At 43.3% G+C, this 72,089-nt stretch overlaps 1 protein-coding gene across 1 annotated transcript; it reads right to left on the bottom strand.

Moving 5' to 3' along the window:
* Window positions 1-38,901: 38,901 nt before the first annotated feature.
* Window positions 38,902-42,690, bottom strand: ADCYAP1 (adenylate cyclase activating polypeptide 1). Its single transcript, XM_068397003.1, has 4 exons — window positions 42,590-42,690; window positions 40,523-40,657; window positions 39,900-39,995; window positions 38,902-39,088 (listed from the first exon to the last, which is right to left on the bottom strand). The coding sequence occupies exons 1-4, from the start codon at window positions 42,688-42,690 to the stop codon at window positions 38,902-38,904; spliced, it is 519 nt and encodes a 172-aa protein (XP_068253104.1).
* Window positions 42,691-72,089: the final 29,399 nt, after the last annotated feature.

A 72,089-nucleotide genomic window follows, 5' to 3' on the forward strand; every position in this document is an offset into this window, starting at 1 on the left:
TGTGACAGACGCCCAGCACAGCAGGCTGAAGAGAAGCATCTGAGTCCTGCAAACTCTCCTTGCTGATAGATTTACTGATGAATGACCAAGCTCCATGGTGCTGACAAAGATGCTGCTGACCTTACTTCCAAACATCCTAGACAGTTTGCAGTTTACAGCAGCACGTCCAGGACATGAGATACAAAAAAGAAGCACGTTTTTAGGGGGGCAAGCATTGATTTTTAAATACGGAAAAAGGTTCAGAAGCAGTGCAATCTCTAAAAGAGAAACATTGTTTTGGAAATGTTTCTGTGATCTACAGGAAGAGCAGACCTCTTTTTAAAAAGTTGATCCATGGAATAGTAGATAATCCGCATCTTTTTCTCCACGTACCACTTGCCCTCTACTAGAAACTTAATTATTAACCTGTGACAATACTTAAACTGGTCAGATCACATTAAATATTTGGAAAGAGGATGCTTTTATAAAGGGAACCTTGCCAGTGCAACAAAGCACTTCTTATAACATTTCTTGCTAACTTCTGTTTGGCTGTTAAACATTTTTTTGTTTTCCTCCACACAGAACAAGCACTCAACTATTTTCAGGCTTTAAAAGGGAACAAAAATTAAGATAGCATGTGCTTTCCTTTTCAGCCCACATTGTCTCTGAGAAGCAAATAAACACAGCCTTCTTGCCTGTGAGGATGAGTATCAGAAAAGCAAAAGTAGGACACACAAAATAAAAACATCACTGAGTCATAGCTACATACACAGCAAAAACAAAAGCTCATTACAACAACTCAGAGGCATTGTTCATGTACAGCCTATGCTGCATTTGCATCAGTGTTTTAGTTCAAGCCAGGAATTCCTCAAAGATCACTACTTTCCACGCAGTGACACAGCAGCAGAGCACACGAACTAGGTTCCTTTGAGGTGAGGTACCCCCAGAGATGCCCTCCAGGAGGACATCTAATGTACCCCAGCCACAAACAGGCATTCAAGCCACAGGACCAGGCTGGAGCCAGCCAAAAGGAAAATCCTTGAAAAGCACATCATGTGGACACGTGGTCCTCGGCACCATTTCTCACCACAAATCCACTTCCATTGTTCCTTGCTGAATTCAACACAACTAATAAGTGTTGAGGAGGTCAGGAAAAAGCTTTGGGGTGTGTGAAGCTGTGGTCAGGTCAGGCACAACTTGCCCCCATTCTGTGCATCGGTAGGGTGCAATGATGGCCCATCATGATTTATGGTTGTTGCAGCCAAGGAACTAAAGTAACGTCAGATCCCAAATCTCAAGATTGAGGGGCAGAGTTTGGAAACAGAGTAAATAAGTCATGGTCTTAATATTAGCTTGTACAACCATAATGTCTAAGGGGAGTCAAGGAGACTCCAAAAGCTATATGGACAAATTGTGTGTTTTTGTAGTAGGAAGGATCCTGTGTGAGTATTGCAACTGGCTCTCTGACTTGAAAAGCAGACAGAGAGAGGAGCTCTTGAGTTTGGGAAGATGCCATGAGCTGCAGGAGAGAGATCTGTAAAATACTCTTCAAGAAACTGAGAGGACAGAAATATGGACTTACTGACTCATGCAGGTAGTGATGTAATACTAAGGAAAGGATGACTTTCTGTTCCCACAAACATGAGCTGTAGTAAAGGATAGTGTCTCACCTCTGCTCAAGTCCAGGGAAGACAAATTCTCACGGATGTGTCGGGTGCCCCATAGCACTCACGTGGTGAGCATCCAGGCAGGGACTGACTGCAAATGTTCACCAACCAGCAACACCAACCAACTCCTCCACTGGGGAGCTGGTGCAGGGTCCTTACGGAGCCAAGTGCTGGGGAAAGCAGACTTCCCTCATTAAAACTCACATACCTCGGAGATGCATTTGACCTATCTGTCATTAATGACTGCCTTTACAGCTACATCATTATTGCAGTAAATAATGGGTGGATTTCTGTCCCACATAGGAGAGCTTTGATCCTAGACAAGCTTGGAAATATGCCTCTCCCAATCTGGAGACAAGATTTTTCTTTTTTAGTGTTCCTTCTGTTTTCTATTCCTGCATGTATTTAAATGGTAGGTACTTCTCAGAATCATAGCTAGACACAGAGAAGAGGGAACATCCGTAGATTCAGCTTTGCCAGAAAATAATGATTCAAGCTTTACAATGAAAGGGAGGGAGCTAAAATAAATAAAGGCCAGTTCAAATAAATTCTGGATCATACATGTTCAGATGTGGTGGGTTAGGCTGACTGGCAGCTAAATGCCCACCCAGCTGCTTGCTAAATCTCCCTCCTCAACAGGACAGCCAGAAAAAATGAGATTAAAAAGCTCATGGGTCAAGATAAAGATAGGGAGATCATTTGCCTATTACCGTCATGGGCAAAACAGACTCACCGTGGGAAGAATTAATTTAATTTACTGCCAATTAAGACAGATTTCGGTAATGAAAAATGGCAACAAAAAATGGCCCTGAGGTGCCACCATTTTGGCTGAGGGGCTCAGCTGTGCCATGCGGTGGGCTGGTTGGAGCCAGCTGGAACTGGCTGTGTCTGGTATGGGGCAGCCCTGGCCTCTCCTCCCAGAGGTCAACCTGCAGCCCCCCACTGCCAGCACCTACACCCCACACACCATGTAAAACATTGTAGAGCTTGAAGACCTCCTTCCAACTGGCTGTAAACAGCATAGAGATAATCAGGCAGCAGTTACAAAAAGAAAAAAATGTTAGTGCCACGGCTTTCATTCCAGAATATGCAATTGCATATATCATTTCTTAATAACTGGGAAATCAATACGAATTATCATACACATCTCTTTTATCCATATTCAAGACTAGATGCTTTGAATGTGATGTTTCCAGATAAAGCTCTGTTTTCTGCAAGGATGTAGTGTTGGCTTTGCAGATTTCATTCTTGCATATTAAATCTAAGTATCTTTATATTTTCCACCTGGACACCAGAGCATTTCCATATTTCATAACATAAGATTTAGAAGTTTTGTCAAAGCAAATGCACCTGCTTGGTGGTTGTGAGACTTTTGTTGTACATAAAGTGTTAGGATTAAAATACTTCTGAAAAAGTCAGGAGAATCCACAAGATATTTTCATCCAGTCCAGGCAGGAAAGAACCTACTTTATGAATAAATATCCTTCAAATAACTCACTCACAGCAGGAGAAGCAAATCTAGGAATAAAATAAAGGAAATCAGCAACTTAAAAAGAAACTTATTAGCATGCCTCAGAGAAAGAAAAGACCAGTGAGGTCTGACTCAAGTGAAATCAAACTTCACATTAAACAAATTGCACCATTGATTTAGCCCAAAGTCTTGACTTTTCCTGGTAAAAGAACATGACAATAAACTGATCTTGTACATCTGTTAGATAGAGCCTTTCACGTAATGCATCAGAAGGTGTTTTTCAGCACATCCCGTTCTGACAACATTAATCAGCACAGCCCCTATCAAGCCAGAAAATTCATAGAGTAGAATTGCAAGATCATTATTAAACCGGAGGCCCTGACACAGCAAGAGTCTACCTACGGGGACTAAGTACATGACAAGCTATGTAAGGTGTTTTTCTGGGAGACTGTGATTTTTTTCAGTACAAATGAAACAAAGAAAAGATCTCTGGAGCCATGGAGGACTGAACCTCAGCTAGAATTAGAGGACTTCAAGCCAGAACCGGAGGCCCTCAAAATACTATTTCACTAACATGGATTGTCAAGAAATTGCTCTGTCGGTTTAAGATATATTTACTATATTAAAATCCAATACCATTACAAACTATGTGCCAAGTAGAAACAAAGAAACACAGGCAGAGAAATTATAGAAACTTTGACATGGGCTGAGTATATACCTCTTCACAGCTACTGGCATTTTCAATGCTAAGCCTCTTCTCCATCTTGCAAATGTGACTTGATGAACCCCAACCAATGGATAAACTCAAACCAGTGTGAGACATCCATGGGGAGCCAGTCTTCATTTCTGAAGGGCTGCGGAGGTGCAAGGGCAGTGTCATTCAGGCCAACCGTTGAGCAACAGGTCCACCATGTGCTTTGGGCTGCCTCGTGCTGCCTGCTCCTGGGTGCAGCTGGAGGGCTGGACAAGCCAAGGGACAATTATTTATTTTGGTCAACAAAAAAAATCTTTGGGAGTGCAAGAAGTTCTGTTCAAAACCTTGAAACTATTTGAGTACAAACTCTGTGTTCAAGTATGTTCAGAGGATTTCCAAGTTCTCATGAAACGCCTCCTTGTAATATTCCCAGTGAGGATTACTATGACATATATGTTGGGAGAGAGACAGAAATAACCAAATTTGAAAGCTTACTTTTATGTTCCCAACCTTTTCTAATGAGTGGGAACAACCGATATTTTCAAATCTACTATCCCTTGAATTTTCCTTAAACATTCGGTCAGAGATAGATATCCAGCATAAAAATATGAAATGGGAAAAGTTATAAGTGATTTGACCCCAGAGGCTTTTCAGTGAAGGTTTTCAATTTGTCAGAGCTCTGATCACCTGGTGTTTATGTGATGCAAGACACCCAAAAGACTGTTATATTGGGTGGCACAATATCTGTAGCATACAAATATTACACATGTAAGTTGTTCAGGCAGGTCATTTATAAATAGGTAGGAAAAAAAGTAAAGTTTTCCCAGTGAACTGACATGTCCCTATACTTACTACTTTTAGGTAAATTAATGCAATAATTTAGACTACCCCTTCTACCATAAGAAATTCTAGTCTAGTTTAGAGCAAGGCATCAGTCCTTGTCAGGTCAAAGATTTCAATTTACCCAAAATGAAGCCAGTTCCTGCATATTGATTGCTCTCCCTAGCTGTAAATTATCACTGATTACTTTGAGAGCAGAAGTGTTGATAGTTTCCTGCCATTACTGACCTAACTGAAATTAAGTCTGTGGTATAATTTCGTATTTATAGCAACTAAAATCTGGCTGGAGTACCTTACTGTTTCAGAGTTGTTGATTTCTTTTGCTTTAAAGAAAACCCTACAAAATAAAAAATACCAATGTCAAATTCTTTTTGGGTCAACTGTAAGTTCTGGAGGACTGGTAATCCCTTAAAATATGTATATAGAATTCATGTCAATGATCTTAATTCACAATGCTTAAGAATTCAGTGTTCCTCCATATGTGAGGCTTAAGCACCTTCATATGGCATGGTATGGTGAGAGGGAGGAGGAGGAGGATTTTTGAAAGATTCAATGCTGGTAGCTTGGGATCCATACTGAAGTACAAGTCCCCAGCCCCTGCTTGTCCAGAGAAGTTCGGGACATGCAGTAACACCAAATCCATGATCTGCCTCATCAAACTCCCTCAGATTATTTCCTTCCAGGCAGATTTCCATATCCTCTCAACCACAAGATACCGGTCTTCTGTTGGGCTGCTCCTCAGAGAAGCCAAGCACCTACCCGGCACAAATCCTAACCTGTAGGGATTTCTCTAATAAAGAACTGGCCCATCTTAATGGGGTAAAAAGAGGGGGGACTGCACAGTTTTAGCTCATGTTCAGTTGACTGAATGAGTACAAGCCTTCAGTTCCCAGAGCTGTCAATCTAATCTTTTTCACAGATCACTTTTTTCTATCTTAAGAATACACATGTCCATGCTAGACCAAACTGTAGTGTCTTTTCTCAAGTAAAATGGGATCAAATGCATCAGTATAGTCAAACAGAAATAGACTTTGTTACCCTTTTCTTTTGCTTTCAAATTATATATGGGAAAAAGAATGTGACCAGAAAAACAGAAGTAGAGGCAGGAACAAATAACTGAAAACTCAAAGTCCTGCTTTTGGGATCTCCTGTCAACAACACCAATGTTCCTAAAGTAGCTCTCATAATCTGACTTCTGAAAAGTAGAGTGCAAACAGCACAGCCAAAGTAAGTATTTTACTAAAGGATCTTTTGCATGGCTGGTGATACTAAGTAATTAAACACATAAAGTATTAATATATATTTTCACAATTCTTTCTCCATTCTAAAGGAAGAACTAATACTATGTGCAGACAGAACCAATCATCATAGGGAGAATTAGATCTCTACTTACGAATTAATAACCATTGCTGTCACATATTGAAAAATGAACCAACATCTCAGAAGGGGACCTTTGCAGCACAATCACATAGAGAAGTCTATGCATAACAGAGGATGATACAAAAAACACTTCATTATCACTTCAGGGAAAATAATTTTTAAAATCTTAAAATCTGCTTTCTTAATCCTATAAACTAATAAGTGTTGCAAACATGCAAATCTGCAGTGTATCATCTGCTGTTCGCTTTCTTGAAACAGATGATTATGCCATCCTGCTGAGATGTAGTGAATAATGAAGTTGCGTAGTGTTGCTTTATATTGTTTGTGAGGTCACATCTGAGGCCCACTTTTCTATGTAAGAAGCAAAACTGTAGTCACAGCAGCAAATTCCCAGACAAGGTTCAGATTCAACAATACTAACTAATTTGGAGCTCACTGTATCCATTTGCTTCTTTTCCGTTCTGCTGGTTGTAAAAAAGAGCAAAAGTGAGGTGAGGAAAATTCACTTGTACCCTTTGAAATAAATTGAAGAAAGAGGTTTTTTTTCATTTGACTGCTTATTTACAGTGCGATTTTTTTAAAGAGCTTAACTTTATAGAAATCCGGGTCTCACATATCCTGAAGAAGGGAGATGCTGAGGGGAACGTGAGAAGGGGGAGCTCCACCATGAGTACCAGAGAGCTCAATTTCAGAGCTGTGACCATAAAGAAAGTCCTTCTGTGGCCTCCTGTGAGCCTGAGGTCAGGAGCTGACAGTAGAGTAACAAGAAGGGGAAAGGAAGTTTTGACAGACAGCTTAAATACTCTTGGATTTTTTGCCATCAAAAGCTTGATCCTGCAAATGAATGTGCAGTGTTGAGAACCACAGAGTAAAGTGAATGGTGAAAATAGGAATGTGGGGTTTTTTCCTCCAGTAAAGGAGAAGTATTAGTAGTTTGGTGGCTTTTGTCATATCACATCTGTAGACTTTTGGAGTGTGCTGAGCTCAAGCTGTAATCATAAGCGGGATCAGCTGAGTTAGATTAGTAGTGCTCCATACAGTCAATACAGCTGTGTTGGCTTATACCTCCTGGAGGTCTGGACCATTACCTGTCTGCCATTGAAAGAGGTTTGGGTTAGCAGATAGCAACTGCTGACTAGAAAATGGTTGTTGATAATAACTACTCAGAGAAACGTTCATGGCCTAAAGCAGGAAAAACGGCAAGCTGCAGCAGAAAACGTTCATCTGACCAGAATAAGCATTCAGCAAGACACTCTACCATCCATATACATTTATTCTTAATACTGTCTTAAACTAAAATAACTCTTCAAAGTATAAAGACTGGAAATACACAGTAGAAATTTCTTTACTAGGGAAGCATTTTTTCCTCTGTTAGGTTACCTTCACGTAAATTAATAACTTGTGCCTGCACCTATGCCAGCCCTTAAAGGTCTAGCTAACACTTTTTTTTTCCCCAGGAAAAAAAAGCATTCTAATGCAGCACTTGCTTCTTAGACATGAGCAATTCAGCCTAAAACTGTAGAAATATTAATCATAAGACACTACCAAGGAAGAGTAACTAAAAATGTCCAATCTTGCCATCAAATTTGGAGTCAAAATCATTGTGCTCCCTCCTGAAGCTCCCGCCTCTAATGAGACAGTTAGGAAAAAACAACATGCAGGGAAAATGCTTTTATCAGTGCAGAATTAATTTTAATTAATGGAAAGATATTTTTTTCTCCAGACTGCCTTACTAGTCAAAATACACATATAAAATAGCACCATCAGCAATTTTCATTTATGCTCTTACTGTGGCTGAGTTTGAGTATTTTTACCTTCTCCCTCAAGTGAGAATTATAGCTATTTTACCCAAGACATTTAAAGGAATTAAGCTCTGCATTCCTCTTAGACAGCAGCAGGATGTGAATGTCTACGTTCTCCAGGTAACTCTAAAAGTCCCATCAGTTGCTGTTGACGGTACCATCATACTGCTGGAGCCTAAGAAGGGGGCATCTCTTGATGGTCACCCATTATTTAGCACAAAGGTTGAATACTCAGATATGACTCTGTGTCTGGGCTTGTCCCAATTGCTTTTATGATATTCTTTTATAGGGCTGATTTTCTGCAGCAAAGGGGAAAAATGCCTGTAATGAGACAAAACTTTGTGAAGATGGGTAGCATCTACATCACCCAGACAGGAGCTTCCCTTGGAGACCTTCATGTGAATTCTTATCACAGACAAGACAGGAAACTTGTCACTTGCTCCAGGACTGTTTCTCTGTGCACCTGGCATTTCAAAACAAGTTCAATATTCAGGTTCAGCAGACAGGAACCCACACACCATTTCTTTGGTTTAGTCATTTCATTTTCTTCCTATTTTGGGCAGTGTTGCAGAGAACCCTCTTTGGGGAGAAACTCTCCTAAGTTAGGCATGATTTCAGTCATGGGACCCCCTGGGCTTGATGAAATAAAACAAACAGATGTTTCACGTTTTAGAAGGAACATAAGAGTGGAAATAGAGAGTGATAACGCTGACAAGATCCAGCTTAATCTAAAAATTACTAGTGAACTTTTTCTGCTACACAGTACCAGATTCATTTTTCTCAAAGTTTAGTGGCAAAATTTAATTCTCAAAGTTATCTGGTTTATTTCTTAGATCCCAAAGTGATGCAGGTGAGGAAGGGGAAACCATTATCTTTAGAGCATGTCTTTATCCTTTTGCTCAAAATTGACACTTTGTCTAGCACAGTGTACATTCCAGTTTACATCACAAGGTTTAGGGGTAAAAGATCCTTCTTTTTGCTTTTGCTCTGTTCAAGGCCCAACAAAATTAAGTCAATTATTTTTAGGTGTTTCCTAAGTGCAAGTAATTAGGTAATGAAAACATGGAGATTGAAGATACCAGCTAACCCAAACTTCATTTTGGCATTCACTTCGGTTATATTGTTGACTTTGGAGACCATACATTTTGGTGTTTAAACATGTCTAACATAGGTACACCTCCAAGGAAGCTTCTGTGAAGGAAGCCTTTGGAGCATACCAGCAGCTAGTGGCAGTGCTGGCAGAGCCCAAGGGCTCTATTCTTGTCAGTCCAACGAGGTACAAGACATAATGCTAGTGAAAATAATTTGGCACAGGTTTATTATTACAAAAAGACCATCAAAGTTGGAAAAGAAAATATTATGTACTTGGGAAACCCACTCATTTGCATATATAATCAAATGTTTGGTGAGGCTTGCAAAAGTCTCTATTTTGAATGATGGACCCTTGATATAGGACTAATGAAAACACTTCTGTTCTATATTTCCTGTGTGTACTTTAATTTCATTTATGAAAATGAAGGCTTGATCGTGTGTTTTCTTCTGCCATTTGGTAGCCTGCCATCAAAACTCTAAGTGACATGACACACAATAGATTTATGCACCATGAAGCAGGCACAGTAGGGGTTTGGGGTATTTGTGTTTTATTTCCAGTCAAACAATACACAGGGGGCTGTCACGCTAACAAGGTATATAATGATTGACTTGCTCAGCCACTCTGAGCCCTTTACTCTGATACAACTGAAATCTCAACAAAGAGGAAATTTATATTTGAACAGCTGCTTGTTTTGAAATGCTGTGCTTTATCTGCTTCTTTTTCTGAACAGTACATATGGTTCATTCCTATTTAATTGAAAAAAATATTGCATTTATTCAAGTTGAGCCATACTTGCACATATTAAAGCACTTAAAGTGAGGTTTGGCTTTGTTATTTTCACACTTATCTTTGTTTAACATGTCATTTGGTCATTTGATACACACAGTTTGCAGACTATCCTTAGCTCTGTAACTCTGAAATCTCTGATGCTGCAACTCGCTTCTATTGGAGGCATCATAATAAAAAAACCTCAATATGGCCATCCTGTTGTGTGAAATCCATAGAATAATTTAACCATCATGTTACTTATGGGCTCATTAAATATCAGACTCACACCCTTGTAATGGTGTCTATGGTCCTTTATCTCATACGGCAATCATAAGAAGATAAAGTCTCTGGAAAGCAATGTCATCCCTGAAGCTCAGTTATGTGGGTTTCAGGTGCAGAGATGCTGCCTGGAGCCCTCTCCAAACCACTCTAGAACAGATTCAGGGACATGTGAGCTAGGGGTCTCCCACTCTTAACTTGCTGAATAAACAATCATCAGTAAAAATTAACATTAAGAAATTATACACCTAAAGTAAGGCAACAATTTCATCTTTTAGCTGTGAGGAGGGTTTGATCCAGCTAATTCATTTTTATCCTCAAATTCTGAGGCATAAAGTCCTGCTTTGTAAGTATTACGTTTTGCACAACACTATTTTAATTCCTTAGGCAGTAGGGACAAGCTTCTTGCTACAGGATCACACAACAGTTCAGCTGAGTTTGGAAGGTACCAAAGGTGCCATTTGTTCTTTATGGAGTGCTTCAATCCATCTTAAAGCTGATCTCCTGGTCTAGAAATTATGAGCAACATCAGCCGTGACAGTTACCATAATCTTTGCAACAAGCAGGTTATGCAACTTCAGCACACAGAGCAGGAGATAGTGCCTTCACAATGAAAGATTTAACTCAGTCTATATGCATACTCTTTGTGATTTCATTAAATATACAGAGCGAGTTTTAAAACTTGAAAGTTCTCCTGTCGTTTTTCTGTGCCCACACATTTGAGGCAAACAATGGGGCTCCGTGAAAAATGATCACTCAACTACTGAGCATTTGGCAAGTGAGGAGGCACAGGGCAAAATTCTTAGCCGTGGTAGATCAATACTCCCTGATTTATATTAGCTGAAGTTCTGGCAGTGCAAGTCTCTGAGTAAAGTAGCCACGCTAACGAAGTGGAGGCGTGTGTCACTCTTTCGCCATAAAATGAGGCCCAACAATCAGGTTCTCTTCTCCTAAAATCCTTTTATATGAATCAAAACAGGCTGCTGCACAGAGAGTTCAGGTTAGTTTGTCCCTGAGCAGTGATCTGTATCTCTTGTATCTTTTAATTTACATAACAATACGCGGGTAATAAATCATTTCTGTCATGTGAAATGTGCAACACCACATTGAAATTCACTGGCAGCAACTGAAGAAAACATACCTGCAACAGGCAACTAGGCTAAGCCTTGTGGGTTAGCTCTTCTGGATGTAGATGTATAGATCTGGATCACCCAACATTCAGCTAAAAAAGATTGGCCACTGACTGGTTTTATACCAACAAAGACTGGAGAGACGGACACATAGAAAAAATTGAAAAAAGTAGAACTGAGCACACAACATTTCCCCTTTTGAAACTGTGGAGCTTCAACCCATTGATCTTTTTCCTAGCACTGGACGTTTCTCTTAAAGGAGGAACTCGGCGCAGGTAAAATCCCACTAACAGCAGGAACTTTTTGCACTGGACATCACTGATCATGCCTGTGGATTGTTTTTAACTTGCTTAACTATTTATCTTACTACAATGTTGCTTATATTTCACTTTGATAACAATATATAAGTGGGTAGTTTAAAGGCAGGGTTTAATATCTCATTGTCTGAGTTAGCCAGATGACACATCCTGTGCTGCTTCAGACAGGCTGCAGGTAAACAAAGTGCTTCTCCTTAAATACGGTTTACCTCACATGAGCAATCTACAAGCAACTTACAACTGTTACCAAACTAGCAGGAGAAGTCCTCTCACGTTTTGCCAGGAGGACAACCTTCTCATCTTCTCTATTTTGCAGTTGTTCTGTTTTAATGTTTCCTTGTCTCTCAAGGTGGCCCATGGAGGGAGTTGGCAGCACATTCCCCCTTTCCTTGCTCAAGCTGCCCTTTCGATGCTCCCAGCCCGTAACAGAGGTTGTAATATTCAGCGATGTTCTGCACGGGCAGCTTTGCTGCCTGAGGCACAAAATTAGCTTTGTTTTGCCTTGCAGTGGAGCATATATTTGTAATCCACAATTCACCTCAAAGGCCATAGCCAAACTAGCAACACCAGATTTAGGAGCTGCTGTGATTAAATCAGCTGCAAAGACAAAAGAAACGAGAAATGAGCTTGTTGCTTGCCAAAGGAGCAATAAGAAATAATTAGCAGTAGATTGGGATGTCCCCAGGTCTCTGCATCTACATCAATACTGGTAAATAAAACTGTGACCAAGTGCTTGCTCCTTTTGCCTACACTTATTTTCCCTCAAACAAGGCAGCCTCATACAGGTGCATCCCCCCACCTGTGCTCCTGCCCATCCCTCCCTCAGCACCTGCTACTGCCCTGCTCCCATCTCCTCCTGGTACGTGCAGACTAGCTCCTACGCGGCCGGGAGGTGGTGAGCCCTGCCCTGGGGGGAGAGCTGTGAGACGGCTGAGCACATGCTCCATGTGCCTCTGGGGCTGCTGTGAGGGGAACAGCTTGCTAAGCCAGAGCCTGCAGGGATGGCCAGGGTACGGAGTGATGCTACTCGGCGTTCTCAGGCTCCGCATCCATCTTCAAAGGGAACAGCTGTGCTGCGTTTTACAGGTACGCTGAAAGCTTTAGCCCACTAAGAGAGGCCCTTTAGGCTTCTGCATTGCTTTTCCTGTTATGCGCACAAAAAGCCAAACCAGAGCTATTTTCTTTTGCTATAGCATGGATAGTAGAGGATGAAAAATAGCCTGGAAACCTGTACTAAGCTTTGTCAGCTGAATGAAGTATTCGCTTTCATCAAAACTCAGAAATACTCAGATTCAGCTTTGGATCCTCACCTTCCCCAACACACAAATGTGTTGATGTGAGCCCCTGGGTTAAAACTAGGGAAAAACCCTTGCAGAATTCTTCCCAGAGATTTGGGGAAGGATGGGTCTTTTCTTCTTTTTCTGAACTTGCTTTGCCAAAGCTAACATCAAGGAAAAAGATTTTGTGTGATCACAGTTTCTTTGGACAGATATATGAAGTCTCACTTGCCTTTCAGTTCTGAAAAAATTGTTCCCTATGTCACTTTCCAGCATGAATATCTGGCGCTGTTTGTTTGTTTTCTCCCTGGCATGTAAATTAAAAAAATAATATAAAAGGAAAAGTATGTATACTTGTTTAATCCATGTTTTAATCAACACCACACAAAAATTGCTTCCCTAGATAATTTAAATAGCAGCACTGTAATTCTTGTGTACCTTTAGATACTGAATTTAATCAAATGAAATCTAGTTAATGTAGAAAAATACTCCCAAAATAGGCTTTAATGTCTGAAGACTTACCAGAGAGTCTTTGGAAATGCACAAATGCAACGAGGCACATTAGATTTCAAGAAACATAGTCTTAGGAGACCCACCCAAACTCAGGGCTTGTTCATGCACCAATGAATGCTACATAATCTTGTCATCTTGGGGGAAAATCAGCCTTCAGGTCCTACTCTGAGTAACATCCCTGTTTAAGAAGGGTGCAGTCGCAAATACTCAGATCCCACTGAAGTCAACAGCACTTAAATGATACTGGCCTGTGGGTATGTGACTCAGTGCTTTCCTGAACAGGTGTGGGTTTCATCTGAGCTTAAAAGCATTGCCCCACGGAGGGTTTAAATGAACACTGTCAGCTCATTCTGCAGCCACTCTTAACCAAACTGAAACATCAGTTTTTAAGAAGAATTCCCTATTCCTCTGTATTCCTCATAAAGGCTAAAGCAATAAAGAAGTGGTGCTTTACTCTTGCTGATATAAAGCCTTTGCCTTTATGTTGTATGCTGGGAAAGCTTAAAACATACCTTTCATCCAAGGCCTCCATCGATTCACCTTCAAAAATTCTTAGTTCCATAATTATTAATTTTCCTTGTTACTTTAGTATTTGTGTCCTGGTGAACTCCAAATGTCTAAATCAATACATTTTTATTTTTTAAGCAGCTGACAGAACAGGCATGTATTGGAGCAAAGGTCACGCCACTAAAACTTGTCTCTGCATGCCAAGGTAACTGCTGGACTTTTACATTACTGGTACAGTGGCTAAAACATTTCTAGCCATCAAACTGACTCAGACATCTTTGAACTGTCCCTATTCAGTAATTAAGTATTATTATTCTACATTACAAATGGGAAGTGAAGGCCAAGGGTCCCATCCAACGAGGTTTGAGCCTGGATGTCTTAGTGATTTATTCCAGCCTCCACAGAAAATCAGTGCAGAGCAGGGACTTAAGCTCATATTTCTGGCAGAATTCTAACCCCTTCACCTCAACTGCTCAGGGAAGTGAGCACTATATTTATATTTAGTCCACGCTAATCTAAATTGACCTCACAGCTTCCTAACACTGTGAACCTACATATAGTATAAGAGTCTGTCACAAAGGTTATCTGAAACCTCATTCACTTTTTTATAGATAAAGCTCTCCTAGCAGATGCTGCTTTTACATAAAGCAGGCAAGAATTTCAGATATGGTTTACTGAGTGTTAGTAAAAGAGGCTTGAAGTTTTGCTACCAGGAGAAAGGAGGGCTTTCAATTGCTTCGGAGCTGCAAATCAGGAGCAATCTCATCACCACTGGTGACATTGGTCTCATTGGTATCGGTGGGATGGCAAAGGTACAAAACCAAGGTGAGTCTGGACACAGACCCATCCCTTTCACTAGTATCCCTCAGAAACGGATTGCAATGAGGTTGCAGCTGAGCTCCTTTACGATGCTGTACGTACAAAAGTATAAAGCCAACAAGATTTATAGGCTGGAAAAATTACAAGAAGACTCAGGTTCTCAAAAGAATTTGCGTCTTTTAATGTTTTGTCCAGACTGAGGCGTCTCCAGAGGTCAAGAGCTCCAAAGAATGATGAGCTCCTGTCTTATGAACAAAAATGTTTATTTTGAATTTCACAGATGGAAGCTCCCAAAATCAAAGTCATTTTCAAATGTCTCCATCACAACATAACTTCTTGCTCTGTTCTTTTGTTGAGCCTGAGAACTATATCTATTTTTGTGTGTGCGCATGTACAGGTTTGTGTTCAGATATAATACTCAATACTGTACACTCTAGTCAAAATATAACAAGTAATAATTACATCGGAACTGTTAGAACAACCTGACCTTTCGTATTTTAGAAATATTTTTTTTTCCCTGTGTATGGACAGATGGCCACTTTGCTTCAGGTCATTCCTTGAAGGTCTTTTTTTGTACCAGGAGGCTATCCATCAATATGCAGTTATGGTATTGACCATGCTAAAGCACTTAGCAAGGAGGATCATGTAAAAATTACTTTCTTACAACCTATTCAGACAGAATAAAAATTAAATATAAACTGAATTTTTCAAGGCTCCATTAAAGGTTTGTCCAAGTTTGAGGAGAAAATTCAGGTCAATTCACCTATCCCTCAAGCACTCCTTAGAGTTCATTAAAATAAAATTTAAAAAAAAAGGCAGTGCAAACTTCTAACGGTTATAACCATCGCTTAGAAAGGGTGAAAGTGTCCTTATAAACTACTAAGTCTGCAAACTATCACACAGGGAATTACAGACCCTCTGCTTCTTTTAGCTTGTTTCCTAGAGATGGCTAGCAAAATAGAAAAATGGCATTAATCTGTTGTTAGATTTTACCCACAAGCCTATTTACTTAATATTTTCTTACTGCAGGAGCTGTAAAATGAAGAAGTTTATGGCTTGTATGAAGCTCAATAAGGATGATGATTCATCTCTAGAACAAATGTTTGGACATAAAAAAAGGAAGATTCAAGAAATTATGTCTGCCCTAATATAGATCTCTTTGTGAAGAGTACTGTCCCTACCTCCACCACTGACTGACTCAGCTCACCTTTTCACTGGTGAGCAACAAATAGACCACTTACTCCGCTTCTAGATGTTCCTGACACATGTAATGTATAGCGCTGTAAGGCTTTTTCACATTAGTTAATTAAATTTGCCTCAGTCTGCACTCTGTCACTGAGATCTACAGGCACTGACTAGCCCTGTCCATGCCATTAAACTCTCCTAAACCCCAGGAGGCCAAATTGACTTTTGGGAATGTCTAGCTCCTGAATCACTCTTTGAGTTGACTGTGAGCTGTTATTTTCTGTGGGTCACAAGTGTGCTGTTCATGGGCTGTTGCAGCAATAACAACACAATCAGGTGCTTGTGCCCTGGAGCCTTCCCTGGCACCACTTAATTTCCTTGAATAGATGTAACCATTTGCTCAGCCCAGCTTTGCCCAAGTTCATCAACTTTTATTTTTGTGCACCTCTCAAAAGCAAAGAAGGTTTCCAACAGCTTCCCAACTCTGATCATCTTCATAACAGTAAGAGCAAATCCCTCCTACGTGGTAAATAAGGGCTCTATATTTAGACATGAGCAACAAGATGACTGGTTTGGGGCCTGGGATCATCACTTATTTGATCTTTTAACAACTGCAAGACACAATGAGGGACTGTCAAAAGAAACAGTGTCTGATATTTGTGAGCATGGTCCCAACATGTCTCCACCACTGGATAAGAACTAAAGCTGGGAGAAGAGAGACCCAGCAGCATGTATATGCTACAGCTATGGTGTTACACACGACTAGAGAAGACCAGTTTGCCACCAGTTAATGGCTAGTCCTTGTCAGATGACCTGCAAAAACTGGCTCTGGGATTCGCCCTAGCCTGTGTCAAGCACAAGACCAAATACAACAGTTGAATACAGGCAGAAGTTAATGCCTTCTAATTCAGTGGTGGGGAGGACTAACTGCTTTCATGAGGTGTGCAAATGCAACTCAGCTGACAAGTGTTAACTCTCTAATCTACAGTAATTCCATCTCTTTGTGTTTCTGCTGACATTCCCTGACATGAAAAGATATTAAGCATCTTTTGAGTAAGAACAACATTGAAAAGCAGAAAAAGAGACATCACAGCTCACAGAGCTGACCCTGTGCTTTGAATTCTCATCTATAATCAAGCCAGTTTACAGTTTTCTGCCCACGAAGAAAGGGCTAGAAGTACTATACATGAAATTTATTTCTCAGTTGCAGTGATATAACATTATCAAATAATCCCTCTGTAAATAAGGATCACATCCACAAGAAGTCTTAACAACTGCCTGTGAGAAATCTAGAGAAGTAGACATCAAAGTAAGGCACTTTAATTAAACCTCTAATATACCTGAAAGCCAGTTTTGGAAAGAAAGGCTAGATTACGAGAACACATTAGATGACTAAGGGAATCCATTCTATTGGAAGTGAAATCTTGTGCTTTTAATGGAGAAAAAAAAACCTCCTAATTGGAAAATGACAGTGACACTTCTCATACATAAAGTGTCTGACTTAGTAAGTAATTTCTTGATCTCAGCTACACCATCAGATCAGTAAAGATTCAGAACAACAATGTGCTTCAGAGTTTTCCAGGATTGCAGCAAAAATTCCTAACCTGCTGAGAAGCCATGTAGCTCCTACTTCTAGCTAAGTATATTTGCTATGTTTCATATATATATATGCCTGAGGTGCTACACATTTGTTCTTATTTATCTTCTACATGCAGCTCTACAAATAAAAATAAGAGAAAATAAGAGAGATACCTATTTCAGTGTTGATCTTCATCATCATTACTCTGGCATTCATAAGAATTCTATTCATAGTTTCCTTCAGTGCATATTTTCCTATTAATTCACAGTACCAATTGATCTAGGAAGCACTCCATGATTTGTTAGCCATTGACTAATGATTTAAGTTAGTACATTGTTCAGTAATCTTAATATTTTTAAGTTCTAAGGAGCTTGTAGATGTAAATGAGTATATCACAGGCTCTGCACTAAGGCAATGGCATTCTGGAGAGAATGTTAATGGGACTCCACAGAAAATCACTTTGAAATGTATTGTGTATGGACAATTTGAATTTTGGAAGGAAACGTATAAAACTAATGAGTAACATTCAACCTAACATTAAAAAACAAGCTATTGTTATCAACCATTATAAAGGCAACAGCATTATCAGAAGTATCAGAGGTTACAACTTAATTGTGAAAAAACGCTATCCCAATTACAAGTGTTACAACTTACAAGCTTTTTCACTGTTTCTAATAATTTTAGACTCCTGTCTCTCTCTTCCTCTCTTCCCAGCTTTCCTCACCTATGCTCTATATCTTCAAGTACCGTGTTCATAGCACACTAATTCCTTTTGCCATAGATCAGCTTTGCTTTTCCATTTGACTTGCGGGTCTGGTTTGAAAATTCCTCTCCTTGTCTTGACAAATGAGCATCAATCATCTGTCTCCTCAGTTTACCTGGTTCCCATGCCTAGATCACAGGCACAGATAACCCTCCTTCTGCTCTTCACTGTCTCCTGCTCCCCCCTTTCTCTTTCTTCTCTTATCACATGCTCATGAAGTTGTCCAGACCTTGCCTCTCCCCACTCACGCTTCTTTTTTCCCACTTTCCCATTGCAAGGTCTGTCCCCTGACCCACAGCACACCCCCACCTCCTGTTCCCTCTGTTCTGGCTCTCCCCAGCCTGGGGTACACCTCCACTCTGAATTCATTCCCTTGTCCTCCCTTTCTCCTTCAGTTCTGCTAAATCCCTAGCTGAAAAACTCTATACTTCTATACTTTAACTGAATCCCACATTTCCAGAGCTGACAGCTTTTCACCACCTTTGATTCACTTCTTCAGCCGTCTTTTCCTTTTCCTCCTCCGTTTCACCCTTCCCAATCATACACTTCTCCTGCTACTCAGAATTTCACCAACATATTTTGAATGAAAATTGTCAGTTTTTTCAAAACTCCTTCCTTTCCAAGACTTTTCATCTCCTTCTGCAGGACATGCAGGATTTATAATCTGCAATATTCATTCCAAGCAGACAAGCATCTCATTAGTTTCTTCCAAGCTTGTCTTTTAATCCAGCTGGCACTCTTTCACTCCCTCTTTATTATTCCTGTTTCTCAATTTCCTCTGGATTCTCCACCTCAAAATATAAACATCTTTTTAAAAATAAACCATCTTTGACTCCACTCTCCTCTCTACCAGCCATCCCATCCACCTTTTTGTCTGCAAGTATATTCTGGAGCTCTTCCAATCAAGTTCAGTCTTAAGCTCTCTTTTTTTCTAACAAACAACTTCTTTCCTTTGCCCTCCAGGAACGAAGCCACATTTTCGCCAAAAAGTCCCTCATGAATCATTCCTCTTAAAAGCCAGAACTAACACTCTTTGTCACCCTTTCCAACCTGCCTGCAAGATTCGTCCTCTTGGAAAGCTGCTCTCCATGGACTTTCTTTGACTAATCTGTGTCTTCATTCTCCTCTTTTCCCTCTAACCGCACTTTCAGCATACCTTTCAAAGGATTTTCCTCATTCTTCCCTCCAGTTTTCTACAGAAGCCTTCTACACCTGGGCTTTGTCTCTGTTTCTTTTCATGTTGTCTCCAGATAATTCATTTACATATAATTATACAGATAATCAAATTCCAGATAATTTCATCTGCAAAATAAATAAATAAAGTACCTACTTCATGTTTCAGCCATCTGCTTAAGAGTGGCATGGTCAGAGTAGGGCTCTTCATCTTTCCCTCTGACTTTTTCCCTTTTCTCTGTCACTATGGAAATACCACTGTCCTTCCTTTTCTCTAGTTCCTCAGGTCCATAGCCTTGACACAGCCTTTAGCTTAATCTCCATTTGATTCTTACTCCCTCTTTTTACATTACAGTTATAAGTTACATGCTTTTATTCTCATTCATAACCTAAAACACTCCCCCAGACTCTCACCATCTCCCGTCTTGACTAACATCATCTTCTACAAATTTGTCAAATGTAACATTGCTACCTATTTCCATTCATAACATTACAGCGAAGAAAACTTTCCTAGCCTTTTGCTCTGAGCATGTGATTTCACTTTTCACAGCCTTCCCCCTCTTCATTCACACCAAACATCAGCTTCTTGTCTTCATTCTTCACAGCTTGTCTCCACAGTATTTATCATCTTTCCTATACTATAAGTGACAGTAACATTTAACACCCGTTCCCACAGCACACTTGGCAGGAACAAGCATTCAGGGCCAAAAACAGAAGAGAGGTGAATTAACATCCCTTGCATGAAGCCAATGGGGTGTACCCAAGCACTGACAGAGCCACTTATCCTGTATTTGCTGGTAAGGAAGGGAATTTACTCATCTGTAGTCTGGGGAGCAAAAGAAAGCTTAATTAATGCAATATAAAGTAGGAAGAGGCATCCCTTCTGAATCAGCCCCTCGGAAGGTGGTAGTGTACAGTGAAGACAGAGTCTAGGAGCCAGAGGCAAAGAGCCACTGGGCTGACGTTGGCATCATTGGTCTATGTCCGGTTATAAAATATCTGTCGGCCATCAGAAGTATCCCTAAAAAACTAAAGATGGAAATGACTGAAACTCAAAGATGTGTCGGTAACAGAGAGCTCAGGTACAGGACACTATAACAAAGTATGCCAAACAATCTCCAAATACTCAAACGTAACAGCTCAGTACAGCTATCAGGCAAATTTTTTCCAGAGTCAGAGCTGAGTCAATGCCTGCAACCAAGAGGGTCTTACAAAAATATTCTCCAAAGCCATTAGTATGTCAGCCTCCTAGTCTTTCTTTGGAACTGTCCTCCTAAAAATATCTACAAAAGGCAGTCATAAGGCACGGATACGTAAGGTAGATGAAATAAAAGAGACTCTGTTCATCCCACCCTGTTCAAGCTGAACTGCGCAGCTCAGGCAGCCTGTCCACTCATTCATCCCTCCTTACTCAGGTCAGTGCTATTCACCTGCCGGGAATTCAATCTCTGCTGCATATTTGGGGAGACTTTAGGGTCCAGTTTTGAAAGCACCTTCTCCTCACCCTCTAGGCTGAATGTGCTGCTTTTATAGCGATAAATGACAGCATTTGAGACTTCAGCTACCCAATCTGTAGATGCATGCAGATACAAAATTATGAGAGCTAAATACCATCATTTGTCCTTGAAAATATTCTAGCATCAAATCTGAATTAGTTTCCCATTGGTTTGGCCATTAATAGCAAACTGGACAGTCGGCTCACACAGAAACAGATATTTTGTCCAAATAGAGACTGAACAAAACCCAAAGGTTTACTCTCCTTCAGTTGTGATGGTAATGTTTTTCATTAACTTTCTTTCCCTCCAGTATGTATATTTTTACTATTTAAGAGAATGGACAAAAACTAGGATTGTGCTTATGGTATGCAAAGGGCCATAAGGCCTCAGGCAGAGGAGGCCAATCTGTTTCTGTAAGCCCTGTATCCAATCAGAAAGTCAATTCAAGTCACTTATAAATCCACACTTGTCAAAAAAAAAAGAAAATAAGCAAATTTATTAATAATCCCTGACTACACCTTCACAGAAAGCTTAGGCCTCTCTCCAGCTTAAAATGGTGCTTTTACCAGGCTTGTACCCTGTAGAGACAGCTCCTAGGAACTTGGGTGCAGCCTGCAGCTCTGGCCAGCCATGCCCGTGAACAAAGCCAGGCTCCAGGCACTGCAGCTCACGTGGGATCGATGAGACAAGCCCCTGCCTTCCCTTTTCTCCCGGGTGATAAGTGAAACTGCTTGCAAACAGCAGGACTTCACGCCAGCTGAATCCCCCTTCTGCAGCAATATTGCAGACACTCCTGTTTTCTAAGGTCTTGCTGGTTTGAAACACAATGTTTTTAGTCCTGTCTTCTACTTTACAGGGTGATCAGGAAGATTTATCAGCAATTTAGTGTGGATAGAAAAGGGACAGGGGCAGTGGACTGTTGATGTTAGACTATTAAACAAGAACACATCCCCCGTGAGCATAGTGACTTCAGGAAAAAAAATGGAGGGCCTCCCTGCAAAGATCCTTGCAGCAATTGAGTCTGAAGAAATATGCCTCCCTCAGGACTCTTTTTACAGCTGCCAGAGTTATGGGGGCCACACGCTGCCACATTATTAATATGGCGTGTTTAATTAGCACGTACATGTTGTGTTGTGTTTGTTTTGAAATCATACAAAACTACATGTATCGTGCAAACTCCCTGCATTAAAATGTCAAAAAAAATTGTGTCTTCATTCGGCAGTAAGTTGTGCCGGTAACAGCAGAAAAAAATGTTGAAAACAAGAGAGAGAAGGAAAAAAAAGGGGGGGGGAACTAAAACAGAGAGATAGGGAAGGAAGGGAAGGAGTTAATCAGCTTCCTCTTAAGACACTAAAATTTGAAGTATGATTTCAAGGCATTAAAAGAGCTAGCACTTCTGGAATGTAAAATAGTATTCGTATTACACAGCTCAATACCATGGTAGGAATCGATATTCTCTGAAATGCAGGAGAATTTAAGAAGGTCGTTGCTTTGTGTAATCATGGTCGTTTCGGTAGTGCCTCCCCATGGGATTCACAGGCTGATAGTTTCTTATGGAGCGTTGACAACTTTTCTTCTTAACAAATATGAAGCTTCTCTCAGGTCAATGGTAAGATAATGGGGAAAGGAATATTTCCAGATCTCAGGTTCATTAAAGACTGAAATCTGTACTGAAAAGTGTTGTATAGCTTTCCTCACGTGAGGAGGTCGTGCTCAGCCAGATCAGCAGAGATGTTCCTCCTAACCATCCAGCCCGTAAATGTAGAGGTGCTGCGGCGTGAGGTCCTTGGCTGGCCCTTCCTTCTTGGCTTGATAGAGCCTGAATTTATTTCCTTGAGGGCATGGTTCAAGGTCTGCTGGTAATGCCAGCATTTCTCCAAGGAGTTTCAGCGGACAGCCAAGTTATCACTGAGGGCCTGATCATGGTTTTATTTATCTGTTTATATTGGAACTTGCTTCACATTTGTTGTCTGCAGTTGCATACGTGACCTCAGAGACCTTTTAAAATTAAGAACATTTTATGAGCTCCCCTTCTGTTTTTCTTGTTTGTGCAGTTCCTAGCAGAGTGGGGGTTTTGTCTGTGACTGAGCTCCTAGTTGCTATGGCAATGCGAGTAATAAATAAATAGTAAAAATAACACATTAGAATAAAATATTCTCATTTTGTAAGCATGTTCTCTAGAATAGTAATAATAGCACTTCCTACAGTTTAGTGTTTCTGAGCAATATTTCCATACTGGGGTGCCCCAAAATGCTTGTTAATGATGTCATGCGTTATACACGCTATAAAATGGTAATGTGGCTCTACCATGTATTGCTCCAGCTTTTTTGGCAGTGCTGGTCATGGCTTCGATTCTCTGTCATCAGAGGTGTGCCTAGGAGAGGATACACATGTGTCTGTGTGTGTGTGGGCATGTGCATGCACGTCCTGGAACCAGGCATGTCCAAGCTGATGAGTTTGCACATATGAAGGACAAGCTGTAGCTTCATGGGCTTCTCTCTCCCAACAATACCATAACGTGCCTGCTCTCATTCAGATGAAAACCCTTTTACACTTCTACAGCTGTGCAAGAAGGCCACAAAATAGCTCTAATTTGCATTTTATACTCATTTTAAAGAGTATTTTTATTTATCGTATCAAGAAGAATTAAGCTCATCCAGCCAAGATATGATTTTGCAACATAAAGCTGTAGATCAAGAGCCATATTTGAAAGTACTGCAGAACTGATGTTTCCTGAACAACCTCAAAATTACAAGATTTTTCTCTGTCTTTTTTATGGATGTGTCCTAATATGCATTACCACTGTAGTTGGACATAAGCATTTAGAAATTGAAATCATGCAGAAAAAATGCTGGTTTTTCTTCCTGTTTTGCAGGGAAAATAATAAATATTGGTGAAATCTGAAGTGTTTGCAGATTTGTTTCTTTATTGAAACAAAATTATATTCACACCTCTAAGAATGATACATGAGTATGTACATAGATAAATAGATATGTGCACATGCGTGTGCATTTACCACATAGAAACTGCTGCTAGGCATGTTTATGAAATAAGGAAGCATTAACCTTCATTCTTGAACAGTGACAGATATACCTGATAATATCCAGCAACTGTGCTGGTCATTGAAATGCTTAAGTATATTTTTGCCTGTTGACACATTTCTAAAATAGGTGAAAAATTAAGTGTTAAAAATAGAAAGTATAAACATTGTTGGCTTGCAAACAAAAAGGAAGATTAAATCCACAGGGCTCAGAGATAGTGCAAAGACCTGATGATACTGTGCAGATATAAAAGCAGCTCATCTTTCTGAAGACAAACCTTGAAAAATGAAGTCGATAACTCTATGCATCTTCATTGCAATATATTTAACTACATAGGACCAAGGTCCAGCAGTAACACAGCCAATAGCATATGGGAATTGCAATTTCTTACTACTGCAGGTTTTAAATTAAAGTGACTTCTTCTGAAACAGTTATTAATTACAGAAAGCATTTCTGAAGAATTAAAGTACAGCAGTAACAATATCATAATAAACAGGGTTTTTTCAGCTTTCTCACAAATTTCTTCTGTTTCTCGTAGCAGGCCTCAGTAGGGAAAAATGGGAAATTTAAAAAAAAAAAAAAGAAAAACACCACAAATATTTTTCCTGCCTTTTTCCAAATCCTCTGGTTACAGAAGACTCTTTCCTCCAGCTCACTTCTTCAGACAAGTGGAGTGTAATATGACTTTACAACCTAGAAAACATCCTTTGAAAAAAGACATCACATGAGGGAGAAGTTAACTTGCAGTTCAACCACAGCCAAAGCAAGCTTCTGCTCTTCTGCTCCTTTGGGGACAGGAGATTATTAAAGATTGCTCTGACTTTCTCATGGGAAAGCAAGTGGCCAAACATGCAACAGGGGGAAGCAGTAGGATGTGACCCCCATTTCCCCAGCTCACAGCTTAATCACTGGCTTTTGCCTGATGCTGTGTCCAGCAGGGGTGACATCCCTCCTAAGCATGCCTGGCAGATGACACCTTAAACAGTAAGTAGGTGGGGTAACATCTGCTTTGTGGATCCCGCCAAATAGCCAAACATTTGGTTATGTCACAACTTTAGGCAGTCAAGTGGATGCCTGCCCGCAGAAAATTGGTGTATGTTACTAGGACAAAGAGAGACACCAGTGAACTTCAAACATCTGTACCGCTGGGTGGGAGGTACATGAACACAGTGCTGTCTCAGGCACCAAGCCATCTCTTCGTCCTGGTGGCTCCAGCCCTCAATGTCAAACCCTAGGATACACCTACCACCAACCCACAAAGCAAATTTATCATGCCAAGCACAGTGATCAGGAGCAATAGCTGCCCAGCAACTTGTCCCTGCTTTCACTCAGATCAAAGAGACAAGCTGCTTCTTAACAGCAGTAAACTGATGCACACTTTTAATGCCAACTTTTACCCAAAACTGAGAGTCTTCTAGTGTATTCCAAATCTAAAATCCAGGGAGAGAAAAAAAGGAATAGGGCCTGGTAAAAGAGAAGCCTAATACTTATTCTCCATATCTTTGTCCTCCAAAGGTGGAAAGACATTCAGTGTTGTTAGTTAGGGAGCCAAATTTTGAAATGGTAAGTAGTGGCAAGCTTAATGTACAACAGCAAACCTGCATCATTTATACTTATTAAGCCTAAAAATCAAGATCTAAAATAGGATCGGCGCAGTCTGTACAGAGTTAGAATAATCGATACAAGTGGGTTCAGCATTAGCTTTATGTAGAGCATAACCTGAACTGTAAGGCTAAGTTTAGTTACTCTTTTTCTTTCCTGTTGAGCAGAGCGTAGCTTACCAAAGGGCTACTCAACCTCTCTCTGCACCTTTGGCAAAGGTATCAGGCCACCCCTGCAGCACTGATCCACCAAGAATGTTTTCAGATTTTCTTGTTGAGACTTCAATAAACAGAATAACATTAGCACTTGACATCATTCTACATCAATGTCCACGTTAAAGCACTGCCTGCAAGTGCTCATCTGCTGCATTTGCACATGGCTTCCAGCCCCCCAAGGCAGCAGCACGACAAGGAAGCTCCAGTGATCTCTCCCCTCTCTTCCACTGACCATGAAGGCGGAGCTGTGTAAAACTGAGGGTTTGGCAAAAGGTTTGTTGAAAAGGTTTACTGCAGCTGGAAGGAGAGGTTTCTTTCACAGACTGTTCCATATGCAGACTGGAAGAGAGGAGAGGAGAGGAGAGGAGAGGAGAGGAGAGGAGAGGAGAGGAGAGGAGAGGAGAGGAGAGGAGAGGAGAGGAGAGGAGAGGAGAGGAGAGGAGAGGAGAGGAGAGGAGAGGAGAGGGCTTGGTCGCTCAGAGGCTGGTGGGGGAGTGCAAGTAACTGTGGGGGCTGGGGAAAAGCACCTGGTTTGGAGCTCACATCATTGCTACAATTATTCCCAGCAGAACTAGAACTCATAATTCCCCCTTTTCTCTGCTAAAACTCTTGAGAAAATGCTCCCCAGCTCCTTAAAAAAACAATCTGCTAGCTTTCTGCTAGCTTGGAAACATAACAAAAACCCAGCACCCGATCTAACCTCGATGTATATGTCACTTTTGGTTTGTCTGATATGAATTCAACCTTCTTTTCCACCCAGGATTCTACACTCATTACGGAAGGAAGTCCACTCTGTGGCCAGCTTGGCTTTTCCCATGATGGTTGGTATAAGGAACTCAACAAAGTGATGGATCCTTAGCGCAAGACAACTTGATTTGTGTGCTTCCATATCAGCATGGACCTCAGTGCTGAAGCATGGCTCCTTGCCAGTCCAAACCATTACCTGAAGTTTTCCCTGACCATGCTGCCTGTGGTACCAACGGACTTTGCTGGTTGGCTCGAGTCCTCTTTCCTGGAGGTACTCTCTTTTTCTGCAACACTATTTCCCTCTTTTAAGCCACAGCACAGAGCTCCTGCTGAATTCTTGGTGTCCCGCTTGCCTTTGCTCGTGATCATTAGAGACTCTGCTGTGGACCGTGCCCTGGTGGCAGTGCAGGTGGTATGTTGTGGAAGCATTGCTGAAGTGGAATTATTTCTCATCACAGGGGGAAGGACATAGCCTGTTATTTTTATCTTTATAAACCCATCTGGACATCTTCAGCTCACCAGATTTTTTTTCTGATTAAGGCAGCCAGACTCTAACAAACTCCTGCTGGCTTATGTCTTTCACTACGATGCACAGCATCTTCATTCCAAATGGTCAGAGTAAGGCAGCAGCATTTCCCTGCCCCTTTCACATTGCTACAGCAATGAGCCTTGGCTGGTTGCTCTGCATGCAGAAAGTCAGTGAAAGCCAGAGGGAATTCTATACTTGAAACTGTTTCAGTCACGAAATGCAGCAAGAACCAGCAGCATCTCTCAGTGAGCTTTGAAGGAATAATGGGTGCATAGCATATCTGATGGACAAATTATATAGTACATATGACATTCTTTGGGTATTCTGAATCTTGGCAGGTATTTTAGCAGTATCTCTTTTTGCCTAGGTGGTAATGCTATAGTTTTTGTACAAATGGGTGGGTATACATACGAAAAAGGTATGCTGAAAACAAAAACAATTCAAGTTTTTGACCAATCTGGTGAAAGTCCTACACTGGGTGAAAAAATATGTGATTTCTTTAATGTTTCAGTGTAATCACTACAAGTTCCTAGGCAAGTTGCTGAACCAGATAAAGATGGTATTCAAATATACGACTTTGATTACAAAAATATACTGAAACACTGCTTGATTTACTTGTGGTTCAGTTGCAAAAAAATCAGTCCTAAATTTCAAACTCAGGCATTGGAGCAGTATGGAAAGCATAACCAAGTTATCATACAATGCTTTCTCATGGTGTTTGTTCCAGAGGCATTGTTACAGAAACAGACGTCAGAATGCTCCTGATACATAAACAGCAGCTGCACCAGGTATGAACACAAAGTGAAATAACTTTTAAGTCAAAACAAGAAATTTTAAAAAGCTCTATATTGTAAAGAAAACTGGAAGAATGGACAGGAAAGAATAGCTGAATTAAGATGTGGGGTTTTTAATGAGCTGTGACTTTTGCATATCCTCCAACTGCCAGCCTGTATCCTGCCTGGGAATATACAAGAAATGATACTCAGAGTCTTCACAGGCAGCTATGCATATAACAATGTCATTTATCAACTAGCAAGATCATATAGTGCATTATTAAAATGGGAAATTCATTGCTAAAATAAAAGTTAAAAGAAAAAGTAGATGTAAAAAGGGAGCCACAAAATCGATGGAGGTCCACCTGGTCTGTTAAACAGTCATTTAAAGGCAGCTTACAGCACAGCAAGTCCTTAATTGACTGATGGCCAGATGCTCGTTTTGGCAAAGATGGTCCCTCTGCATGCCCTAATTTGTAGACTTTTCTTAAACTGTTTGTCAGCGCCAGAAACAGGTTGCTGGGCTAGCCTTTGGCCTGGTCCATAAGGGGTCTCTTAAGTTGTTGCCAGTAGAGCTGAGCAGGAAAGTAGTCAGACCCTATGTACAGTCCCTCTGTACTCAGCACTGGTGAGGCCGCACCTTGAATACTGTGTCCAGTTCTGGGCCCTGCACTTCAAGAAAGCACTTCAAGAAAGATGTTGAGGTGTTGGAGCGAGTCCAGAGGAGGGCAACCAAGCTGGTGAAGGGTCTGGAGGGTATGACCTACGAGGAATGGCTGAGGGAGCTGGGGTTGTTTAGCCTGGAGAAGAGGAGGCTCCGAGGTGACCTTATTGCAGTCTACAACTGCCTGAAGGGAGGTTGTAGTGGAGTGGGAGTCGGCCTCTTCTCCCAGGCAACTAGCGATAGGACAAGAGGACATAGCCTCAAGCTTTGCCAGGGGAGGTTCAGGTTGGACATTAGGAAGAATTTCTTCTCAGAAAGGGTCATTAGACGTTGGAAGGGGCTGCCCAGGGAGGTGGTGGAGTCACCATCTCTGGATGTGTTTAAGAAAAGACTGGACATGGCACTTAGTGCCATGGTCTAGTTGACATGGTGGTGTCAGGGCAATGGTTGGACTCGATGATCTCAGAGGTCTCTTCCAACCTGATTGAATCTGTGATTCTGTGATTCTATTCCTCACAGTGCGAATGTGGAGAAACCAAGTTCTTCCCCTTTGGTACCTTCTCAAAGTCTCTGCATGGTGGGTACAGCATAGACTTCGGACACACGCTGCTCCTGCCTTGTACTCCCAGGTTATGCCCACCCGGTGCCCATGCAGGTGCATGGGCAAGGTGTTCATTGCCATTTAAAGGCTATTTTTCCACCTGGCACCTACCTATAGCAAGTGCATCTAACAAACTCTTGCTAGTTTGTGTCTTCACTGTGATATCAAACATTCTAATTCCAGGCAGAAGCATTTCGCTGCAGAGTCAGAGGACACATTATACCCCTTTTATCAGTACACAACCCCAGTCATATGTATGCCCGCAGGAAGAAATATTTCCCATGCAGAGAATGACTCAGACTAGGTCAAAGCAGAGATATAAGGAGAGTGGAGAAAAGTGAACAGTAACTGCAGTTTATAAAAGGTGGCATTTATCTTACCAGAGTGACAGCAGCTCATTGTGAAGTTACAAGGAAGTATTGTGATTTTTCTGACTCTGAAGCCCACCATTTAGGAACCACTGATGTGGAATATGGAAAGACTGCACATGCTGAAAAAGTCATCTTTAATAAGACAGGGTCAGATTGTGATGAAGCTCACTCACATTCGGTGGCATTTTCCTTCTGCTTGTAGCCCCATTGACATTAACAACATCATTATTGGTAAAACAAGTCTGAGTAAAGTGCAAATGCAGTTTCACTCCTGTTGGGTGCTGATAATTGATAATTAATAGATTTCAATAGATTTAATAGATTTCAATATTTTTATTTCCTCTGAGTGCCCAGCTCTACTGGGCAGTAACAACAGTATGGGGTTCCCCTGGTAGGACTCTTATACTGACCAGGTTGTCTATCTAATTGATTTTACATCCCCATCCCATGGTACCTTCCGCTGCGTTAGGGCTCAGGAGCATGAGCTGCAACAACTATCAGGCATGAATCTGACTCTCTGTTCATAAGATTAGACAATGACTAAGCTTAGCAAAAAGCATAAACAGTGGTGTAATAAGGCTGTCACTGCAGTATAACCAGAATGAAATGAAACTGTTATAAAGCATAACTGCATTTTATTATAGCAAAGTCAAACGCAATCAGAAAACTGCTTCCTTTCAGTGTAAATGTTCCACCTGTCTGCATACAGCGTGCTACACAAAGTCACCAGTTTAATCACCTCTTAGCTGTGTCATGACTCTTTCCTGATGCAAAACACAGCAATGCACCCAACCAGCTGAGGAAAACAGAAATCATTAAACAACCGTAGTCTGAATGAGTCTGGCCAGTCTTCCTTAGTTTTGTGTATTTATTGGCCCAGGGGAAAAATAGACATGATCTATAGAAGCTGTACAAAAGCAGATTAACCATTCAATTTGTATCAGAGATGGGTTGTGCCTTGTAATACCTATGTGTCAGACTGTGCTGGGGACAGATACCACAAGAGTGGAGAGGAATACGCAAGGCTCTAACCCATGTTGTCCAAGAAGATCATCTCGGGCCCGGTGCCAACAAGGTGGGCTCGTAACTTGGCCGCAGCCTGCTTACAGAGAAAGTGCCCTGGTCTTCCCTCTTTCTAGCCATGAGTTTGTTTTCAGCGGCACCTCTCAGAGGAGGAATGAGCCGGATTTTACACAGGCTATGGTGCCCCATAACCTGCGTGATTCCCTTGGTCTGGCAGGAAAGTCACCAACACACAGAAAGTCTCGGGAGGAAAGAGAGATGAAGAGAATGACTATGTGCAGTTTTATAGCAGGTAGGTAGCATCAGAGGTTGGGCTGGGTGGGCTGGATTCGGCTGGCCTCACCTGGTTTTGCTTGGTTTGTTTCCTTGCAACTGGGGAGCAACTCTTTGCTCAGATATCACGTTTTTCTTTTATGCTTTTTAATCTTAGCTGTCCTGAAACAGAGAGATCACAAGGTAATGTTCGCAAGGTCATGAGGCAACCTGATTTTAAAAACTCAGATCAGCTCATTAAATTAAACTCACTGATTTACCATACAAGACCAGAGAATCAAAGATACATAAAAAATCAAGAAAGAAAAAAAAGAAAAGAAAAAAAAGAAAAAAAAGAAAAAAAAGAAAAAAAAGAAAAAAAAGAAAAAAAAGAAAAAAAAGAAAAAAAATAAAAAAAAAAGAAAAAAAAGAAAAAAAAGAAAAGAAAAGAAAAGAAAAGAAAAGAAAAGAAAAGAAAAGAAAAGAAAAGAAAAGAAAAGAAAAGAAAAGAAAAGAAAAGAAAAGAAAAGAAAAGAAAAGAAAAGAAAAGAAAAGAAAAGAAAAGAAAAGAAAAGAAAAGAAAAGAAAAGAAAAGAAAAGAAAAGAAAAGGAAAGAAAGAAACGAAACTGTGAAGAAAGTTACTTTTTTTTTGAAGCACTGAGAATGTTTGAGAAAAGCAGAGATGTAAAGGGAAAAACTTGGAGCCAGAAGATCCAAACTTCCCCTTGATTCTAAACTTAGCTCAGCCACTGGCCCACCGTGCAGATGACTCACTGCACTTCCTTGAACTTAAATCATTCCTCTTACAAAACTTGTTAAAGAAAGACGTCAGTGTAAATTAGATGTTGTGTCTAAGTTTAGCTGTGGCCAATACATAAATATTGGAACTTTAATGTGTTATCATTTTTGTCTGATTTAGAAATATGTATATATACATACACATATGCATATATATACACATAGCAAGGGAGAGAAAGACTTCTTTGTGCTATTTTTACAATTTAATTTACATATATTGTTATTTTGCTGGTGACACAAGAGCTCACAACTGATCAGAAGTTTAACCATTTTCAGAGCAGCCTGATTCCCACACTGCCCAAGCACTCTTCATCCTCTCAAACTGTCAAGGAAGTTTCAATCCCATCCAAGCAGTCGGAGCTGAGAGGGTACACGTTTATCATATAACATACATGACGGCTGATTTCTTGTGACACTAATCTTCAATCCTGAGGGAAAGGCATTCATTTATTCATTACTCTACCACTCAAAAGTAACCATCCTTCTCACCATGGAGACAAATGTCAAAACAGAGATCAGCCATAGGCCGAGTCTAATCTAATCTGTCCAAAATGAATATATATTTAGATCTGTTGTCAAATCTTGAATGGCAAACCCTTTAGCCTGGGCAACTATTCCCTTAGTCTTCCCTCTCCACCTATAAATATGCATACCACGTTGGATACACACTATCAGAGGACCATATTAACCCTACAAAAATGGGCAGGATATGAGGCTGCCCAACAATTCTGTTATGAGCAAACAGTCACTGGAAAAAGCCCAAGACTTTCAGAAATGTGTAACAGAGAGGAAAAAATACATATTTTTTGTTAAAATGTCTTTACCCTTTAACACCCGTCGGAAATCTGTGGGCCCTTCACTCCCAAGTGGCTGACCCAGCAAATGAGAAAAACAGGCTCCATCCTGGATGCCTGTTTTGAGGGATCTGTGGAAGAAGGCGATGGAAAATCCCTTTCTTGTAAAATTCTTAATTCTCATCACCCCTCTCCTTTCTCCATTTCCATGTCAGGGATGTCAACTGGGAGGCATTTGTTCATGCTAGAACCTTTCCCATCCAATTATACCTATGCAGCTCCTCATATCCTGATATTGAGATGCTGGAGGACACCACAGAAGAACCAGAAGTGACTGCCATTTTTCTGTCCAACTTCTCTACCTCATACTGCCATAAATCTCCAAGAGGTTCTTTTTGAAGTGGCGTATCTGAAACTCCTCTCAGAACCTGAAGACAAAGAGGTCTTCTATCTGTGATCCACATAAAGAAATTATACTGTTTGAGAGATCAAGACATCTATCTGTCTTAGATATTTCATTAATGAAGTTTTAAAACAAACACTCTTGTATAAATGGCAAACATAGGCTGCTTGTCTCTACTGCTTGTAAATTGGCATATTTCTGGTTCTTAAATATCCTTGTTCAAAACTAAATCCCAATTTGAGACTTGGAGAAACCCTGTCAACAGGCAGTTAACTAATTATTGCAAAAGATGCATTAGGTTTTACACTTATTCTGCCTTAGCAGTTCAACCACATTAACTCTAACATATCATGTACTACTTCTCTTCTCTGTGGATTCCATATAAGTAACTGAGCCATGGTCAGTTTTAGCAAAAAGCACTTCCAGACGTCCCATGCAGGTTTAGAGTGAATGGGCCCTCAGCTATATCAGGATGGGATTGCTTCTAGGAACCCAAATGCAAAAGAAGAACATTTGGCCAGCAGCCTGCTGTGAGTCACTCTGACTTGCTCTGTCCCAGGATTTGCACTTCGACTGAGCCAAATCCTTCTCTGGCACAATGACACAGATCTGCACCAGAGCTGGGTTGGGCCCACGTATCACAATGTACAAATACACAAATTACATTGCTGGAATGGGTCTACTCTTTCTAAAGGTGACAGGAATGGGTGCCAGGTGACAGCTGAGATGACAAAACATGGTAGTTGTGCAGTAAAAAAATTAATGCGTCCCAGAGAGAGCTCAGTAAGGTAAACTCTCTTGAAAAAGTGCTTCAACACAACTCAAAGTAGTACAAAATAGGAACCAAGAATGCTGGTGTCACTTCCAGGCCAAGGCTTCTGTGCATGTGAAGTAATCATCCAGAAAAGAAGGTAGGTGTGGGAAAGGATTATGAACAGATCATGATCTCCCAGAGATGAAATGGCCAAGAGAGCAAATGTGACCCTTGTTAGCAATGAGCAGCACCCGAGGAAGAAGAGGAAAGTTACTGCTTTTTGCCACATCCTCAAGGTGGTCATTGCTGGGTACTGTAACCATTTCTAGTCTCAACACTTTAGCAAGGATGTTAATAAATACAAATGGTTCAGAAATAATGCCATCTGTGGAAAACCTCCCTCATGGTGAGCGCTTAAAGATCAACCTTGCTACCTCAAAGACAGGGCATAGAGGAGAGTAAATCTCTGCCTAAGAGTACCTACGTGGAGAGGAAAATCTACAGGCACTACAGATTCTTCAGCAGGCTACAAATTCTTGGACTCAAAAATGAGACAAACTGAAACAAGGAACAGTGTGTTAAACTGCCACATTTGGAACAACTTATCCAGCAAGTTTACCATTCCTGCAAGTCTTGCAATCAATACTGCTGTCATACAGAATAGCTCGCTCAGAAATTAAATGCTAAGTGAAGGACTCCATGAAATCCTATGCCCTGTATTATCTAAGATAGAGTGGATGATCATAAGAGTCCCCTCTGGTCTTAAAAAACTATGAGTGTAGTTAAGAGGACATGTACTTCTAGAGGCTAAGCATGAGGTCCTTAAAATTTTCAGGGGTGTGCTTTGCCTGAAGGTATTTCCTGAAGAAAGGCTAAATGTTTTAGCCTGGAACTGGAAATTAAGCTGCAAAAGTATCAAGTAACAAGTCCCCAAAAGATCAAACTTCCTCCTGTTTTTCTATTTTCCTTAACTTTAGGTGAAAACGTATACAGCCAATAGATGAACTTTGTTTTTTGAAGAAGGCTGAAAGGCTCCAGAGGCACATGGAGAGGAGGTCAGCACCCTCACAAGCAAATCTTGTGAAAGGTAGATGCTGGCCATAGACGGGTTTACACCAGGGCTCTACAGAAATTAGTCTTCTCTGGTTTTGATGACCAATGTAGCTCTGTGACAGATGTGGTGTTCTACCACATTTCTGAGGGCTGGAATCTGAAGCAGTCTGTCCTGCTCTCTTCAGTCTCCTTCACTAACTAACCGGAGTTTGTCGGTTTGACTGAATGTCAGGAGGTTTTTACAATGCAAGGCTCCAAAATCATGTCTTGTCTAGTCATTCTTGTTTCCTCAGTCGGCTTTCTCCCTTTCTGCTGCTAGTTGTATAGCAGCATACAGAACACCATCAATCCCCACAAAACTCACGCTTTAAGACTCAGTATTGCACATTTTCCAAGTATATCATTTCAGAGGGCAGTTTAAATCACTGGGAACAGAGCTGAGCTTCTTCATGAAATCATATTGGATTTGTTAAATAGGAATTTCAGTAGAGTGAGGCTAGGACCATCTCTGTGTCCTTTACGGCAGAATTTCCCTCTTTTGCACACCTTCAACAAGTGCCAGGACTTGATGAAGAAGAACTTATTTTTCAGGTGGACCAATCCTGAGTTTCATCCTGTAGCTACCAATACCAAGAGGGTCTTCAGCTTGGATCTCTTAAGCACATTTTCAGTTTAGATGGGCAGGAAATGTAGTGTGATTATATGTATGAGCACGGTGTAATTACTGAAGAAACCTAACAGCAGTTTTTTGCTGTATGCTGCCTTTGGGAAACAGTGACTTGATTTTCTTACACTATCAGACTGAGAAATCATTGTCCTCCCCTCCTCCCCCCAATAGGTATTTTTTTGCATTCTTCTCTGACCCAGTCTGCATTTAACCAGAACTTTTATCTCGCCTTGCACTAATTCCTAACACATACCACTGAGACCACCAGCTTTCTAAGTTCTCTCAGTGTTTTCCAGTTAGTCAGCAAAATGCTGTTGTCGAAACTAGCCTGGAAGGTGAATTTGTGGCAGGGAGGATATGACCAGTCTGTTTCAAATTCTGGACTTACAGTTTTGAAAAAGGAATTGCTAGGAAATTGTCGTTTAATTCCTGTGCTTTGTTTTTTAATTGTATGATCTTAGAAGGAAATAGAGTTTAGTTTAAACTAAATTGCTGTTACTTTCCAACATACTTGAGTAAAGTCCCTGAGCTACAATAAAAATAATAAACATAAGCAGCTATCGCTAAAGTGAAGATTAAAGGTCGGATATCCTGACCTCCGCTTTGTGCTGACAAACTCCTCTCCCTGTGCTTTTTCATTGTAGCCACCTATATTACCCTGTAAAACCTAAGTAACTCTTTGTTGTGTTGCAGTATCATTTTTTAGGACAGCCCAACACATTTTTAATCCAAAGAAAGATGCTGCCATTACCCAAGCCTGGTGATGCTGGGAAGCACATCATCACATACAGAATGTTCATTAAAAGCGGATTAGGTGAAGATCTCATCAAACATCCTGATTCCACTTAAAATAAACGGCTTCTAAGCACAGGAATTGTTAGAGGAATGGACGATAGGCACCGACTGGTGCCTATTTTACATATTTGCATATTTTAGAGAGTATTATCGTGCTGGTGTGTGTGGAACTAGGCTCTTTACTTCAGCGGTTCTGCTTAGTTTACTCGAAAAGAGGAGTAACCATCGGTAAAAATGTTAGAGGTTATTTGATGATAAAATGTGGAGACTTAATAAAAAGATATCCCAGGCATGAAAAGTTAGAACAACGCTGCTTAAAAATGAACTAATAAAAAAAAAAAAAAACTTAAATGAAATGCAGCTTTCACTGTTAGGTTCTAGATTTCTCTCCCCCAAACATTAGACGAAATTGCATTGTTTACAAAAATTTATTAATACAAACTTTACACACTTTATATAACAGTTATCAAACTCCTAGTTGTGGATATCATGTGTGTAATAATACTTTAAGTTCTTTTTATATTCATTAGCACACAAAATAAGTTCTCCAATACTAACATCTACCTAAACTATGACTGTATCTCAAATCTGCTCAAATTTTGGTAAGGCTGTTGGCGTTTCTAAAAAAAAAAAAATCATACAAAGGATAATAACCTAGGTGATCACTTCATAATGCTTGCGACTAGCCACTTAACTCTAACGGATAAGGTCATAAATAAAACGTCAAGAGAGCCCTATGTCATTATACCACAGCCGACACAAACACAGCAAACTCTGCCCATTGCCAAAGAACAGAAGTACGACTAAAACGCAAGCCGATGTGTTGCAGCATCGTAGGGCCACTAAATAGCCATCCGTGAACTCGTGGCGATTTACAAGGTGAAGAGAAGGCACGAAAGCTGCAAACTGAGCCCCGCGTCCCTCCGCCCCAGGAGCCCGCACCGCCGGCGGGCGGGCAGCGCCGGGAGGGCGGCCGGGGCTGCCGGGGCAGCGCGGGCAGGCGCTGCCCACAACGCGGGCGGCCCGGGCAGGCGGTGCCGGCAGTGCGGGCGGCCCGGGCAGCCCGGACAAGCAGTGCTGGCAGCGCCTGCCCGCCCCGCCGGGCTCTGCCCGCTCCTCTCCGCTCCTCCCCGGCGGCCGGCGGCTCTGCCCGGCCGGGGAAGGGAAGGATTTTACCCGCGACCTTTTTTTGAGGAGGGAGGAGCGGGGTTGCTTTCCGACGTCTTGAATGCGGGGCTCGTTTTGTGTCTTTGGAAAGACTCCTCTAAGGTTTGTGTGGTGAGCTGGAAGGAAGCAGGTACCTACGTGTCCTCCTTCGCCACCTGCCCGGGCGGAGGGACGGGGCCAGCCCCCGGCCGGGTTCGCTGCTGCTTTACTGTCCCCCGGGCGGAAGGTAAGATAGGAGTCCGTACATAGAGAGATGAGGTGAAAATGGTTTATCTCGTTAGAAACCGGACCACAGGTGAACACTACACATTCTTTTATGACAAAAGTTTGTTTTATGAAATAAATTTTACTAAGCAATAAGCCAGAATGTAGAAAAATACATTTTACCTCCAAACTCAATAAACAAGGAACAAAAACTTTCGTAGTAGTGCATAATTCTTTAGTGGTAGCTACAACAGGGGTTCCTAAACTTGTACAATAAGAGCTTGCATAAAACAGAACAAAGGAGTGAGAGAGCGTTCACAATCTTTTTTTTTTTTTTTCCCCAAAAGAACATAACCCAAAAAGGTGAGTCAGGTGGGTTAAACAGAACTCGGAAAAGTGCGAAGAGACGATGACAAGCGGGAGGGTCTACAAGAAAAAAAAAACAATCAAAGAAAAGAGCAACTCCGACCAAAAAATGCAAAGGCGAGAACCCTGCTCATTACACATGATGAGAAGCATGGACAGCACTGGAGAGTAACACACTGTACTTTGCATCCAGGTCCAGTACCGAGCTGCCCGGGGCAGTTGAGTAGCGGATCGGAGGTGGGATCGCCTCGTCTTCCCTCGACCCTGCGGCACCGGCTCCGGCAAGCGGCTCTGGCCCCGGGGCGCCCCGGGGGCCACCCCCGCTCACCTCCCCTCTCTTTCCTAACGGGTCCTGTCTCCGCTTTCGCTTTGTTCTGCAACTCTGCCCAGCCAGCCAGAAGACCAGTGCACGGGGCTTAGTACTTACTATCCTTGCTGCTGGTTTGGCATTTAGGGGCTGGGGTTTGGGATTTGGCTTTTTGTTTTGTTTTGATTTTGTTGTTGATGTTTTGGGTTGGTATTGTGGGGTTTTTTTAACTATTTCTCACTCCAATAGGCAACAGAGATGCGCAATTTGGATCGAGCTGTTGTTTTCACATGAGAATTATCCTCTAAACTCATTGTTTGAGGAGACACTAATACAACTGGAATCAAAGAAAGCAGGAGGAAAAAAAAAATCGAAATCTAGAGGAAAGGGGACGCTGCCCCTTCAGAGAGGCTAGTGGCAAAGGAGCCTGCCTTGAGACTCACCAGGGGAAGAATCTGCTTCACCAATTCTCCCAAATCATTTTCCTCATAATCCCCTGGGAGCAGGGCATCCTTCTCTATGTACAGTAGCAAATGGTGAAAATTAATGTCTTCGACCCTGTCGTGGATAAAAATACTATCCTTTTAATTTCCATTACAAAAATAGGAGTAATATTCAAAACAATGATTGTCTTTTTTTTCTATTTATTTTATATAAAAACTTAAACAGCTCAGGCGAATTCTTGTTCTTGTGCAGGCTTTATATGAAGAATTGTTCTTTAGTATTCGTAGTAGTATTATATATATATTTATATATTATATATAACTTAATGATTGGTCCACAAAGTAGATCTGTGCGTTTCTCTAGTGCTTTTGTACAAAAGAAAAACAATATTATTATCAAAATATTCATTTAATGGCTTTACTTCATACATAAATACATGTTTAGATAACACAGGAGCGGTGATTGTTCAGTCAGTTTGGAAATGACTTTTGTTTTTGTTTAGATTCTTTTTTGTTGTTGTTGGGTATCTCTCTCTCTCTCTCTCTCTCTCCCTCTCTCTCAGGACTTTGTATACACAGGAGTGGCTGGTTACTCATCGCTACAAATACGCTACTCGGCGTCCTTTGTTTTTAACTCTTTGTTTATACCTTTTCCCCAGGACGGCTGCTAAGTATTTCTTGACAGCCATTTGTTTCCGGTAGCGGCTGTAGCTGTCCGTGAAGATGCCGTCTATGTGCCGCTTGGTCAGCGGTTCCGCCTCGTCCCCCGGGCCGCCGCCGGCACCGCTGCAAGCACCGAGAAGCACAGCTGCATCAGGCGGCACCGCTCCACACCCTTCCCTCCTCCGCGCCCCTCCGCGCCTCTCCGCGCCCCGCCACCCCTGGCCCTGCGCTGCCCCCGGCGCAACACGTTGCGCGGAAGATGCGCGGGGAGACAAAGGCCGCGCCGAAACCCTCTCCCGACGCGGTGCGCGCAAGTGGCGGCAGCGACAATATCTCCCCGCCATGAATTATTCATTGCGGCAGGGAAAGCTGCTCTCCCCGGGGCGTTATTAATGCGTTACCTTCTGCCCAAGGGCGGCGTGTGGCACCGGGCTCGCCCTTGCCCCGCCTGCGGCGGGGAACCCCGGGGAGCCCCGCTCGGCGCCTGGGAGTGCGCAAGGCTGCAGCCGAGTCCCCCCGCTTCAGCTGAGCCCTCGGTCATCGCTTCTGACAGGCTGCTCCCCCCGCCCCGCCCAGCAGACCGGGGAGGCTGCCCAACTTCTTAATTTTAAATCAGCCGGTTGCAAAAAATTATAGAGGCATATATATAAATATAAATATATACATATATGCCCGAGCGTATTAAACGAGACAAACCTCCGCGAACGCCTGCGCTGACAGCCGGGCTGGCGCTGCGCCGGGAGCGAGGAGGGAGCCGCGGCAGGGGGCCCCTGAGGTTTGGGGAGCCGGACTCCCCCAGCCCCACCGCCGGCGCAACAAATGCCCAGCCCCGGCCGGGGCAGCTTTGTTCCCTCCAGCCGCGGCCTTTTAAGCGCGCCTGCTCCAGCAGCACCAACGCCCACCGCGGAAAAACAGAAGGAGCAGAAACCCTTACCCGACCCGCTTGGCCATCAAGGAGTGCAGATATTTCCTGGCGGATAACTGCCCCAGGAGTTTCCTGTAGGCTTTGTTGAAGATCCCATCGGCGTGCCTGGGCGGAGGGAAGAGCCCGCGGATGAGCGGCGAGGACCGGGAGCCGGCTGCGGCGGGGTGAGGGAGCCCGGGCGGTGGCGGTGACCGTCCCTCCCCGCCGGCGAGCGGAGGGCGGCATCTCCCCGCGTCCCCTGGGACCACTCTTCCCCACCCAGACCCCTCCCCGCGGCACTTGCTCGGCTCCGCGCTGCCTGGGCATTTCCGCTCCGTTTGCGGGAGCATCGCCAGCCCTCCCCGGCGCGGGCGGCTCCCCCGCTCCCTCCCCCGCGCTGCTGGAGGTAAGGCGGCTTTTCCGTTCTAGGCTTTACACTGGACACCAGGACCCGGGTAGCGTGGTCGTTTGTTTGGGTTCGGGATTTATATATATATATATATATATATATAAAATATATATATATATATATTTGATTGGTGTTGACTCGTTGGGTATTACTCGTTGGGTATTTTTTGCCCCAAGCGACTCGGCCAGACCCCTTTTGCTCCCGGCTCAAAATTCACGCCTGACAACCCGCGAGTTGCAGTCACCTCTTTTCCGGTGGGTAGTACAAGGTGTACATCTCGCCTATCATGGAGGACGGATTCGCTATACCGAGGGGCTCGTGGTCATAGGCGAAGTCCTGCAGGGTGTTCCCGTCCTCGTCGTAGACTTCATCCTCCAGCCTGGCAACGAGAGCAGCAAGAGGAAGGAGTCAGCCGGGCTCAGCGGGGCGCCCCGCTCCGCTCCCCGCCGTCGGCTCCCGCCTGCCTTGGTGGCCACCCCCCGGCAGAGCCGACCCGGGCGCCCCGGGAGCCCCGTCCGTCTGCCCCCATCCCCTCTGTGCGTCCGCCCGCTCCCATCCCCTCCCTGCGTCCGCCCGCTCCCCATCCCCGCCCTCCGCCTCCTCTGCGGGGCAGGACCACGGGGGACGGAACACACCCGCCGTCAGACGTGCCCCGAGAAAAGCCCCAAACATCCCCCACGCCCGGCCCCCTCGTCCCACCGTCCCCCGCCCTGGCCCGAGAAAAAGCTCCTCTCTGCCACAGCCACGGCTGATGCTTCCCCAGCGGAGCGCACGCACGCACAGTCGTGCAGGCTGCTGCACACACGCACACACACGCGTGTGTGTGCCAGGGGCTGGGCGGGAGCCAAGCAGCCTCCCCGGCGGAGACGGGGCGGTGAGCGGCAGCCCCCGGGGCCGGGGGCCGCGCCCGCTCCTCCCCGCAGCGCTCGCCGGGACGAGGAGGGGGGCGCTTCACCCGTTGTTGTTTTTCGTTGCATGGTGCCTCTGCCCTTTGAGATCTCGCCAATTTTGTGTCACACCGCACACCCCCACACCCCCCCCCCCCCCCCCCGATCTCTGCCTCCCTCTCTGCAGTACGATGTAGGTCATTGTACGTTACAGGCAGCTATTTTTGACCGAGCTTTAGCGGAGGTATTAATAATAGATGCCGCTAAAGTGTTTCACTCCTGCTAATTCAGGCGCTTGAATGAAGAGAGCCGGGTTGCTGCCGGCTTAATGGCCCCGCGGGCCACCGAGCCCGCTGCTCTGCAGCCCCTCTGCCCGGGGAGGGGGCTGCTCTCGGCCAGCCCCGACGGGCTCCCGGTTCGTTCAAGGACACCTCGGAGCCCCAAACAGGACACCCTCCTCGGACAGCCTTGTGCGCCCAGCATCGCCCCCCGCTCACAGCTGAGCCGCACGGCGGCGTCCCCCGTAGGGCACCCCGGAATAGCGCCAAGGGTCGATGGGGCAGGACAACAGCACAGAACTCAAAACTCCCCTGCCCTGCGCCCCCAGCCACGGCCCCGCCTGGGAAACTCGCTTGTGCCGACGCCTCTGGGGGTCCCCCCACTCTTGCCCCAAACACAGCGGGGCCCAAACGCCCCTGGCTCCCAGGTGGAAAGGGACAGCACAGGCATCAGCCTGCGCTGGAGCCCAGCAAGACAACTCCGAACAGATACAGACAGCCAAACAACCTTGTGCCCGCCGCTTTCCCCCTTGAGAAGGGGGGTCGTATACAGACAGGTCAACAGGGGAAGAGACTGAACCCCGTCAACTCCACTGCTGCTACATGAGCCAGGACAGCTCTCGCATGCTCGCAGCCAACGGCACCTCCCCTTACCCCCTCCCCTCGCCCCGGTCCGAGCAGGCGATGCTCGCCGTTCACCCTGGGCGAGCTTGCGGGCGACCGAAAGCGGCCGGGAGAGCACCGGGCCCCGTGCAGGGCAGGAGGCAGGCGGGGGGAAGCTGCTGGGCCCCGCCGAGATGCCTCCGGGACCTCGGCCCGCTCCTGCCGAGACGCAGCAGAGCAGGTCCCCCCCTCCCCGGGGACAAGAGGCTGCAGGTTCGCCGCGCCGGGATCCCGGGGAGCAGCCCTGGGGGAAGCCAGAGCTGCAGCCGTGGGGACCCACCCCCGTCTCACCCTTTCGGTGGCTCCTCTCCCGGGGGTGATGGGTGGCATACAGCCCAAATGAAGGGGGTTTCGTTTGGTGACTCGCCCCCCACATCCCCTTCTACTTTCCTCCCCGGTAAGATTCCCCTGCCGTTAGCAAAGCCGGGGCAGCGGGGGCCTGAAGGGGGTCCCGGCGGAGCCTCTGGGCAGGGACGGACCTACCTGAGCGCCGGGTACTGAAGTCCGGCCGCAGGTGAGCAGTAGACGCTGCAGTGCATTATTATGCCATAGACCAGGAGTGCTAGGATCGCTTTGCTACACATTGCCACGCTGTGCGGGAGGGAACGGAAAACCGCTGTCAAAAAAAAAAAAACCGGAAAAAAAACCCCACCCCACGACCCACCAAGCCCCCGGCCGAGCCTGCGGGGGAGGGAGGGAGCACGGCCCCTGGGGGCATGCGCCCTGGGCAACCGGGTGCCCGCGCGGAGAGGCGCAGAGAGGCGCGGAGCGGTGCCCGGCGCAGAGCGCTGTCGCCGCCGCCCGCCCCGTCGGTACCCGCCCGCCCGCCCGCCCCGGGAGCGCTGCGGGAAGGCCCGGCGAGCCGCCTCATGTCCTTACCATTAAATTCTAAACACCCGGCACTAAGAGCGTTTGGCTGCGAAACTAAAAGGGCAGGTCTTAAAAAGAAGAAGAAGAAAAAAAGACCCAAAACGGGGAGGTGGGGGAAATAGAGCTGTTTCCCAAGTTGCGGCCGAAAGGAGTTAAAACCCTCGTGGCATCGCCTCTCCGATGGGCGAAGGACCCGCGGGATGAAGAAGACGCAAAAGCAGCAGTTAGTTGTTTGCTGGTTTTAGGGGAATCCACTCCAAAAAGACAAAGAGAGAGAGGAAGGAGAAAAAAAAAGGCAAAGGAAAAAAAGTTTGCAGGTAGCAGCACAGGTCTGGACTGTAGTCTGCAAGGGAAGGGAGAAAGAGGGAAGGAGCGAGATGTCGCCGGAGAAGGGAGCGCAGGGGAAGGGGGAAGAGAGCGAGCGAGCCCGGGAGGGAGCGGAGGCGGGGAGCCGCGGGCTGGCTGCGTGCGATGTTGTCTTCCCCAGATCTCTCCCCTCACTGAGCGCCTTCAGCCTTCTCCTTCTCTTCCTGCTCGGTGGCTCCAAACTTGACCAGCCTTCCGCAGCCTTCCGTCTGATACGCAATTAGCAACAAAATCTTTGCAAACACCTCGCTTCGGCAAGAGCCCTCTTCGTAAACATTAGCCTGCTTGTTACCTTAGAGGACGGGCAATATTGTTTGTTGCCCCCGTGGTGGTGTCCGGATTTTTATTCATGAATCAAATGCCTTTTTTTTTTTTTCCCCAGTCACGTAATAATCGGGTATCAGAAAAGACGTCACCACCCCAATTCCTCAAGGAACACAGTTGTGTGTCGTCCTCAAAGATGAGCTTATCAGGAGTCATAACGCTTCTCATAAACACCAACTCACACTTCCCTCCCCCCCAAAAAAATAGAAAAAAAGCAAAACCAAACCAACAACCAAACAGCAACACACAGATAACCCTCCCCAACCTATCCCACAAACCCAAAAGGATGCTCGCCATGGTCAAGTTTTACCTGCCGTGTGAAGGGACCAGGAGGCGGAGGAGGGCGGTTTCGGGTGGGGTGTGGGTCCCCGGACTTGGCGGGCTCCCCCGCGGCTTTGCTCCGCGTCTCACCGCGGGGCCAACTCAGCCCGCGGGTCGCTACGGAGCAGACCGGCGCGGAACCCCCACTTCCACGGAGATTTGGGGATAGCAGTGCCTTATTTTTTTTCTCCTGAGCTCCTTCCTTTTTTTTTTTGTTCTCTCTTTTAAGGATTGTTAATATTGTTCTCATTATGCAAGGCTCCCCTCGGGGAAACCAGCAGCGCCGTAACCGCTCCGCGTGTGCCGCAGCCGCGGGGCGCGGGGGACGGACCCCACGGCCGCACCACAGGGAGGGTCCCACGCGTGGCCGCTGCGGCCCGGGGGCTGCGGGGACGGCTTTCTCCCCTCCCTTAGCCCGACCCTCTCCCCTCCCCGCCTTGTGCAGAGACAGATGTGCGCGGGAGGGGAGAGGACCGCCATGAGAAAAAAAAAAAAGAAAAGAAAAAAAAAGAAAAAAAAGGGGGGGAAACAACAAAAAAGTTGATTTGCCGGAGGGGTTAGAAGGGAAATCCCTTCTCTGGGGAGTTCCCCGCCGCCGGGATTATTTTCACCTAAGTGATGCGGCGAGAGGCGAGCGCCGGGCGCGGACCATCTGCGGGCTCCCGGCCGCTGTGATTGCGCTCATCTCCGCGCTCTCCTCCCTCAGCGGCGGAAAATCTTTCCTTCATTTCCGAGAATTACCCAAAGAAATAAAGGCTGCAGGAGCCATTACTGCAGATTTTAATTACTGGGAGCATAAGTAGAGAGTTCAGGAAGCAGCAATAATTTAGTTCTCCTGTTTCCTATGTGAATGGGTTTGGTGTAACACGCTTAGATGAGTTATTTGAACCCAAATCGATTTCTCAAAAAAAACAATAACAAAACAAAACAAAAAAGAAACCCACACCATACAATTACATTCCTATGACGGTCTTTTCAGGTTTTAATATTTTCCGGAGATAAAAGGAAATTTAACGGGAATTAATTATTCCCGTGGAAATGGCTATGCCGGAGGGGGGGACACAGAGGATTCGGGAGGCAGCAGGACGCTATCCCCGTTGTCATTCCATGGGCTTCCCCGTCGTCGGCCGCGGGCGCAGCGCCCGCCGCTCCCCGCGCTCCGAAGCGGAGCGCGGGGAGCGGCGGGCGTTGCGCCAGCGCGAACGGTCCGTGAGCGAAGGGCGCCACCCCGCGGGCAGCAGCGCACCTGCGACCGCTGTCGGGCGGCCTGGAGGGGGGGGGTAGCCCGTTCCACCCCCTACCCGAGACTGGGGAGGGCTCGGGAGAAACCCCCGCCGGGCTCCCGGGTCCGGCTGTGGAAGTGTGTGGTGGGGAAGGGCGTGGTCTCTGCCTTTGCTCGCTGCCAGCACCGGGCTGCTGGGTTTTGGGGTGGGTTTTTGTTTGGTTTTGTTTCCTTTGAAATGACTCTGTGATAGCAGGTGTAAATATGGGCTTTTCTAGAAACAAGCATGGCAGGGATTAGGTGGATAATATTGCGTTTGCAGGCTTGAACCACACACTCAGAGTAAAGAATAGGAAAGAAATATTCCCTCTTTCCACAGAGACCAGAATCACGGCCAATACATTTCAAAGCTGTGGCTGTTTTCACTTTAGAAAACCTACTTTCAGTTACTTTCCTTTTACACCACCTCGTTTCCTCTCCTCCTTCCCCACTCCCCCAGATCCTTACAGAAAGTACCAGGATGCCTGAAATACTGGGCATCAGCCGCATAGAGAGACAGATTCCCATAAAATAGACCCGAAGCTCCAGACCCCACATAGCAGCCCGGTACCGCCTCAGTCTTACTGCACACACAGGAGCACGTTTGCAAAAAAAATACAGCTTCTAAATCTCTCATTTAGGGTGAGTAACTCACACATGATTCATGCCAATAAAAGCCTCATAGCATCCCAGTCTACTTCTCGGGTGTGCATGTGCAACGTGAATATGCACATGACATGATTGCGGTTTAGGCTGAACAAGTAAAGGTTTAAATCTGGTCTCTGCGTATAAGTAAATTTCTAGATAACTCTGCCATTTCAAGGCTGAGAGAGATTTAAGGTTTGTAATACTTGCCTCTAAGGCAAACTCCTAAGGCAGTATCTGAAGAAAAGTAGGTTTTTTCACTGGCAGAATTTCCTTCATCTTTCTCCTACTGGCTTAAATTAGACCTTTTAATTTACCTGACTATGCTATTTTAAATATCTATTTTATTAACTGGAGCATTATAATTCTATAGACATTTCTAGGGGAGCTTACATCCTCTGAGCCCTGTTAAGCCTGACTGGGACTGACTGCTCTAAAACCTACTGCCATAGGTTTAATTCAGAGGAACATATTTCATCATGTACCATGATGGGTATCTTTCCCACTCTTTGGAAAACCCCTTTTTTGCATAATTATGCATATTTCTATAAAAAAAACCCCACAAGTAATCTAACTGTCAGAAACTTCATTGGTCCATAAAGCTGAATGATATCTCATGCACACTTGTCGGATGTCCAGCCACTATATTCATATTTTCTCATCCACCTTAGCTGTTTATTTTAAAAGGAACCTGGAAGATTGACCGACCTGGAATGCATAATTTTATCATGAAAGGGCACGTGTTTTTCTGCCGATATAGAAAAGGATGAATTCTTCTTTTTCAAAAGCAAACAATCCTACCAACCTGTCACACACATACACACCTACCCACACACACATCCACCCTCCCCTATCTTGTTATTATCTCTCCCCAGGCCTCCTGTCTTACTGGGATGGCTTGGGAAACCCACTGAGTCTGCCATTGAGTACACATCTACATCAGCTTTATGAATGTAACGCCAGCCTTCATCTTTTCTCAGCCTTCCAGTCTCCTCCTCCCTGAGACCTAGCTCCTAGGAAGGATGGACTTGTCAGAGGGGAGATTAACTCGTCCATGAAGTCACTCAGGTGTATCTCTGTTCATCCAATAGTGGCTTATTAGGGGATCATCTGGCAGAAGAACAGAAGTTATTAAAGCTCAAGGAGGGGAAGCCAGGGCTTGGCAGACATTTCAGCACTTCCAGCTGAGACATGGCACCCATGGTGGAGGCAGGAAAGTCCTGCTTTCCTCATCGAGGCTAGATCACAGTTGACTGGGGGACAGAGCACGCTGAAGTGTCTCCTTTGCAAAGTTGTTTTTCTTTTATTAAACTGTTCCCTCTTGTGCTTTCTTCAAGTAAAAGCAGCGGTATGTTTAGATGCACTGTGGAAACCATATACATCTGTGCGCTTCTTCCCGTCTGTCGCAGACCGAAGGAGCAAAGCTGTAATTCAGACAGCCTGCTCACCCGGGGACGTTCTGGGCAGGAGGTACAAACTACGGAAAAAATAGAGAGCGACAACCAGGGACAATGTTGGGACTGCAACTCTCTCAAGACATGAAAGAGGCACGCCTTGCTTTGTGGCCGGCACCCTTGTTAGCCTCTTCGCAGGTGACCACCAAGCATTAGCAAAGTCTTTGTGAGGATCTTCCAGATAATTCCTTGCTGCCTTTTATCACCCTAGTTATATTTCCAAGCAAACAGTTAAAAAACATTCTTAAGTATATGCACTCTGAGGAAAAGGGCTGGGATTTTTTTTTCTTTTCTTTTCTGAAGTGACAAGGCAGGACAGCATTTCCCCAGGGCAGTCGCGTGGGAACACCAGGAGTGGAGTCAACCCACGCTTGCCCCTGCTTAGAGCTCGTGGTGAGAGACAAGGCCAGTGGGTTGCCAGTCTCTTGCGGGATTGCCCACACAGAAATACAGTGTTCGATCTTGTGTGGTGGGCGTCCTCCTACCCCTGTTCAGTAACAAAGCTGGATGACTATAACAACACAGAAGCAAAGCAATTGTCATTTCTATCCAAACACAAAGGCAGGAAAAGCACTTTCTAGATGAATGAAAGACCAAATGGTGGACTTGGTTCCACCAGGAGGTACCACCATACTGCGCACTTGACAGATAATTTACTTGGACAACCCATAGATACATTTATAACCTGCCTTTCACCCGAGTACATTCATATTCTACAAGAGAAGAAAAAAATTATCTTCCTTGATGCTTTCTGACAATGGTTCTTTGATCAATCATTTATATTTGAAAAGTAGAGAAATAAATTATAAAAGGCAAACAACAAAAAAAAATCACCTTTTGAACATTTAATATTCCAAAGGCCTACTCTACACTGAAGCCAGCAACCTACAAAATGCCACTAAAGATTCTACTAGTCCACAGGGCAGAATATAAGCCTTTAGGACTGGCAGCAGTTCTAGGTCTATTCCCGCTCTCATTTCCATTTGGTCCAGTGTCCAGGGGAGGGTGAATCCTTAAGCAGACTGAATATGCAAAGTTTCATAGAATGCTGCCAAGCTACAGTAATTTGTACTGGACAAATAATGGCCACAGTATCTTTGTGTTCCAGGTTGTTTTAGATGCAGCTGTAACCCAGTGTGATCGGCAAGTACCCGTTTTGTACCCAAATGTGACAGAATTTTGGGTACACCTTTAGAAACAGTGGGACTGCCATGTGCTTCCATCCAGAACCTAAAATCCATCTGTAGTTTTGAGGTATTGCTAATGGCATAGCTAAAGTTATTCATAGTTTAGATTTACCAGAAATAGTTGGAACAAATTAATAATGAATTAGAACATTTCTTATCATTGCAGGAGCGAGAGGGAATAAATAGAATCATCTATATTTTCTTATTACAAAACAGTGTGCAGCCTATTACCAAACATTAATTTGGTGTTGCTTCTGCTGGAAAACTGTTGAAGGGTCCCTGGCTCCCGACAGCGCAGTTTAATTCAGTCTGACGGGAGCAAGGCCGAGCAGAAGCAGGCCAGGGCGGGCAGGTGAGGACCGTCCCAACAGGGGTGAATCCCAGCCTGCCAGAGCCGGGCGCCGCTCAATAATTCCAATTCACCACACTAAAGACAACAGAGATGGGTCACGCAGAGCTCAGTAAATATCAATCAGAACTGCATATTGTGATGAGAGAATAACGAAGTCTGTCTCATTAAGGAAAAGAGAAAAGACATTTGGTTGGGCATAGAAGCCCGTCCTTGGTGGTTTGTGCACCCTGCAGTGCGGCACCTACCTCGTGGGGCTGCAGTCCATGCTGGCCACAGCCCAAATTGCCCTGAGCGTGGAAGCCCTTCATGCGGCTTAGCTCCCCGCTTTGTGCGTAGTGAGCAATGGGGAGAGCTCCTGCATCCCATTGCAGTGCTGGAGGGCCCCTGCTCGGCCAGATGCATAGCTGCAGAAAGATAAAGGGTGTGGGATGAGCCCAGGGAGCTGAGTTTTCTGGCCTCTGTGCCAGGAGCTGATGGGACAGCAGACACTAGGGCCACAAGCCAGACACCGGGGCCAGGAGCCAGCACATGGTTTTTGGCTGCTGTCGTAACTGGGCTCGCAGGAAGCACCAGGACATTTGCATGGTGGCTGTCCCCAGTGAGGCCATGGGTTGGATTTCTCCGTCAGCAGCCCGTACCGACAGCCACTTGTCTGGCTGTGTGAGACCAGGGGCTATTTTAGCACCTGATTGCCTTTAACTGCCAGTTTCTGGGCTTCCCGGGCTCTGAAACATGCCATAATCAAACAGCATGAAATAAATATCTAACTGCACGCATGACCAACTGGGGGATATTTAGGGGCCAAAGACTGTAATTATAAGGCAGCATCACTGTTTTTAAACACTTTTTTATTCATTTAACTTCAATTAAGTACTTGGGTTTACTTAGCCTAAAGAGAAATGAGTGATTCTTAGTTGTTATATTTAAAGATAGCACGAAGAATTTCCTGTCCATGGCCTTATGGCCTGATCCATCTCTATCCTCTAATAAAACGTATTTCTGTAACAGCTGAGGCAATTAATCACTTAAACAGAATTGGATTACAATCTCCATTACTTGAAAATCTTTAAAGTCAGGCTTGCTGTCTTTCTAAAAGATCCCAAGCTACTGAGCCAAATTCTTTGCCCTGCTTTATGCAAAGGTCAGACTGGATATTCGTAATGGCCTCTTGTAATGTCAAAAAACGGTCTCTGACCCTTGTAATGCCACAGGAAAAGCTCTCACTGATTTCAGAAATAACTGCACTAGATTTATTGACCTTTCTCATTAGGGATGAAGATTGTCTACATGAAGTAAGGGGAAAAACGGGGGGGCGCGCTCGCAGGTGCTGGGGGACGGTCCGGAGTAAACGACAAAATCTCAATGTGAGCATGGAAGCTTCTCGTTTATTCGCAAAGCATGCCGCGAATATATAGGCGGTAACCTGAGTACATGCTAATCACGCGCCCAGATCGCACTTGTGATTGGTCTATGGATTTACATACTCAGAGCTCTGGACTTAACTCTTGCGTAGCTCAAAGCCTGGGTTGCTCAGACTGCTCAGTGGCACAAGATCGTGCCCCTTCTCACTTAACCAAACCTCTACATCTGCAGAAGCTCCTATGTGATTTTCTAACTCCAGATACGTGTCTGTTGAGCTCATTATGTAAATAGTGCTGCCTTGGGTCCTTTTTGAATTTCACAGGAGTTTACAGAGCTCAACACAACCAGAAGTTGCTAGGACATTGCAAGACCGAGCCTTCTCTTTCGACCCCCAGATCTGTGTTGAATCTCCAGAGGTAACTGGATTTGTCAACAGTAACAAGAAAATAATAAACTATGATACTCTGTAGTTACGTTTATAATCCTGAAATTGTAATATATTTTTCACAGTAGTGAAATTCCCTTTCCTGGATCTTTCTTGCTACCAAGTGCAAGTATATTACTGGCTTTCTGTATGGGTTTTCAGAAAAAAAGTAGTTAATTGCATTTAATTTGGGGTGATTCTCTGACATATTTCACTCTACAGGAAAACCAGTTTTCTTCTAAGTCTCAGCAACACTTGAGATTGTTCTAAAATGTATTCATTTGGTTTATTTTAACTATCTGTCATTAATGTTTTACCCTTGGATAGAGACCTTTAGTTAGCTTCTCTGATTTAAAAGGTGGGAGTGAGAAGAATTTGCTCTGAAACACAGTAGACAAGAAGTATGAGCAAGGAATTATAGAAATAACACTATCTATCTTATTACCTAATGCTAACAAGTAAAGGTGGTTTGGCTTTTGAGTTTTGATTTTGTTTCAATTTTTTTTTTAATAAGGACTCTACAGGGTGATACCTTTATATGTTTCACTTACCTCTCTGGGAAAAAAAATCTTTTAATCAAAAGAAAGTAATTTTCAAGAACATTATCTATTGAAACCTCTCTTCTACAGCAAGTAAATAACTCTGTTTTGAATATATCTCCTCAGACCTTATCTCCTCAGATCAGTTCTACCAGTTCTGTTCTGAGCCAGGGATTGCTTCTGAAGAACTGTTCATTTTCACATATCCTCTGTTTCTTCCCTCCCATTCCTAATGTAGAATATTTTTTCATAATTATCTCCGAGCCTGAACTACAAGGTAAACACTGAAATACGGGTATAAAGTTGTATTTATGAAAGAGGCAAATATCTGTCCAGTACTGAGAAAATTATTCTAAAAACCCCATATCATAGATTTCGGAAAAAAAAATATCTTTTTTTCTAGATGAAAGACAAGCTGCATGTGGTCTGCTGATGATATGACCATACTTATTGTGGGTTCTTCATATTTATAAAATATGCTACATTTATGTAATAACTTTCATCTGAAAGCATTACTACTAATCTCACAATGCTCTTATAAGGCATATATTTATTAATATCTTACTTTTATTTTACTCAGTACAGTATGAAATACAGCAAATTCAGTGACTTCCTTGGGAGCACATAGCTAAAAACCAGAATAGCTCTAAAATAAATACCTGACCCCATTGATATCAAAGGCAAAGGTCCTAATGACTTTAGTGGGGTCAGATGATCACTTTTGGTAATATCTGCTCCATTTTTTTGCCAGTGGTGGAGGTTTACTCCTCACGAGTAACACCTCCCTTGCCTCCAGACACTCAATGCCGTTAATCTACAAAGTAAATATCTGCTGATGAGTTCTGTCATGGATTCAGGGGAGTCTAGTATTAAGTCTCTATGAAGAGTGATTTTAGTCGAAGAAATTCCTGTCCTACCCCCCAAAACAGTAGTTGTTACGTGATGGTCTCCACCAGTGCATGTAGAAATCAGCACTTAAATGGCAAAGAAAACTATGCCTCCAAAAAAGAAAATGTACAGTGAATGACGTGAAACACTAGTGAACTCCTGTAGTTGTTATTAGTTTGAAGATGATGAATAACCTTGAAAAAACTAAATATAATTAAAACCACATTACTCATCCTCGGAGAACAAGGTAATCAAAGGAGATTTTGCAACAGAGCAAAAGCTGTCCTTCAAAAGAAGTCTTTCCCTATCTTCCAGTGTTGATTAGTGAACGACACCGTTAGTCATTACACTCAATATAGCTGGTGTCCTTCCTTGATTTTCCTGGGGGAAGAAGAGGAAGTAGGGAGAGCTGAATCACGAGTTTTCCTCATATTTTTTCTTAACGAACAATAGTGTGCACTGCTCTTCTGGAACACAGCACCAGGTAATGTCAGCACAGTCACTGGAGTGCGTTAGAAAGACGACAAAAGTTCCCGAGCATTGATCCACAGACTAAAAGCATAATCTTGCTATTAGGATGTGGAGAGAAGTGTAATATTCAATGATTCCTCCTATTTTCAAAGTCTGTATTTGGTTTAAGAAGTTAAACCTATAGTAAATACTTTCTCAGGATTACTCCTCCCCGTTTCTGTAGATATTAAAGCATGGGAGACAAACCAAACCACCCCAGAATGCATGATACGTGGTTATAAAATTTAGGAATGGTTAACAGGGAACAGTGCTGCAAAACATCAAATCCTTGTGGTATTCTGTGCTGTGCTACATTAGTCCTAAGCCTAAATGAGCTTGCAATGAAAGGGAAGCTCATCTTGAAGAAGAAAATAGCTTCTCTGCTCCAGTTAGGTGATATAAAACTGAAAGGTCACAGAGATATTAAACTGAAATTTTTTTAACTAGTAAGAAATGGAGAAAAGATGAGGGGGTTGTGGGTTTCTTTTTTCAGACGTTTTTGTGGAAGGAGCAAAGTAGAGTGAAGTCGGATACAGCTCTTTAATTCCACGGAAATCTGTGAGCAAAGCCCTTACAGTTGCTTTAACTCACAACAACTGCCTTACTCTTGCTGAGCACTGCATATCTGCAACTCCCAGTGAACTATTACACATCACTAATACCCTTACATGGCCTGGAGTCCTGGTTAGAAATGCAGCAAGTTTTAAATATGTAAATACAACAAATGGGAGTGTTGAATTCTTGACTTCCTCAAGACTGGGCTGTTAATGGCACTTGCATAGTACCAGGTGTAGCAACTGTTTATTTCACATTATCTTACACCCTCAGATTATCTTCTGAGTGAAATGCTAAGGCAAGGATATAAGGAAAACTTTCTAGGGATACGAGCTTTGCACTACTCTCCTGAGGGGACCAGCAGAAGCTGTGCCTCCAATGGAAACTCCTAAACATCTTTTGTATATCAAAGCACCTGAAAGTATGTTACAAGGAAAACCCTGGCTGGGAATGAAGCGATATTGCACAGAGAACAGTAAAGTTCGTATAAATGCATTTCAAAGAAGCGCTATGATGCACTTTTTTATAACACAGTCCCAGATGCCCTCTCTCTCTATCACATCCTCATCACTCTGTTTCACTTAGGAAAAAGCTACAGCAGTACAAGATACATCCATCCATGCTGCCCCATCCTGTACCACCCTGTCCTGTCCACCCCCAGCCACCCATAACCTGATAAATGTCACAGATGCATCATACACAACAGAGGTATCACGAATATACCAAGGAGGGGTTTATTTGCATGAGAAAAACCCAATCGTACTCCCACCATAGTGTCACTGAGGTGTTGGTGCAGAAGACGGCTTCAGCCTCCTGTGTCAGTGATTTTCTCATTTTGCTGCTGTTAGATCTGTTACAGATCAGGTTGAGAGCAGTGATATTAGAAGACCTGAACTGGGAAATGTCTGCTGCTCGTTTGGGCCCTCACGCCCCTGCTGCATAAGATCTGTTGCAGCCACGTGCGTGCTGTGGGCACAGGGTACGCTCGCACCAGCAGAAGATGGCTAACTTAGCCAAGGGCTTGACGTTTTAGTGTTTGCAAGGCGTCTTCAGACACCACTGACCCTATAAGACAGAAAGCAGTGGCCCTCCCGTAGGGCATCTGAGTGACCAGAAAGGGAGGATTTGTGCAGGAGTAGGCGTATGCCCAGGCTGGTCTTTATTTAACCAGGCTTGAGAAATAGCAGCGCCAAGGACATAGCAGCCCTGGCTTTTGCACATAACAATCCTTAGAGTCCCCGTAAACAGCTCTGCAGGCTGGGGGAGATGAGCACACGGTGGGAGTAGGTGGCCAGATGCTACTTTATGGCAGACATTTCGCAGAGGACGCGCAAAGCCGTCGCGCCACCTTGTGGTTGCTAAATTGCAGCTGGCACAGGGGGAAGCCACCCCTCCTTCTGCTCCATAGACCTGCTCTTGGAATAAAAGCATTTTGCCTCCTGCAAGCCATGGGTACATCAATCTATCCCTTTCGGGCGGGTGTGAGCCCTCAACCCGAGTATCTCCTTCAGGCACATTAAGGGGCCTGAGTCATCCTGAGGAGCACTTGGAAGAAGCAGATGGGTCTCCAAGGTGAGCAGGGGCAGGCAGGAGTGCCAATGCTACTGGCTTTGCCCACGAGCAGCACAGAAAATCTCCTCCTGGTTTGGGTACACAATGTTCTAAGTGAGCTCCATGGCTGGCCATGGTGAGAAAAACATTTTCTTGTTCTCTCCCGGTGCATTATGAAAACCCACTAAAAGGAGCTTTTCGCACCACAAAACCTTTTAAAAGGATTCTGTCAACACAAGAGCAACATTGACAACAGTTGCCTTTAAAAGTACTTGAATCTTTAAACCTGAAAGATATGTCTTAATTTTTCTTTTTTTTTTTTTAATTTTCTGGACTTGGTCTACTCTCAGGCTTCAGACAAAAGTTTTCTGTAATTGCATGAGTAAGAAAATGTATTGTGACATTAATTCCCATAACAATTTTTAAAACAATTTGTAAACATATTCTTCACAAAGTGGTTATTCAAATACATGGATCTTTGCCCATTGATAATATAAAATTGCTGTAGGGAAAGTTTACCAGAGATATCGAAAGGAGTATAAGTCCTATTAGCATGTGGTGCCCATGGCCCAGGTCATGTCACCAAGTGGTCAATACTCTCTGCTGTATTTTTTCCTCTTCTCCTTTACCCTTCATCTGCGTGTATCAGCATCCTGGCACTGGATGACAGGATGCACAAAGCTGACTTTTCTAACACAGATTTTACTCTGCTTTTGATGATATTAAAAGGCAAGTTGCCACACAGAGTGAGCAGCGTGCCCATCTCATATACTTCAAGTACAGTGCTACCATTGCTGTCTCTGGGAAAACATATGGATGGGCCACCACTTTCACCCCTTTCATCTCTCAGCAATTAGAGAAGTCATTTTTCTTAAAAAGGGGTGGCCAATCAGAGTTCTGCCTCCTGAAACTTCTCCCTTGGCTCTCATTCTGATCATCTCATTACTGTAAAACTTGTATAAATGCTTTCCACAGAGCAATTTCAGCATAGGAATTTGCAAGTCAAAACAGCCAATTAGTTTATAAATTACCAGTCTTACATATTTTGGAGATTACTTCCAGCTCTGGCCACTGCAGCATGCAGCTAAGAAAGAAAAAAATAGAAGATCTCAGTGCTGGTGTTGCTGAGAAGGAATCCTGTGCTACAGTCAGTTTTTGTACTGAGAGAAACGAGTATTACAGGCGGAAGAGCCCACTGCTTTGGAATAGTACCAACCACCAGATTATTTTGTGTTTAAAAAGGTTTTTATTTGTTCATTCAATAGGAAGCATCAAAGATGTTAATAGCTAAAAATTAATCACCCTGCATCAAAATATCCTGCTTCCAGAAATAATCATGCAAGTGATAAAACCACGGGTCAGCTGTTGCTTTGCAAAGAGTTTTTAATCCCTAACAAGAGAGCAATCCACAGCTCGCATCAATACCTTGGCAAGCAGAGAGTAGCCACCTGGTTGGACAGCTAGTAAAAATGAAATTTCAGATGTTCAGAACCAATCCAGCCTGTAAAGATGTTGGAGCTCAGGTTGACAGCCAACCCTGACACCTGTCAATAACAGTTACTTTGCAATGTTATGCAGTAACGGATCCCAAAAGGGCTTTGATGTTTTGACCTTGTATAATGAACTCAGAGGCAATCACTGGAGAATATCCTTTCATACGACATAGTTACAAAAAGGCAGAATGCATCATACAAAATTCAACTCTGGTGTTTGTTTTTTTTTTTAGGACTAAAACAATATGTCCAAAGAATAAGCAAAACCACCTCATCTCAGTGCAATACTGAAGAACTATACAAGGACTGCAACATACTAACCTTTGAAGACTATAAAGGATCCATATGGGATGTTCTGCATCTGAGGAACATTAACTCTGGATCATGCAGAAAAGTCTAAAATAAGGACATGACTAAGCTGGCCTCTTTAATTACTAGAAAAAGAAACAAAATGGAAAATACCCACCTTCCAGGCTTCACCCTGTGCAGTGACCTGGAAAAGAAACCCTATTGGCACCAGCAATCAAGCTTTCCTGTATTATCTTCCCAGGGGGTTGATTACACTGTCCTAAATGTGGGTGACTGCTTGAGGTTCGAAATTCTTTACACTGTATTATTCCTCAGAAATTCAAGCATGATTAGAAAAGCAGAAATATACAGTGGTAGCCAGTATATAGTATGGCATACAGTAACAACAGAATTGCCAATCAGGAGGGGTAATAAAACAAGGCTACCAGCATGCCAGCTGTGGAGTTTATGATTTTCAACACACCTTTTACAAAAGGAGCAGGAAAGTAGTGCAGAAATCGGAAAAGCATTGCAGTATCGCATCTGTTTCTCCCAAACAGGCAATTTTCATAGTTATTTCCAATGCAAAGAATGCACATATTCTCGAAGTACCACTCACCAGAACTCATTCTCTTCTAATCTATTTTTAAGAAAAAGTTCTAGTTTTATCTTGCACATATGATGTGATCAAAGGATGCTTGAAAAGTGAACTTCTGAAATCAGCAAAAGCCTTTAAGCATTCTAAATAGGCGATGGGTTTGTTTCACTCACATTTCTAACTTACATTAGTCTAAAACAAATGAAGAATGGCAAATGTTCTTCCAATATTAGCTTATTACACTGACACAGAGTTTCTCAATGTTCCTCTCACATTTTTATTAGTATTATGATCAAATCACAACGTACCGGCTAGCACAGGCAGTGTATTGTGCCAGGCACTGCACGCACCTGTTTGAAACAGCTCTCATCCAAAGGCTTCACAATCTGAACAGAGAGGACAGGCATGAATGAGAAACTGTAGGCACAAGAGAGGTTGCTTCTCCTGTGATTATACAGGGAACTTGGGCTCATAGTGGGAGATAAACACATCTCCAAGTCTGCTGCTCTGTCTCTTTCAGCACACTGCTTTGCAGCACACAACTGTTTTTTTATCTTCTATTTTTTATGGTTTGGGGGTTTAATAAGGCTTGGTCTCACTGGCAAATTCCATCTAGAGATCACAGGGAATGTTTTCTGTTAAATGCAAGTCCAATGTCTCTGGCCAAATTTGTGCCTGCCAGCTAACCTGCAATATTACTGTGGTGTTAACTACTTCGCTTGCGGTGTTCACACTCGAAACAGAAGTCAAATTGTATGGACATTTTTTTTCCCTTCGACTTTGATAAACAAGCATTCCTGCTGCTTGCACTCCTGCAGGGAATTCACATTCAGAAGTATCATTTCCAATTCCTCAGCCTATCAAGTACTGTTGACATTTTATTTCATAGCAGACAGAAGAGCATGAAGTGATTTTTTTGCCTACAAGCTTGTAAATCCTCTTGGAGGCCTTAAGAAGGAAACAATATCAAGCTATGTAAGAAAAGAACAGTAAAATTCACGTGAAAATTGCATATATCCTTATTTTTATAACTGCAGTGGAGGTCAGCTGGTATTAAAGATGACATGTAATTATCCATATTTCACTTTATATGTTAATTGCACAGACTTTTTTATTATAAGGTCTGGAAAAAAAATACCCTTCTGTAACAATATGTTGAACCTTCATCTTAATCGCATAACTTTAGTTGGAAACTGTTCTCAGGAAAGATTGGTTAATATTTATAAAGTACTTTAAAGATGAAAGAACTGCATACTTACACATTTGATTGCATTCATGGCATTATTATAAGCTTAAGCCTGAAGTGAACGTTTCTTATGTTGAACTGGAATCTGAACTGAGAAACTTTTTAGCAGTAGATGTTTTACTTCACTTCTACTGAAAGCTTCAGCCCTGAGGTGATGAAATCACCCTGAATGCCACATGGAGAGAATGCCATTCAGTAAGCAGTGATTTTCTAGTTGGAAAGACCAAGAAAGTAATTTGTGGCCTTTTATATCTTTAATGCAGGACAGAGTTTAGTCATGTTGGACAGAGATAGATTAGGTATGTCTGGGTGAGTAACCTGAGGGCAATTCATTAATTACGGAGAACATGCAGCTGCATATGGGTAAAATTAGAAAGGAAATACATTTGCAGATGCATGAATGACAGCATCAACAATTCCTTCTCAATACTCCTGTTTATACTGTCATAAAATCTTGATATTATTCTGCAAATTGATCATTTATTTTTGGAGATTTTAGAGATGCCTGCGTAAGTACACATGGATGAACTCCACACAACTGAAATCCTGTTCCAAATTGCTTTTATCCAGCTCCACATGGTTCTATTCAGATCTGCAGTGTATGGTGTTTCGGCCAAAACAAAAAGTGTGGTTAATTGACATAGGAAGCTAGGTTTGGGAGCTGAATGGCCTTTCTCAGAGCCGTACCCAGAGCACAGGTGGTAGGTGATAAGCAAAATAAAAGATCAGACTCAGCAGTGAGACAGATCAGGAAATGAAATAACTTTTATGAAGCTGTAACTATCTGGTGCTGTCTCTCAATTTGCAAATTTCTGATGAATAAGAATGCTTACAGAAACCCTATTTAACCAATAACACCAAAATAACGAATGTCATTATACCAGTCACCATTTCCATGTTGCCCTGAAAAAATGATTGTTTAGAGACTACATATTGAGGCAGTTTGAAATTGGCTGTCCTTAAACATGATGGAAGAGGAGGAAGGGTCGACACTGCAGTACATTCTCATTTAAAAGAAGATTTTTCTGTATGCACTGTGCTTCAAAGATCAGACATATCACTTCCATTTGCACTTAATTTCATTACTGACAGAAGACACTGAGAGAGGGGAAGAGAAAACAGCTAAGCAAGCAGAACTGCAAAATTCTCTAACATGAGAATTGAGCATATCAATATTTTCCTCCACATGCTTTACAAACAAAGAGGTCCTGGTTCTCACATTTAGACCACCCGGAATCTGCTTTGACGTTCTAAAATATTAAAAAGAAAAAGTTTTCTACTCATATTTCATGCCTTGAAAGTTTAGCCAAGGTATATGAACTAAAAAGAATACGGCAAAGTCCTTAGACATCAGATGCAGCAAGTGAAGTAGTTTTCTTTATAGGCAAAGAAAGGAATGTAGCTCAGTGTTATTGGACTGCTCTTCCCTAAAGTGATCAGGAGTATCTCTGGTTGAGATAATTCTTCAATCCCCCACCCAGCTCAGGTTTCAGTTCCCGTTCCTCCCTGACCAAAAACGTCAGCAGTGAAGACAGATGATGGAAGCTAGAAAGGCAAGTAGTGAGATAGATGGTAGTACCTAGAAGGAGCCACAACTGAACAGGTAGGTGTTTTAAAGGTCAGGCTCAGGTGTGTTGCCAGAGTCAGAGTTTACATTATAGACTCATTTGCCAGGCCTAATGAAAGGTTAACATTATCAATTTATGTATCAGAACTCAGTCAGCTGTAATACAGGCTTAGGCTGTCAGAGATTCAGGTGATTCCCACGTATGGGAACAGATGTTTTTAATGGAATCCAGGACTTATTTTGACAGTGTTCAACTTCACATTTTAAGTCATCTTTCACTCAGGACTATACATTGTTTTTTTGGAGCCTGATGGCAAAGAAAAGCGCATATGAATTGACTCTCAGAAATACCCATCTCCCACTCGGACATCAGAAGAGGTACCCAGATTTTCATGCACTTGGAATTGGGTGCCAGGTTTATTTGAAAATCTGGACTAAAGTACTGCAAAGGTGAGTTTATCTTTTTGCAGGTGGGTGCTGAATCCTTTTGATAATCTGTCTCTTAATAAGTAGTTGAAAATCAATATGTTCAATGACATACAGAAGAAACAGTACGTCAGAAAAGGTAAATCATAACACATTATTAGAGAAATAATTTGACATGAGCATGTGCTGAAAGCCTCTGTAACTCTCTTAAGCATCTGAACTGTTAGAAGTTAGCATTCCCTTTTTTTTTACTGTTTCTTCTTAATTGCACAATGAAAACCTATAAAACATTACAGCAGTGTCAGTTAATATTGGAATGGAAGCTATGTATAAAAAAAATTGTGAAGAACCATAAACCAGAAATGCCTAAAATGAAATCAGACTCTATTAACAAATGAATTCTGTATGCGTCTGACAAGAAAGGGCACAAGAGAATTACTTATGTAAGTTGTGCATATACTTATGGGAAAACAGATGCCTACAAACTTTAAGATAGAAAACCAAGTATAAAATCCTTCAGCTATCGTAGATACTTTGGTACAGTTTGGATGGACCTCGACTTAGCAATTTTGAATGTGTCAGAGTGATAAATAAAATCCTTGGCAGAATGTAAAACTGTGATAGCTTAAAAGAAGAATTCCTTGAGGAAATCTGAGAGGCAGAACAGATGTTCTGCTTTTCAGATAAAATGCGTTCAGCAAACCTGTATATCCACTGTTTAATTGAAGAACCATCCATCCTCTATTTTCATAAGGTGAAGGAGACACTTGTTTACTGATGGAAGGGAGTTAACGGTTACGCCTTCTTTTTCAATAAATATTTCATTATAAAACTACAAAGAGCAGCAAAAGAAACCTCCAAAACGAAGCTAATAGGTCCAAAGCATAATGGTTCTTTACAAAACTAAGGACACATCACAGTTCTTTCCTGCATTTGCTTAAAATGATTAAGCAACACCATTCTGGGAAAAAAAAATTCTTATTCTGGTAAGTTACTTTTGTGGCATCAGGAAAAAAATAGACTTCTTTGCAGACATATAATAGTCTCTAAAGGCAAGATATTTATTTTCAAGTAAATGTAAACAACAAGCTTGGAATTTAGACAATTCCCAGTTCATTTCAACTAACAAAGCCAGAGATTAGAGCAAAAAATAGTAATTGTCAGCTGGCAGTATACTGAGTCTCACCTTGATTTGCAGCTTTGGAAATTTAAGAACCAAGTTTTGAGAGAGGCTCTGCTTTCACCCAGGAGAAAAATAGTAATTGTCAGCTGGCAGTATACTGAGTCTCACCTTGATTTGCAGCTTAGGAAATTTAAGAACCAAGTTTTGAGAGAGGCTCTGCTTTCACCCAGGAGACTGTGTCCCTGTAGTCATGAGTGGCTTTCTTCAGCCCCCACTTTATAAACAAGTGAAGGACTGTGATTCATACCCACACCAGTGGGCAGAAGAAGCTGCAGCTCTGCTCTTGGCAGTTTTGATCCATGTTTTCTAATGTTTTTTTGTTTCACAACAGAAGGGAGAATTCAGTTGATTAGTTCCACTTCTTCAGTCTCATTTAGCCAAATATTGAATCAAATAAGTTATGAGTTGACCAAACTTCACTTTGTTTGGTGAAAGAAACAGATAAGCCCCTGGGTTCGGTCTGAAGACGTTCAGGAACATAAAACTTGTTGTCTCTGTCATGGCTTGTCCCAAAGGTCCTGGCCAAAACCTTGAAAGAAATCTGACACAACCTAAAAATTATCCAGGCCATAGAGAGAATGTGATGGTATTCATTCCTTAATACCTGAACAACTCCTCATTTGACATTAGGTTCAGCAGTTTTTCATACAAAGACATGGGGAGCAGACAACACCTGAGTAGCACACAGACAATTTCGAGACCAAGGCGAGTGTCATGCCTTCAGGTGTGCTTGGGATATATGCTGCCGAGCCACTTGCAACTGCTGCTCTGGCGTTTCACATGCTACTGAAATGTGACCCATCTCAGACAAAATACGGCTATAAAGATATTTTACCAGCATGACATTTTTCATCTTTCCATACCTTGTGACACATAGAAAGAGCTTTTGAGCAAGTGTCCCTCAGTTTTTCAAAGTTGAATTGACTCATTGATAACTCTGCACTGAAAGGAACCGTGTTTCCTCTCCATGGAAATCGAGCTCTCTGCCTCACAAAACATACGTAAAAAGAATGCACTAGTCATGGCATTCATGCCACAGGATTGTATCAAACTGATTAATCTCAGGAGCCTTATGGTCAGCCCCCCCCGTATCCACCAGATTTTAGTGTCAGAAGTGTGACTAGTTGAGAAGGATGGAGAGATGAGAAAGCTTGAAAATTCAAGCAGTGCCATGGACCTGAGGCACCGCCAGCCCTGTCTGTCCCTGCCCACCGCCCCTGGGCTCCCCCTACCCTGCCCACAACCCAGGACCCCATGTCAGTTCTCCAGGACTGTCAGCCCCCCCGGGCCTTCAGTCTCTGCCCCAGTCACACCACAGCAGGGCTGATCTTCAGCTCCCCACAGCCCTGACCTGCCTGGCCACGGGCACCGCCAAGCCCAGTCCATCTGCAGGCCCATGTCCTCCTGGTCCTGTCTTGGCCTGTCCCTGTTCCCAGGGAGGTGCCTGATGCCCGGGGCTGAGGCTCTCCCAGCACCCCCTAGCTGCCCTGATCCTGTCTGGGGTGGTGGGATGGCCCTGGCTGCCTAGCCCTGCCCTGATGGACCCTGAGGGGAGCTTCCATGGTTCCTGTGGAGCCCCTGGCCCCTGCAGCGCCTTGACAGGAACAGAGATAAACTGTACAGCTCCACGCAGTGAGCTGGGATTTCCAACATGCACAAATCCCATTGGATTTTCCAACAGTTTTCCCTGAGGAAAGCTGCAGCACACCCCCGAGGTGAACGTTTTCAAGGGGTCCCTGTGCTGCTGCTTCAGCAGTGCGTGCCATGGCAGCAGCGCAATCTCTGCTGCAGCCGGAGACTCTCTGAGCCCAGTCCTGCTTCTCCCACCCTTCCAGTTTCTCCCAAGCAAGGTGATTTTGAGATTTTTCTGGTATCTGCAAGTCTTCTTGAACAATCTGTTTGATTAAAATGAACACAAAGGGACCCTGAGGCTACAGCAGGAGTGAGAAGCAGCCATGCAGTTCAGGGAGCTTCTCTGGTCCCTATGGGTGCTTCTGCAAGGGCTGAAGCCTGCCCTGGCTGACAAGCCCTTAACGGTGCTGGTGGCACTGGGGAAGCATCTGTGTGTCAATGTAAGGTGACTGCAGAGTCTTATTTCTGGACTTACTGACTTTCCCAAGAAGGAAGGCTGCGTTTGCAGGCAGAGTACAGGGCGAGCTGTGAAATGTTGTTTGGTGAAACAAGAGTGCTGTTGACAGGTTGAAAGAAGGTCAACAAGACATTGTTTTGATTTTCAGCAAAGTTTAGCTAGTTAGATATGTGGGGAACTTTCTAACTGGAAAGACAATGAGTCTTGGGACCAAGGGGCAGAAAAATGCTGAGGGGCCTCCTTTGTTCAAGACATTTACGAGTAATTTGACAACCATCTTTGCCAGTGGCCTAGTTATACTTGATGCCTTTCACCAAAGAATTAGATTAGGTGATTAACTGAGGTCCTTAACACATTAGATTTCTATGGTTTCTATTTCTACTACTGCTAAGAGCAAGGTATTTTTGCACTATAGAGCTATGAACAGTATCTTGTCCATATTTCTTACACAGTATCTAACCACATGTGTATTCTGCAGCATGAGCCTCTGGTGGCAGTCTGAAAAAAAAAGAAACAAAACTGTATTTTGCTTCTCCCACTCCTAAAAGAATGATTGTCTTCGATACCTTTGCATTAAAACAAAATTGTGAAAAGCAGAAAATTTTGCTGGTGCTTACCTGCAGAAAAAGAAAAACAAAATAAAATCCAGAGTGAGAGTTTGACTTATTCTTCCATTTAAAAGAAAAATAAAAGTAAGAAGAAATCATCTTTTCTGAAAGTGCTAATCCCAGTGGCACTGTAATAGCTGAAAAATACCTTCTTCAAGTTCTCTATGCAAATAATCTTTATCCACTTTTAGATAATGACGTTTGGGTAGAGAAGAATAGATTTCCTGTGGGAATGCTTTTATGTCACATGTGGTATTCAGTTCCTGAAAACAGCAATTGATCTGTGAGGGTCAAATCTACTGAAGCCATGTTTAATATTACCAGAAATTAGTCCCTTAATAGTCTCTTTTTCAGGCAAAATATCAATAATCAGCTGGCTTCTTTTCTGTACACACATAATACATACAACATTGCTGTTACTCTGCAGAGTTTGTATTTAGCATTTTTCCCATTTTTGGATTCACAGTTTTGTTGGTGTTAATACACATAAGCCCATAAAATGAATTTTCACCAAGATTAGCACAGTCTTTGTGGCCCCAGGCCTTCAGTTTTAGCAGAATTTATGCTACATTAGCAACAGGTCTCTTGTGAGAAAACTGCCGTGCAGAAATTTCACCATGCTCATGTGATAGCTGTTGACTATGTGTTTGAAAGGAACTATCTGGTGTGCTTGTAATTAAAGTGTTTAAGGAATCAGCAACAGAAAATGGCAGCTGTCAAAATCTAGGCTCTCCCCTACTCTAAGACAAAGTTTTGGTGAGAGGAATTCATTGCCAAAAAACTAATAGCAGAGACTAATAGCAGTCTGCTGAGATGTAAGTTTGACACCCTGCTCTGATTTTCTAGGAGCAGTCTGGTATTTGCTTGTACAGACATTGGAGGAGTTAGTTACACAAGGCCTTGCAGATGCTATTACTTTCTGTGTTTTCTCATGAACACTGCTCTGCCTAGACTACTTGTGTGAAAATTCATAAAGCCCCATGTTGGAAGTGTCTGTCTGCGATGCAGGACACTCAGATTGAAGTCCCTGGGACTGCAGGACCTAAGAGTTGTAGCAAGCAGAGCTGGGGATGTAAAAGCATAAAAACTGCTGTATTGTCTCAGACCAGTGGTCCATCAAACCTAATTGCCTACCTCCCACAGCAGCTGCTAGCAGATGCTTAGGAAAGAACACAAGAACAGGGCATGCCTATATTGATACTTTCTCCTTATACACTTACAGCTTTTGTCTGTGGCTTAAGAAATTATTGAGATGTTAAGTGTATCCTCATTCTGATGTTGTGTCCTTGCTTGACTTTTCCCTATGAATGTGTCTAATTGCATTTTGAACTCTTTCATGCTTTGACTTGCATTAGATATGTGAAACGAGTTTCACAGCTTAATTAGGAGTTGTGACTAATCAAGTATATATTCTGGATTGGACTTCAAGCTCTGCCCCCCCATCAAAGGGATCTTTAGTGTGACTAGAATTTCGAAGTTCAACACTCTTCATAAACCAGAACTTCTGCCCATTTCATCCCTTTGCTGTGATGCTCTGGTATACAGGGCAATACAAAATTGCCCTCTGCGGATGACAATTAAATTCTTCATCTGCATGTTATTAGCATTATTGACTTGTCCCTTAAATACAACCAGAATCCACGGTGCAGCTTGGAGACTGGGTACTGCAAAAGCTGGTGCCAAGCTCCCTGCAGGGGCCTGAAGACAGTTATGCTCAGAACTAATTGCCAAGCAGGTTTAACTTAAACTGAAGTTTTGCTACTGAGGCAGATGGGGAAATAACAGAGCAGGTAATGTCCAAGCTTTCCACACCGATCTTGACTACACTCCCCTTATCAGGCAAGAGGAAGAGATAGACAAGCTAATTGTTTGATCAGGCTTAGCATTTTCAGTTAACAGTGAGTCAGCAACGCTGTTTATAAGCAAAATCCAGTCAGTATTGTTGCTTATAATATTTACATATAAGTATTTAGAAAATATTAATTTACGCATTAATTACTGCTGTGAAAAAAGGGGACTGTTGTTATTCCACTTAAATACTATACAATATTCACCTTTGATATTTATCTTACACCTATATAGCTGTGTAGCATGGAAACCAGTGACTTGATGGAGATTAGCAGAGACTGTAGCAGTGTAGAAAATAATTGAAGTAAAATATCCTGAATCTAAGGAACACAGATATCTATATTATGTATGTTTGAATCAATGTAGCAACATAGCTGCAAAGCTACTTTCTTGCCTGGAATGAAGCTGGGCTTGCACTGAGGTGATCAGTTGCAGTATGAATACCTAAATTGCATTAGTTATAATACCATTTTACATGGAGGACTTTGTTTCTCTGGTCACTTTACTGATCTTATGACCCAAATACAAAATCCGCTACCTTAACAAGCAGGCATAGCTTTTGTATTTAAGTCACAAGCGACATTTTCTCGTGGAGCCAAGAGTAAACACTTCTGACATTCTTTGTTTCAAGGACTTTTTTATTTAAACATCATTTTTGTAAATGCAATGTGGGGTTTAAGCATCTTTTTTTTTTGGTCTGTTCTTAGAGCTTCATGGAGAAGACAAAGAAAGGGACACCTTCATTGTTACAGAGACTATTTCACTTCACGAAGAAAACTGCATACTGAAAAATGATACCCATTCTACACAAACAAAGCCATGAAGAAGAAAGAAAGCAAGTAGTTTGGACTAGCACTGCTTGTCATTTTTATGTTCCTCCTCTGTTCAGTTCTGGACTAGCTGGCAATAGGAATGGTGAAGAGCTACATCTCAGTTTTTACATCAGAGCAATATATTGTGCCTGCTCTATGCTGACAAGTCTGCCACCCTGAAGCACATACAAGCATCTCTGAGACATAGGAATTCTCGAAGTTTATAAGGACTCCTTGGAAGTCCCAGAGTTCACATGGATCTGTCCACTGTTGGGTAGATAAGGATGAGGGCTGAAAAAAGTCTTTCAGATGTATTAGGCCATACATTTCAATGTTAGTGCTGGCTAGAAAGAAGACCATGGCCAAGAGTCATATGTAAGGAAATTAAAGAAAAGCCCTCAGGCCACAGCTCTGCTGGAGCCCCTAGCACAAGCAACATTTCAGAAGAGACAGATTTTGGTGCGTACGGGTCTTTCTCTTATGTCAGCCATTCCCAGCTGTTTCAGCAACTGAGAGAGGCAAATGCAGCAGAGATTTAAAATAACCAAAGAGCCCAGTCCAGGCTCAGATCTGTGTGGCTGGGGAGCAGACTTGCTGAAAGGGACCTGGGGGTCCTGGTGGACAAGAAGCTGAACGTGAGGCAGCAGAGCACTGCTGTAGTAGCAAAGGCAAATTGTATCCTGGGCTGCATCCCCAGGGGCATTACTAGCAGAGATGGAGATGTGATCATCCCACTCAGCGCAGATCAGGCTGCTCCTGGAGTACTGTGTCCAGTTCTGGTCCCCACAGTTTGAGAAAGACATGGACAGACTGGAGAGGGTCCAAAGGAGGGCCACAAAGATGATCAAAGGGCTGGAAAACCTGCCCTATGAGTAAAGACTGAAGGAGAAGGCTCAGGGGGACCTCATTACAGTATTCCAGTACTTAAAGAGCAGCTACAAAGAGGATGAAGGGTCTCTCTTCACAAGGAGCCACAAGGAGAAAACAAGGGGCAATGGGTACAAGTTGGACTGGGTGAAGTTTCATCTTGATATAAGAAAGAAATCTTTTACAGTGAGAACAATCAATCACTGGAACAACCTCCCTAGGGATGCGGTAAAGTCTACATCGTTGGAGGTTTTCAAGATGCAATCGGACAGGGTGCTAGATAATCTCATCAAGGCTCCCTTTCCCACATAAGGTTGGGCTAGGTGACCTTTCAAAGTCCCTTCCAACCTGGACTGTTCTATAGTTCTGTGATTCTATGATTTAAATCAGCGCAGGCTTACCTGGCACATAGGGCCACAGCAAGCTTCAAGAAGATTAGAAAGACCAGCCCGTATTTGTGCCATTTCCCCAGTCTTGCTCCAAGAGGACATCTTGCCAGAGATGCACAGGCTCCCACATGTGCAGTTTGCATTCAGTTACAGAAGGGTTGTTCACTTTTGAGGCAGTGTGTGCAGAGCTGTGACAGCTCTGCACTGCTGAGCTGTTACAGCTCTGCACTGCTGAACCAAGTATTAATTGTTTCCGTTTTCAAGGAAGGGGACAAAATTTAGCTCTGAAAGACAAGTGAGAGTTGGTTTATAGAGCTTGTTGGGAAAACAACATTGGGATAGAGATTTCACTTTCATTATCATTGACACATTTGCAAAACAGCATCATTTTCTCTGTCATTTCATTCAACAAAGGGGAAAGAAAAGGGAGAGAAGTTGTGAAAATTTTGCGAAATGCCCTTTTGTCACTTGTGGAAACATTCTGAGGTTTGGTTTTTTTCCTTTTTTTTTTCTTTTTTGTCTTTCATTTTTTTTAAAGGACTGTTCATTTGATTTTATATTTTACTATAAAATCTAAAATGTCCATATCTCAAAATGAAATATCCAGGTCAACCTGACACTAATCCTTTATGAAATACCATTCTGCATAGCATTTGTGAAGATACTGGTGCCATAGCTAATGAGGACGAGTGGGCAGTCCTTTGCCAAATGGAATTTCCATCTTCTGCAAGGCTCTATTAATAAGCTGTGACTTCATGAGGTCTAGAAGGTTATGATTTTTTTCACTGCACACTTGCAAGAATCAGATTTGCTCACTATGGATAATAGCAGATTTGGGACAAATTATTACTATACGGTCTCATTACCAGACTGCCTGGCCTGAGATAGCTTTTACTGAATGGTTTCTATAGTCAGCTGTTGTCACCCATCTTCTAGGATTTACCTTTTGCTGCTGCTATTGTTCCCAACTCACCTAGCATGAACACTCATTATTTCTCTGCTCTCTCACAAGGTTTTAATAGCACAGCATGGTGTGGTGATAAGTTTAGTATTGCACTCATCCTTTTATTACTGTTACCACGTCTTCCATTGCCCCATCGCAATCCATTTATTTTCTCATTCATGTGCTCTATCTTGTCTCATAGCTGATATGCTCTTTGAGGCAAGTACTGTCATTTTCTATGTGTATCTGAATGGCACTTGCCACAGTGAAAGGCCAGGCCAGCTGAGAAGTGCTGTTACATAATTGTGTAATAATTGTAATTACCATCAGAGACAGATACCTATTACTAATCACAAAAATGTCTAAAACAGCCTTGTCTTTCTGCTTCCCTGTGGTGTTCTTATCTTCTTCTTGCTTTTCTTTGTGCTTTTTCAATCCACTTTTTTTTCTAAACAGATACCTTTAAATAACAGGCTCCCTCAGTGGAACTCTCCCCTCTGTATTTATCTGGTACAAGCGCTGGGTAGCACCCTGATTCCACAGATCTTCTTAAGTGAGATTAAGGTGACTAGCTGAATGATGTCCGTATTCACGGTGTCACAGAAAAAATACTGTGCTAAAGTTAAATACGAATGCATTCTCGTTTGTTGTGCTTCGCCTTGTTTCCCATGCTCCACAGCATCCTGTGTCAGTGCTCCATGCCGGAGAGAGGCAGCTGCAAGCAGGCAGACACACTGTTAGCAAAGGCCATCACCTCATCTAAGAAACATCTGACTCCAAGCAAGCTGCAGCAGATTTCACAGGTCCTCCCTAGATAGAAGGCAGACAATGTCCCATACGCTGCCGCCACTGCCTCAAAGCTCCTTTCTACCCCAGCTGAGCCAGTCTGCCCTAGTTCAAAAAGCCTCTTCAGACAGATGGATGACTTCTACTTCCCTTATTCCCTGGCAGTGAAAAGAAAACTAAACGCTTGGGAGGAAGTGGAAGTCTGATCGCTCTTCTCAGCCTTCACAGAAGAAACACTACGCTCCACACACTCTGTGATTTTGCTTTTTAACCACAAGATGTCTCCTGCAAACCAGGGAAACAGCAAAAGTCTGTCAGACAGACAGACCGAGGAGGTGGACACAGGCACAATGCCCAGGCCTGGCACTTAGGATCAGTTTGTCTTACACCTGCCTGGTAGGAAAATCGACTCAGACTCATCCCACTTGTTCCAGCAATTCCAACAAGAGGTCTGGAGCACGGAAGGGGGAAGGGGATAAAACCAGGTTCACTGGAGATGAGCCTAAGGACAGTCTTCAGACTACTGTCCTACTCGAGGTGGATAATGGTGATACATGGGGCAATAATAACACAGGGCTCACTAATAAGTTAGTAGCCAAGGAAGTGGCCAGGAATGGTCAGATAGCAAGAGTGAAAACTGGTGGCTTAACTCCCTCTCTGAAGTGCTTATATACCAATGCACGGAGTAGGGGAAATAAACAGGAGGAGTTGGAGATCTGCCTTAGATTGCATGACTATGATATAGTTGCGATCACTGAAACATGGTGGGACAGCTCCCATGACTGGAATGTTGTCATGGATGGCTATGTGATATTTAGGAAAGACAGACCAACAAGGCAAGGCGGTGGTGTCGCTCTTTATGTGTGAGAGCAACTGAAATGTATTGAGTTCTATCCAGGGGGGGAGGCAGAACAGGTTGAAAGCTTGTGGGTAAGAACTAAGGGACATGAAAAGGGGAGTGAAACTGTTGTGGGGGTCTACTATAGACCACCAAACCAAGAAGAAGATGTTGATGAGGTCTTCTACAGACAACTGGAGGTAGCCTCTAGAACACACTCCTTGGTACTCATGGGTGACTTTAATCACCCTGATATTTGTTGGGAAGCCCGCACAGCTAGACATGTTCAGTCAAAAAGGCTCTTGCAGTGCATCGATGATAACTTCTTAATTCAGGTAGTGGAAGAACCAATGAGAAGAGGTGCACTGCTGGACCTTGTATTAACGAATAAAGAAGGACTAGTTGGGGACATTAAGGTTGGGAACAGCCTTGGCGACAGTGATCACGACATGGTGGAGTTTAGTATTTTACAAGGTAGAAGTAGGGCAATAAGTGGGATTACAACCCTGGACTTCCGCAGGGCCAACTTTGTACTCTTCAAAGATCTACTTGCAGGAATCCCATGGGCTAAGACTCTGGAGGGCAAAGGAGGCCGAGAAAGTTGGTCAGTTTTTAAATACCACTTCCTCCAAGCCCAAGATAGGTGCATTCCCTTGAGTAAAAAATCAGGTAAACGTGCTATGAGACCTGCATGGATGAGCAAGGAGCTTCTGAAGGAAATCTCACGGAAGAAAGAAATTTACAGTTCGTGGAAGAAGGGTCTTGTCACTTGGGAGAACTATAGGGAAGTTGTCAGGACATGTAGGAAGGCAACAAGAAAGGCCAAAGCCCTCTTAGAACTAAAACTGGCAAAGGAAGTAAAAGAGAACAAAAAAGGGCTTCTTCAAATATATCAGTAGCAAAAGGAAGAACAGGGAAAGTGTGGGCCCTCTGCTGAATGAGGAGGCAGCCCTGATAACTGAGGATGCAGAGAAGGCAGAGTTGCTGAATAGCTTCTTTGCTTCGGTCTTTAACCCTAAGACCAGCCCTTGTGATCTTCAGACCCTGGATGTAGGAGAGGAAGCCTGGAGGAGGGAAGACTCTCCACTAGTCATTGAAGACTGAGTTAGTGATCAGTTACGGAAATTGAATACACAGAAGTCCATGGGCCCCGATGAGATGCACCCAAGAGTGTTGAGAGAACTGGCTGATGTTGCTCTACTGCTCTCCATCATTTTCGCAAGACCGTGGCAAACAGGAGAGGTGCCTGAAGACTGGAGAAAAGCCAATGTCACTCCAGTCTTCAAAAAAGGCAAGAAGGAAGATCCACCAAACTACAGACCAGTCAGCCTCACCTCCATCCCTGGAAAAATGATGGAGCGGCTCATTCTGGAGGTCATCTCTAAGCACATGG

This window comes from Nyctibius grandis, chromosome 3 (assembly GCF_013368605.1).
Source record: "Nyctibius grandis isolate bNycGra1 chromosome 3, bNycGra1.pri, whole genome shotgun sequence".
Taxonomy (NCBI): Eukaryota; Metazoa; Chordata; class Aves; order Nyctibiiformes; family Nyctibiidae; genus Nyctibius; species Nyctibius grandis.

Excerpts from the sequence above, each read along its gene's own strand:
- ADCYAP1 (XM_068397003.1), bottom strand. The coding sequence starts at position 42,690 with ATGTGTAGCAAAGCGATCCTAGCACTCCTGGTCTATGGCATAATAATG. Across the intron at positions 40,658-42,589 it reads CTTCAGTACCCGGCGCTCAG|GCTGGAGGATGAAGTCTACG; the intron begins GTAGGTCCGTCC and ends TCTCGTTGCCAG. Across the intron at positions 39,089-39,899 it reads TTGATGGCCAAGCGGGTCGG|CGGTGCCGGCGGCGGCCCGG; the intron begins GTAAGGGTTTCT and ends CGGTGCTTGCAG.